This window comes from Henckelia pumila, chromosome 3 (genome assembly GCF_033568475.1).
Source record: "Henckelia pumila isolate YLH828 chromosome 3, ASM3356847v2, whole genome shotgun sequence".
NCBI classification, from domain to species: Eukaryota; Viridiplantae; Streptophyta; class Magnoliopsida; order Lamiales; family Gesneriaceae; genus Henckelia; species Henckelia pumila.
The window spans coordinates 60437910-60508500 of NC_133122.1; the positions used below are offsets into that span (position 1 = coordinate 60437910).

General features: G+C 35.1%; 9 protein-coding genes across 10 annotated transcripts; 7 read left to right on the plus strand and 2 right to left on the minus strand.

Moving 5' to 3' along the window:
• Window positions 1–4851: 4851 nt before the first annotated feature.
• LOC140888825 (pectinesterase-like) lies at window positions 4852–7609 on the plus strand. The gene is made up of 2 exons (XM_073296529.1): window positions 4852–5737; window positions 6912–7609. Exons 1-2 carry the CDS (start codon window positions 4930–4932, stop codon window positions 7607–7609), a joined length of 1506 nt encoding a protein of 501 aa, XP_073152630.1. The 5' UTR covers window positions 4852–4929.
• A 2195-nt stretch (window positions 7610–9804) lies between these two features.
• Window positions 9805–12483, plus strand: LOC140891004 (endoglucanase 17). The gene is made up of 8 exons (XM_073299210.1): window positions 9805–10083; window positions 10321–10527; window positions 10666–10866; window positions 10963–11055; window positions 11147–11308; window positions 11420–11531; window positions 11638–11801; window positions 11924–12483. The coding sequence occupies exons 1-8, from the start codon at window positions 9814–9816 to the stop codon at window positions 12254–12256; spliced, it is 1542 nt and encodes a 513-aa protein (XP_073155311.1). The 5' UTR covers window positions 9805–9813; the 3' UTR covers window positions 12257–12483.
• A 2076-nt stretch (window positions 12484–14559) lies between these two features.
• On the minus strand, window positions 14560–20006 carry LOC140891003 (sucrose synthase 2-like). The gene is made up of 15 exons (XM_073299209.1): window positions 19612–20006; window positions 19297–19429; window positions 18326–18477; window positions 18052–18244; window positions 17800–17918; window positions 17357–17573; window positions 17170–17265; window positions 16907–17080; window positions 16565–16681; window positions 16318–16484; window positions 15962–16186; window positions 15542–15863; window positions 15221–15465; window positions 14919–15057; window positions 14560–14808 (listed from the first exon to the last, which is right to left on the minus strand). The coding sequence occupies exons 1-15, from the start codon at window positions 19707–19709 to the stop codon at window positions 14767–14769; spliced, it is 2439 nt and encodes an 812-aa protein (XP_073155310.1). The 5' UTR covers window positions 19710–20006; the 3' UTR covers window positions 14560–14766.
• A 3402-nt stretch (window positions 20007–23408) lies between these two features.
• LOC140890401 (large ribosomal subunit protein eL19z-like) lies at window positions 23409–25810 on the plus strand. The gene is made up of 5 exons (XM_073298165.1): window positions 23409–23565; window positions 24184–24306; window positions 24784–25097; window positions 25422–25486; window positions 25583–25810. The coding sequence occupies exons 1-5, from the start codon at window positions 23454–23456 to the stop codon at window positions 25605–25607; spliced, it is 639 nt and encodes a 212-aa protein (XP_073154266.1). The 5' UTR covers window positions 23409–23453; the 3' UTR covers window positions 25608–25810.
• Window positions 25811–29391: 3581 nt separating this feature from the next.
• LOC140891330 (probable polygalacturonase) lies at window positions 29392–32696 on the plus strand. 2 transcript variants are annotated; one of them, XM_073299775.1, is made up of 6 exons: window positions 29392–29774; window positions 30509–30811; window positions 30956–31079; window positions 31163–31337; window positions 31446–31516; window positions 31759–32696. In XM_073299775.1, exons 1-6 carry the CDS (start codon window positions 29763–29765, stop codon window positions 32418–32420), a joined length of 1347 nt encoding a protein of 448 aa, XP_073155876.1. In that variant the 5' UTR covers window positions 29392–29762; the 3' UTR covers window positions 32421–32696. The 2 variants fall into 2 exon arrangements, with proteins under 2 accessions (XP_073155876.1, XP_073155878.1); XM_073299777.1 differs by having other exon boundaries at window positions 30959–31079.
• A 6769-nt stretch (window positions 32697–39465) lies between these two features.
• LOC140888826 (uncharacterized) lies at window positions 39466–40558 on the plus strand. Its single transcript, XM_073296530.1, has 4 exons — window positions 39466–39732; window positions 39932–40017; window positions 40124–40206; window positions 40305–40558. Exons 1-4 carry the CDS (start codon window positions 39466–39468, stop codon window positions 40556–40558), a joined length of 690 nt encoding a protein of 229 aa, XP_073152631.1.
• Window positions 40559–45006: 4448 nt separating this feature from the next.
• On the minus strand, window positions 45007–47565 carry LOC140891663 (protein DEHYDRATION-INDUCED 19 homolog 4-like). Its single transcript, XM_073300260.1, has 5 exons — window positions 47352–47565; window positions 47075–47253; window positions 46692–46769; window positions 46296–46555; window positions 45007–45394 (listed from the first exon to the last, which is right to left on the minus strand). The coding sequence occupies exons 1-5, from the start codon at window positions 47398–47400 to the stop codon at window positions 45298–45300; spliced, it is 663 nt and encodes a 220-aa protein (XP_073156361.1). The 5' UTR covers window positions 47401–47565; the 3' UTR covers window positions 45007–45297.
• Window positions 47566–60167: 12602 nt separating this feature from the next.
• LOC140888827 (uncharacterized) lies at window positions 60168–61979 on the plus strand. The gene is made up of 2 exons (XM_073296531.1): window positions 60168–60372; window positions 60484–61979. The coding sequence occupies exons 1-2, from the start codon at window positions 60168–60170 to the stop codon at window positions 61977–61979; spliced, it is 1701 nt and encodes a 566-aa protein (XP_073152632.1).
• Window positions 61980–62009: 30 nt separating this feature from the next.
• LOC140888828 (uncharacterized) lies at window positions 62010–62531 on the plus strand. Its single transcript, XM_073296532.1, has one exon. The coding sequence runs from the start codon at window positions 62010–62012 to the stop codon at window positions 62529–62531; it is 522 nt and encodes a 173-aa protein (XP_073152633.1).
• Window positions 62532–70591: the final 8060 nt, after the last annotated feature.

A 70591-nucleotide genomic window follows, 5' to 3' on the forward strand; every position in this document is an offset into this window, starting at 1 on the left:
ATTTATCGTAGAGATTAAACAGATTTGATCTGTCAATTCAGAAAGTGACTTTTCAGAAAAATCACAGAATGAATTTTCTCAAAAAAGGAGAGAGGATTTTCGAAAAAACCCTCCTTTTATTTTATGTGATTTTCGAAAATACCAAGTAGGAATTAATGTAGTGTTTTCGAAAACTTCACATGTATTTATATATAATTTCTAGACTGGATTAAGTTATATCTCTATTAGGACTCTAACTCCTTAGGGCCCATAATCCATAACCTAAGCCCAACAAGCCAAGCCTGTTATTATAGAAATTAATATAAAATTCATCATGACTCCGATTGATAAACCGATTTCACCAATGTGCACAGAAACCATTTCTGCATCTTTTAAAGTCAAGATAATTTTTCTAAATCCGAATTCAGTGATTTCCAAAAATGCTCATCCCTATGTCATTTTAGGAAATTTCATTCCCTTTAGTTAAGAAGTCCAACTTCTCTTTCATTAAATTTAAATCTTTAAATTTAACTATCTCAACGGGGTTTAGTAATCCATTACTTGTGTGACCCTCAATGGTTCAGGGATACAGCTAGCCGTGGGCTCACAACTCCTTGTGACTCGGAACAACGATTTTCGACTTACCCAACGAATCATGGTAAGAGCGTCTAGCAACATCGCCCCATGATTTCCTAGGTATCACTGATAGTGCCTGCAATAACCAGTAAGTTTTGGTTAGCGTACAGTACAGTCCCTTCATCCATATATCCCGGTCGAATCAACAACCATTGGTACATCGAGAGTCGTTCGAGATTCGATAACTATGCAACGCATCTTGAAGATCAAATAGTGACATGGCATGTGCTACTAGGAAACCAAGTAACCTAAATCATATCGAGTACTCTGGCCAGAGATTTGTCACACTAATATCCCCTCAGATCGCATAGGATATCCATACTCGCAAGCGTGTGGTGAATCCTTGACAACAAAGCATCGACTCCTATATGTGTCGTAACTGTACCCAATCCCGACACTTGATGACCCCTTAGAGTCGGTAAACGAGTCAAAGTACAGTACTAGCATATAGAGTCTCAATGATGTTTCAAGTAGTAAGGACTAATGGTGTACAACCAAAACCGCGGACTTATCCACTCAAATAATAATAACCACTTGGAAAGTCCGAATAGGGTAGTTCGATCATTCATCATATGATTATCCATTTGCATGCTTTGAACATCTCCATGTTCATTACCAATGAAACGTGGTACTTGACATTACAAATGCTAGTCTCAATCTCGAGCGATCCTTATCCTTATTAGCGGACGACTCAATTGACTAGGAACTGTTTAGAATATACAGTGACTATAAGATGTGTTTCATAATAGTGATCTCTCTTTATTCACTATCTCATCTTACTTACACTATAGTATATTCAAGGTCTTTATCAAAACAACAATAGTATATCACAATATAACAATATGAAGAAAGATAAAGAAAATGTCATTAATGAATGTAAATTATATTAAACAAAGATTGTTTATACATAGAGTCATAAAAGCACTTACCCACACGTTGGCTAACTGGGCACCCACTCTTTCATATCTCTCTTACTAAAGTTGTAAAAGAAGGCCTATGGATTAAAGGTTTTGTTTCTGAATTGGGTTTGGATCAAAAGACTGTTACAATCTTTTGTGATTCTCAAAGTGCGATACATATGTCCAAGAATTCAGTATTTCACGAGAGAACAAAACACATTGATGTTAGACTACATTTTGTGAGAGATATCATTGCTCAAGGAACTGTTAATATCCAGAAGATTGATACATTGGTCAATCCGGCAGATATGATGACAAAGGTAATACCAGTAAGCAAACTTAAAAGGAGCGCTTGGTGTGCTTCACATGATAGAGTAAGAATAATATATGTTTCACTGGGATATCTTTTATGAATTTGCTACAAACATCTAATTTCAGTCAAATGTGGAGATTTGTGGAGACTATGGCTGACTTTACAATTAGTTTCGTTGGATGGCTCAGATTTAATCTTAGCCTTAAAGCCTAATCCAATGGCTGAGATCTAATTGAGAGTTAGTTCATGATCTGTTAAGTTGGTTAGCAGCTGTTAGCAGCTTAATTGGGTATTTAAGCCTTGACAGATTTTGGAGAACACTTACACAGAGAGATTGAAAGGGAAGAGAGTATCGTATCCTCTGGAAAATTCGAGAGCATCTCTATTGGAATCAATCTTGAAGTTTCTTCTCTTAGCTTGGACGCCGAAGATCATTCGATTCCAGATTTCATTAGAGATGTGTTTTACATGTTCTGTTCTTGACAAGCTTGTTGTAGTTCTCGTGTGAGGGTTGTAACGATTCATACTCTTCGTTTATAGTGAATTCATATGGGATTTATCCCAGATCCTTGGATGTAGGATTGATATCAATTCGAACCAAGTAATTGTCTTGTTCTTGCATTTTGTTCTGCTCATATATTGTTTTCTGTTTACGATCTTTTGTTTTCTGGAATTTGAGAGTGATTTTTGTCTGGAAGTGTTAGTCTTGTGTTTAGAATCACAACAACTTTGGTACATTATTATTATATCAAAATCGAATATTAATCTTATATTTTTTATTTATTTGTACTTTTTTTTATTGCTTTGCACTTTTAGTCATTTTTATATCAAAGTATGTATTTTATTAGACATGTAGAGTTAAATTTTATATATATCATGTCGGTATAATATTAGTATCATGTAGAAGTATATTGAAACTAAAAATTCGCCAAAAAATCTAAGATATCCAATTAAAACTTAAACTTCATCACAAAAAACTAAAATATCATAACGAAAAACAGGATATAAGATAATATTTTTTTATTGGAATTAACATAGACTAGACAACCGAGCTAGGCCAATTCTTCTAGTGCTCGGCAAACGCAAGTAGTTAGGTTCATTAAGTATATCACATGTTAACGACATATAATTCGAGTTTGCCCAACTTAAAATTATAAAAACTAATATTTTTGGCCCGCAATTTTAAATTATACAAAAGAATACTTATTTTCTTGCCATATATTTTCGTGTATCGATCGACTTTGTTTAACGTGTACAAGGAAAGGAGTATATATTGTTATGGAGTTTAACTTATAGGTAACACAAGCACGAGAAATTCAATATTCCCGCCGTTTTATCCAATCAACTTGTTACATATAATTTTATTCATCACAGCTTGTTAACAGCATGCATGCATAAACACAATATAAATAAATTGGCGCACTTGACTTTCGAAAAGAATTTCATTAATTACTACAAACTTTTCGCACTTCGTTACTTACAATCACACTCAGAAAGAAACATGTTTATACTATAATACTTATTTATTTTACATCATATTATCTTTAATAAATAATATTATTCAAATTTTCATAAATTTAATCAATCAAATCAAACAAACTATTATTTATCAATCAAATCAAATACTATCACTTTTTATTTGTTTTTATGATCATATTAAAATATTATTTATCTCTACATTATTTTTTTACGATAAAATCTTGTAATATTATTATAATCGAGAAAGGTCATATCTTTAACTTCAAACATTACTTATAAATTAATTAACTTTAACATCATCTCCAACTCATAATACTATATTAATAGCTCTCCAATCGGGCACGCGCCACCAGGTTCATGAGTAAATAATTCGAATAATTAATAGAATTTTATAAATATACTCTAGTAGTCTAGTTAGTTTAATTGTTTTGTAAATAAAATTTTTGATTAGACGATTAGATTGGATCTTATTTATAAACAATATAATATATTATGGATCCCGTCGTTAAATTACTGCACCATATATATTTGTTTATATTCTGTGATAGTTTAAACTTTAACCCCTCGAGAAATCAATTTCGCAAATCTTAAACACCTTCAGCTGGTGCATTGTGATCTATATTTCATTTTTTTAAAATGTAAAATTGTATACATTGTCTTCCTTTACATTTAACGATTAATTTTACTTAGTACATAACCAAAGGATTTTAGTATTTAATTTAAAATAAAAAATGGGTTTAGTCAAGTAATGATATATACATATATAATTAGACTAATTATTTTCAAGCCAATGAGTAGCTTATTAATTAGTGACTTTGCTAATTATCTTTTGAAAATGATGATGAAAGCCCTCTGTAGACTACAAGTTTATAATGTTCAACTCTGACTAAATCCTAATTTCGATGTATATATAATATACTCCATTTATTACTCTTGCAAAGGTTGAAATTTTCTTATATTACTACATTATTAAAACCGAGTAGAGCTGACTATTAAATGCACATGGTTCTAACCTGAAAGAAATTGAATTTCTTATTCAATTTCAACGCTAGAAAATTTAATGTTTTTTTTTAATAATGAAACAAATTTATTTTCAGATCCGCAAATTTGTGGTCAAAATTATATATTATACGGGTTGAGACACGTTTAAATATAAAAAAAATAATCATATGATTTATGTTCTAAACTTAATATATCGCTATACGTGCTATAGATTATTCAGTAATATTATTTACCTGATAAAATATAGAGTTGACTATTTTGTAATATTTATAATAATAAATATTCATTTCACATTTTACAATGAAAAGATAAAAATATCATGTATCGACTTTGGTGAAACAAAAGTTATATATATTTTTTGAAAATAATAACTAATTGATAATATTTTTTTTCCACAATAAATCTATCTATCTAGTATTTAAAGGCCCAAATAATAATCTCACTCAAATGAAAGGACCCTTGAATTTCTAAGCAATGGACTCCAAACTCCTTCCTCTCTCGGCCCTTCTTCTTGTAACTCTATTCATACTCATTCCACGCCACACTGCTATTTCCCAAATCGCTGATTCCACATGCCAGAATGTAACGTACCCCGACCTCTGCTCCTACACCGTCGCGTCCATGCCGGAAAACCACCGGAAAACTCTCCCGGAAATAATTTCCGGCACCGTGAACGTCTCCATGGAGGAGATAAGAGAATCCACCTCCAACTGCTCCGCCCTCCGCCGCAAACTGGCGAAGAAGCTCGAGCCCATCGACCTACGAGCTCTCGACGATTGCCTCGAGCTCTTCTCCCTCACCATCTCCCAGCTGAGAAAGGTCCTCGCCGACTTATCCACCAGCAACTCCTCCGCCGCCACAACCTACTACGACGACTTGCTGACGCTTCTCAGCGGCGCCATGACGAATCAGGCCACCTGCCTCGACGGGTTCTCCCACAGCAAGAACGACACCCGCAAACTCATCGAAGGCAGGGTGAAAAGAATCTCGAAGCACTTCAGCAACTGCCTCGCCATGGTCAAGAAGCTGAAGAAGAAGAAGAAGAAGAAGAAACACCCCCGCTCCCTGTTACAGCAGGAGTTCCCCGAGTACGGCGGAATAAGCAGAGACGACGGGTTCCCGGCTTGGCTGAACCGGAAAGACCGGAGGCTGCTGCAGACGACGACGAACCAAACGAAGGTGGATCTGGTGGTGGCGAAAGACGGCAGCGGCAACTTCAGCACCGTGAATGCTGCATTAAGCGCGGCGCCGAACAACAGCAACACGAGGTTCGTGATATACGTAAAAACCGGAGCGTATTTCGAGTACGTGGACATGGGGAGTTCGAAGAAGATGATAATGTTGTTGGGAGATGGAATACAGAATACATGGATTAAGGGCAATCGGAGCGTTGGGGATGGATGGACTACCTTCCAATCTTCTACTTTCGGTCAGTTCTTTCGGTATCTACACGTACTAACTATATCATTTAATTTTTTATTAAGAAATATTTTGAATTAAAACAAATTACATTGAGATAATTAACTTTAGTATTAGAAAAAATGAATTCAAGTACTATTCACTAATTGTACGTAGTTTCATTATGGATGGATGCAATATTGAATTAAAGCCTCAAGTGCATGGAGTACTCATGAGTGCACGAGGAGTTGATGAATCTGATTTATTACACTACACCATGCACCGCTGGTCAGGTGGTTAATTGTTTGTTTTAATTATATGATAAAAAGGAAAACAAAAAACAAAAAACAAAAAGAAAAAGAAAAGGAAAATGCAAAATTGTCTTAGTTTTTCCCCTCAGCATTAATGAACCAACACACATATTTTTCTTTTCTCTACTTAAAAAAGTTTGCGTTTTGAACATACAAACGTTATGAACAGAAATTGATCAAATTATCATATGATTAATTAGTAAGTTTTTAATACTTGAATATATTAAGTGCTAAATCTATATATATATATATATATGTGTGTGTGTGTGTGTGATTCCACTATATATGGTCCATGGATCGGACGCTCATTTATTTTTATACATGCGTGCATTCGGTGATTTGGGCACAACTCACAATCATTTAATTATAACTTATAAGCCAGTTGCTAAGTTGCTGCGTCTTTGAAATATTCTTTTTATATCTTTAATTAAATTAGTGACACGAGTTAATGTATTATTAAATATCTCACATTAGTTAGATATAATTTTTCGCAATTTTATACTGCGGCTAGCACAATCCAATCCCTTTAAGCTAACGTTTAAGGTTGCGTTAGATTCAAATATACAATCTTAACATGTAGCTAGATTGATATTAATTGGGTCAACGTCAACTTATAATTAAGGAAGGGATTTATTACTATTGTTTTTATATTTTTTAAATCCTTCGATATATAACTTGAAGAAAGGTATAATTAGTACTTAATTTTAGTTAAGGAAGTTACGTCCTTTGTAGTATAGAATCTACTTTTGAATGTGAATTTTGTTCACTCTTAATTTCATTTGTTTAGTACCATGCATGCAAGAATTGATCATACAGCTTCATTGTGAATTTATCGATTGTGTTCCTGCAAATAATTAAATCTCACATCTTTTGATTCCCTTTGTTTCCATGCAGCTGTAGTCGGGAACGGATTCATAGCCAAAGGCATCAGCTTCGAAAACTACGCCGGCCCAAGCAAACAACAAGCCGTGGCCGTCCGCAGCGGCGCCGATTTCTCAGCCTTCTACCAGTGCCGCTTCATCGGGTACCAAGACACTCTCTACGTACACTCCCTCCGTCAATTCTACCGCGAGTGCGACGTCTACGGGACCGTCGACTTCATCTTCGGCAACGCCGCCGTGGTCTTGCAGAACTGCAGTCTTTACGCCCGGAAACCGAACCCGGGTCAGCAGAACGTTTTCACCGCTCAGGGAAGAGACGACCCGAACCAGAACACCGGGATTTCCATCCATTACGGCAAAGTCGCGGCTGGCTCCGATTTGCTCCCTGTTTTGTCACAGTTCAAATCTTACCTCGGCAGGCCCTGGAAATTATATTCCAGGACTGTATACATGCTTGCGAACATGGAAGGCCTTATCGATCCCGCGGGCTGGTTGCGATGGGATCAGAATTCCTCAGTGAGTTTGCTTTATTACGGAGAGTATCAGAATCGCGGGCCGGGGTCGAATACGAGCGCTAGAGTTACATGGCCTGGTTACCGGGTTATTACCAATGCGACGGAGGCGGCTCTTTTTGCTCCCGGAAATTTTATCCAGGCGAATCAATGGGTGCCGGCTACAGGGATTCCGTTCACCGCGAATCTGACCGTTTGAGTACTTAGTTTTATATATGGTTAGGTTGGCCGGAATTTTGGGTCGTTTTATATTGTGTTTTAGAATGCTTCATGCAAGACATATCACTTATCAAGAAGTATGTTACACGTACAGCTTCTTAATTTGTTTTACAATTTTATTTTTCCAACTTGATCATGCTAGAGATTTACTGATACCAAGTAGCTAGCTAGCTCCTTGAAATCTTTTTTTTTTCCCTCTAAATATATATTAGTCATCTTGAGAACGAATTAATTTAATTTCCATAAAATATCGCTTTGCATTAAGCATGCAATCGAATCAACTCGATTCAATTATTACAAATGCGAGGCCAATAATGTTCCCAATCTGATGTGCATGTAGTACTGCATAATATAGAAAAATGGCAGATTCAAGTTAATTAATCTAATAAAAAGCATATATATGTAGTGCATGTGGAAACATTGCTGGTCTAACACAAACAGATTCAAATAAATCCAAAATCTCTGAATTTTATGAGTTAAATTATGTGATTTTTTTTTTCTTTTCTTCCTTTGTATTTTGGATCAATTACTAAAAAAAGCTGCCGTTTAGATGAAAAATCCAACAGATGAATGTTGAACCAAGAAAGTTTATGTGCGAATAGAATGGTTTTGGCATGTGATCGATGAGACCTCAGAAGAGCACATGATGGTAGACCCAAAACATACTAATCATTCGAAAGCTCTCCACTGCCCAATCAAAGTCGGAATCTATCTAGAGAATTATTTTTGGCAGACTAGACCCCTTTACTCTTAGACCATACATCACGATATTAAATTAACTTCTTTTGGTCAAAAGAAAAATATTCTTGAATTATTAAGATTTTATCAACTCGATCGAAGGGGATGAAAAAATTGGATTGCATAGATATAACATGTTTAATCAAGTTCGGCTCGCACCCTAAAATGATTATATACACATGATTTATAGTCCCCTCATGGCCATACTTTTGTGCCTATAATTAGAGCTTCAACCGGCCCTCTCCGATCCGATCCCATCGGAAGTGAATTTCTTGATTGAAGTGCGACTACACACATGCATGGGCTACTTTTGACGCTTTTTGAACAATTCACATAACTCAAATGAGACTTCCCAGACCCTCCCATGCTCATTATCACACTCTTTAACCGACAACACGTTGTTTCTTACTTGTTCATTTTTAGTTCACGTTACATGAATATATATATATATATATATATATATATAATATTGAGTTTTGAAATCATGAACAGTTATATGAGCACAAACTAACGCGATATGTTGTACATCTAATAAATGAATGTCATGTTGTATATGGATTTATATGATCCCTTATAAATATAAGAATAAATTTAAACTTTAAAGATTATACTATATATATTATATGGAAAGATACAACCCCCTCTCTCTTTTTATTTTATTTTATTTAAAAATGAGATTGATTTCTGAGGACGTGCACGACTACTATTTTTATTTTTAAACGTTCATATGGTGTTGAGTTCCTGGAAAATGGGAATGGAGTCTAGAAAAACAAAAAAAAAAATAGAAAAGAGGAAGCTGTAGCCATCTGAAATAATTTGGACTGTGACTCTGCGAGTATGCATATACATGAATAGTTTTATAGCTCGTTAACGGGTAAAAGGAAAGAAGATTTATTACAACTGCTGCTGTCCAGTCCAAAGCAAACTAAGCCACTCACGTGATAGGTCATATTCATTCTTACCGTTGCTGCCTTATATATAGTAACCCCAAATCCATTAATAAATAATAAAATTAATACCCTCACATGCGACGAAGATCACATGTTAATCTACCATTTATTCTCTATTAATTTATGTTACATTTCACAAATATGCATGTATGGTATTATCATAATAATTTCGATTTTTTTGGCAAGTAATCACTCACATTAATACGTATACGTATTTTTAGAAAGTGAAAGAATGCAGTAATTTAATATTCGAGTCAAACATTAGAGAAATTCAATTATGAGTTATCATCGAATGTTTTACATAACAGCGAGGGTTCCGATAAAAGAAAATAGAAAGACAAAATTAATTAATTAGTTTAAATATATATTTCTTTTACCCAATAAACCAACAATTTTTTGCAAGCTAGTAAGAGCAATAGTCTTTTTTTTTTTTGGGTTTATAAATAATATATAGTGGCTGGTTCCTTCGTTAGAGTTGACGGTTGGTTTGCACAAAATGGCTTCTCGTTTTCCCTCTTTTTTCGTCACTTCGATTTTCGTCTGTGTTCTTGTTTGCTCGCTGCAATTTATCTGCGATGCTTATTACCCTACGGGGAACTATCCTTTCAGTGTCCATCGTCACCCTCGCTATGCTTCTCACAATTACAGAGATGCTCTCACGAAATCTATTTTGTTTTTTGAGGGCCAGAGGTCCGGGAGACTCCCCCCTAACCAAAGAATCACCTGGAGAAAAAGCTCTGGCCTTTCGGATGGTGCTGCAATGCATGTATGTTTTTTGCTTTTTCTTTCTTCTTATCTTTTTGTGCAGATTTTCTTGAATATTTCGTGTGGGAGGGGTGGTTTCTCTTGTAATGGCTGCAAGATTCGTTCTTTCAGAGTGTTCTGTGTGAAAGATGAAAAGTTTTAAGTGGGTTTGGTGTATTTTTTTTATTTTTTTTTTTTGATTATTTTGCGTTGAAATGAGAAGATTTGAGGTGGGTTTGGGTTTAAATGTGAAATGCAGGTTGATTTGGTGGGAGGGTACTATGATGCAGGGGACAATGTGAAGTTTGGTTTCCCAATGGCCTTCACCACCACTATGCTTTCATGGAGTGTGATCGAGTTCGGTGGGCTTATGAAAGGAGAGCTGCAGAATGCCAAAGCAGCCATCCGCTGGGCCACAGATTATCTCCTCAAAGCCACTGCTCATCCAGGCACCATTTATGTTCAGGTTTCCTTCTCAACATTCTGCATTTTTAGTTACAAAAATGGGGAAAAAGCATAGCGAAACCAAAAAGAAAATCATGTGGTGGGGTGAAATCATGAGATTCTCGACTGAAATCTGTACTTTGTAATGCCTTTTTTGCAGGTCGGAGATGCAGGGAAAGATCATGCTTGCTGGGAGAGGCCAGAGGATATGGACACTCCGAGAAGTGTTTTCAAGATAGACAAAAACACTCCAGGCACGGAGGTTGCCGCTGAAACAGCGGCAGCTCTTGCAGCTGCTTCCTTAGTTTTCAGAAAAAGTGACCCTAATTACTCCAGGATTCTTGCCAGAAGGGCAATGGGGGTATAAAATGCTAATAAATTGTGAATATGTTCTTTGCAGTTAAAGAGTACTGAATCTGTTCCCCGCTGCTCTTACATTTTAGTTAATTTGTACTAGGTGTTTGAGTTTGCTGATAAGTACAGAGGTGCCTACAGTAATGGCTTGAGACAATTTGTGTGTCCCTTCTACTGCGATTATTCTGGGTACCAGGTAAAAAAAAAAATCTTTAGTTTCTTGACAAAATGACCTTTTTCCCTCAAGCTTAAGTTCTTTAACTTTAATCTATTTTAATGGACTAAAGGATGAGCTACTATGGGGTGCTGCTTGGTTACATAAAGCTACCAGGAATCCAAATTATCTGAGCTACATTCAAGCCAATGGGCAGACCCTTGGAGCCGATGAATCTGATAGCACATTTGGGTGGGACAACAAGCATGTTGGAGCCAGAATTCTTCTTTCTAAGGTCTTTCTTGCACATTCACCTTTTTCTACCAATAATTTCTTTATATGCCAAACATCCTACATAATCATTCTATAATTCTTACGATATCTGTGTTGTTGCAATTTTCTTCAGGCGTTTCTAGTCCAAAACTTTCAGCCTCTCCATGATTACAAAGGCCATGCAGATAACTTCATTTGCTCCGTTTTTCCGGGGACCCCTTACTCCACTTCTCAGTACACCCCAGGTTCATTTTCTTAACAAAAAACCCAACCATTTTCTTGAAGAGTTTGCATGCTTTTTTTTGATTAAATCCGTGGTAATTGTTGAAATATATTTCATGTTTTGCTTAGGTGGTCTTCTGTTCAAGATGAGTGATGGTAACATGCAGTATGTAACATCCACATCTTTCCTACTTGTGACCTATGCTAAATACCTGACATCTGCTCAAAAAGTCGTCAACTGTGGTGGAACCATTATCTCACCAAATAAGCTCAGAGCTTTGGCCAAGAAACAGGTTGTGAAATTTGTCCTCACACTAATTATATATATATTACAACAATAATTTAAATTTAATGATTAAAGCCTCTGTTCAGTTACATGTTCTTCTTACATTCTTGACATGTGGAGTATGTGCAGGTGGACTACTTACTAGGAGACAACCCTTTGAAAATGTCCTACATGGTGGGCTATGGTCCAAGGTACCCTTTAAGGATTCACCACAGGGGATCCTCTCTCCCTTCCATCAGTGCACATCCAACAAAAATCCAATGCTCATCCGGGTTCAGTGTCATGAGTTCCCAATCCCCAAACCCAAACATCTTGGTCGGAGCAGTCGTTGGCGGGCCGGACCAAAACGATCGGTTCCCAGATCAACGGTCTGACTACGAGCAATCCGAACCGGCCACTTACATCAATGCACCCCTTGTTGGAGCCCTGACTTATCTTGCACACTCGTATGGCCAGATCTAAGGATTAAAAGCATCCAAATTCTGTGCAAGATTTTCATTTCACTAGTCTCACATTTATTAGGCATGTGGGGTCCATTTTTACTACTTTATTATAATTATCATGTTATGTTATATATCATCAGTGAGTACTAATTGTAATATTCTAGTGCTTGGTTGTTTCAGTCAAAAGTAGTTCGTTTATGTTAACAGTTTGCAGTGTAAAAACTGTGTGGAATGAATGCGACTTTCGTGCCCGAAACGGCGCATTGTCTGATGGGCACGAGAGTCAATATTATTATTATTATAATTTATATATATATACATCTTCTGTCTGCATTGGTTACTGAGCTGCTTTTGGGTATGTTGTGTTTTGCATTTTTCTTGCTTTGGAAATTGCTGTGTGAGCTTTCCACTGTTCTAACATAAATTGGGACATTTAATACTTGGTACTCTTGAGAAATGTAGTCAAATTTGGTCTTTAAAATGTGGTCTTTTATCAGTTTATGTTTATAAACAGACATGTAATTTGTGATGTCATGTTACTTATCTCTAACCTAGCAATACACAAAGTAATCATATGTAAATTCAGATTGAAAGAAAATGAATGTATTCAAGTCTTTTGAAAAGAGAATTTGAGATTGTTAAACAAAATTAACTAAAAAAATTTCAAGTTGGGTATTCTCGTTTTTTTTATATATATAAAACCAATTTTATGCGACAATTTCACTCATTTTTGGTATGTAATATAATATAATATAATATGATGATTTCCGTAAGTTTCGCCACACCAAATTAGTAAATATGTTTCCACTTTTATAAAAGCTACAAAGCATTAGACTTTTATATCTAATTCTCTTGTAATGGCAATAAAATTATCCAAGCCTGGCATAATTAATTATGGCGTATGTTTTGGACCATCATTACTTTTTCTCCAAACATAGTACGCCTTTGACTACAAAAAGTTTTTGAAACTCGAAAAAAACATTTGGATATATGAAAAAGAACCTAAAAATCTTGAAGTGAAAAATATGACATTTTCCTTCTTCGATCATTTATTTTTTAAAATGGTTTTCATTGTATTATCCAATGAAAAATCATTTGTTATTGGATCAATATTTTAGAAAAAATTTTAATGTACAACATATATCGTGTACAACGATATTTACGACAATAAAATCGTGAGATTTTTTTATTTTATCGCGAGATTTTATATTTAATGTATCGTAAGATTTTGGTAAATTAAATTCTTGTATGAAATTTTTTGTGTTGTAAAATTTGTTGTATAAATTACGTTGTACATGTAGCATCACTTAGTATTTTATGACTAATTCTAATTTTTAAAACATGCATTTGCATTAAAATAATCTTCTAACAAACAGTCGTTATTTTTAAAATCAAATTGACAAGATTTGTCGATTCAATTCTCTGATATTTATTTTTTTTAAAAAAAAAATAAAACTTATTCTACAACTTAATTTCATGGAGTTCATTTTTTTTAAAAAAAAAACAACCATTTTAAAAAATAAAACTTATTCTACAACTTAATTTCATGGAGTTCATTTTTTTTTTAAAAAAAACAACCATTTTAAAAAATAAAACTTATTCTACAACTTAATTTCATGGAGTTCATTTTTTTTTCCTAAAAAACAACCATTGATTTTTGTGTCCCATAAAGTAGTAAATAGTGTTCTCCAATTAAAATAAAACAGGGATGACCGTTGGCGGGGGGCCCAACATTTGACCGTTGATATAGAATTTGGCGGGTAATAATACGGATACCATACGGCACGTGACAGGAGTCACGTGGTCAAAAAGCAGGGCTTTGTCAGTGGCTTGATTTAAAACTAGGACTTGTGAGACGGGGTTTGGACATTTGGATTCCGGGCTTTCAGGCCCGATTTCACTATTTGTAAAAGAATAATTTTTTTTCCACATGAACTCAAAACTTGTATATAAAGCAATATAACTAGCTAGCCATATTCTATTTATTTGTTTGAACTATGTACTGAAAAAATAAAAACTTTAGATTAAAAAAAAAGAGATTGATACATATACTAAATAGAAATATTAGTTGAAGAAGCATGCTTGTACTAAAGGACCAAATCCCATTGCAGATTCGGATTTCTGAAGAATAAGCATGACAGTAAGCCAATGCTTTTGCTTTTTTATATTCCAACTTTCTGTCTATCATGTAACTGCTGTTTGCTGGAATCACTATTTCGACCCATGTTTCTTTATATTTCGGTTCGGTTTGTTCGGTTTTGATGAATAAATAGACCAGTAAAAGAAGAGAAAAGAAGGAAGAAGAGTACATGGTTCTTGTAAAACATACACATAAATATGTACATACATAATTTCTCATCAACCAAAGTTTTGCATACATGATATTTTCAATTTATTTGTCCAAATGGACATTCTAACACAATGCAGATAGCAAGTGATTTTATTTTGATTAATAACTAGAACAACTTAAGCATACAATCAGCCACGCAAAAGCAAAAGCTATGGATCAGTGGCAAGAATTGTTTCCATCTACTTCGATGATTCTTCGTCCGCCAAAGGAACAGATTTCACCTACGCAGGAGAGGCGATGATCAACGTCAACAAATATCTTTCATTCAAAAACAACATTCCATCTTTTTTTTCTTCTATTTATGAACGAATCATACTCGTTAGAGACTCACCAAGTCGCGAAACTTGAGAATGTAGAACATCTCAAGATAACGACGAATTTCACGCCTCTCAAGCTTAGACACATATCTCCAGAAACTGTATACTCCGGCCAATGTCAACAGCCTTTCTGAGTAAATCTTCCATGTGTACCTTCAACAAACAAAGGACCAAGAAAGGATAACATCGTGGCGCTTGAATTTCAAATGCATCCGGGTATCAAAAGAAAAACAAGAAGTAAGATAACAGTTGAATGAGTCACAGAGTTCGGGAGAGAGGGGCCACTCGATGGATTTCGAGGGCAAAACTTGCATACCTTTCTTTAACTCTTTGAAGGCCTGCATCAGATATATTGGCCCAATAGTTGGGATCTTCACTGCAATTTTTAAAGAACTCTGCCATGATGGCAGAAGCCTTTTCGGGATGATATGGGTCGATATGAAATCCAGATTTACCATGTTCAATAATTTCTAACGGCCCACCTTGGCTTGTTGCAAATGTTGGAAGACCGCAGGCCATTGCCTCAATAACCGTGAGCCCGAATGCTTCATATAATGCAGGCTATAAAAGAAAGGAAAATTTTAAGTACGACGGTGTATTATGGGATGAGATTACAGCAGATAGAGATGAATCTTGCCTGCACAAAAATCCCTTTCTTATCAGCTATATAACGGTAGAGTTCACCATTCCGTGCTTTATTTGTTTGCGAGGTTATCCATCGCATCTGACCCTCTAAATTGTACTGCTTCATAAGATTATGCATCTTCTCGATTTCTGATATTTCTTCTCTGTCACTCGACTGTTTCACATTGAGGTACCCCGCGATCACCACAAGATTAGCATACTCTCTTAGCTTGTCATTCTTAGCATACAGTTCTACCAACCCCGAGATGTTTTTAACCTTGTCGAGCCTCGCCATGGAGAAGATTATAGGCTTTGATTGATCTTTCAATGTGCCACTGTTTCCAGCATAATGGAATATAAATATTAACGCCACATTTCTCATTTCAAATTCGATGAATCTTTCGAGAAAAAAGAAGTTTAATAAATAGCTTACACATGTTCATCATTCTGCTGGGGATCATACAGCAACTTTTCAAGTGATTCATGAAAGCACGTAAGTCTTTCTTCCTTTTTGGAATATGGAAAGTAAATGGTATCATCCGCCGCTGGAGAAACTATGTTGAACTTGGGATCAAAAACATCAATACCATGAACCACACGGTATAGACCTGGCATGGTGAATGCTGTATGATGTTCATATTGACCAACGGTATCGTTCCTGCAAAACAAAAAACGAGAAGCACTAGTTGAGATAATATACTTCAAATTAAATGTTAAATAAAAAAAACTAAATGTCAAATTCACAAGGATTCATCAATCATGATCAATAAAAGTGAGTTATTCACATACGTTCCAGCGATTTCTTGGTATGTACTGGCGATTATGAAATCCGAATTATTCATGGCTATTATATCGGCAGTGAACTGAGACGAGAAATGGTACTTCTCCTCAAACTTTTGCCAATATATATCAGAATCTGGATATTTGGTTTTCTCCAGAGCATGGGCAATAGTGCACTGCAACGCGAAGAATAAACTTTTTTTACCATAAAGATCAACATCAAAGCAACTATTCAAGATAAAACATCAATCTTCACCTGCGTGATTCCCATCTTATAAGATAAAAGAGATGCCACCAGGTTTCCGTCACTATAGTTTCCGACAATTAGATTCGGTAAACCCTGCAACTCTGCCACGATTTCTTGTGCTGAATCCTGATCATTAAAAAGAGATTAAGTTGCTGAATTACGCCTTCACATTATCCATATAACAGAACACTCATTAGGGACACCAGAACTAAAAGATATCTATTTCACGAGAGAGACAATTATCTGATCCAAAATATTTTTCTGTAGTTCTTGATGGTTTATGGCAACAAAAGGAAATATTTTGATCATTAATGAAAATAAGTCTGGAAGAAAACTGGTTCATCCTCGTACCTCAGTAAACTTTTCGAGGTAGGGCCAGACATCGAACCTCGAGATCCATTGGCGAAGAATGCCATTCTTAGTTTTAAAAGGAACTCGGAGGATGTGTGAATACTCACATCCAGTAACCTTTTCTAGTCGTTGGTTGCACGTGGTACCTTTAGCATCCGGTATTAATCGAGTAACCTGGAAAATAAGAAAGAACATGATGAGCTAGATAAATCAAACCCAAACCATTAGCATAAAGGCAACCTGATCAAGTCAGATGAGCATACAATAAGAATTCTTGGAGTGATATCTAGCCCTTGCTGTCTTATTCTTTGGAGCATCTCACTCTCCAATGCACGTACTTGATCTAGTATATACACAATCTGCATAAATCACAGAATAAGAAAGAACGTAGGAACAACAAATTTCCATCATAGTCGTTGCATATTAATTAAAAAAAATAAAAATGATTACCTGACCACCCGTGTCAGGCAAGCCCAAAACATTCTCTTGGCCAAAATAACCATGTATTGACAATATGACTACATTAAACACTATGGGTATTCTACCAAGAAATTTTTCAACTGTAGATGGATCAGGAGCATTAATGACGTCGGAGAGGAGCCGCATCATCTCCAAGGTCCGTTCGGCAGTGTCGCCCCAACCTCTCTCAAAGCCCATTCCTTGCAAGCTGGATCATATATGTAACATTTATGAACAAATGTTGTATCCATGGGTGGATCCAGCAGGGGCAAGGGCTGTGGATACCACCCCCAAAACAAATTTTAAAATGTGATGTGCTTTAAAAATTCAAGTTTCACTCCCTACACTATATTCAGTTGGCCCTATGTACCAAATCCTGTGTTTGCTCCTATTAGTATGTATCTTATTGAAAGCATTTATGTACAGAAACTCACTCATATTCAAACTCAGAATAGGGTGCATCTGGAGATAGCTTAGAAACAAGATCCTCCGCCTTGGTCAATGCAGACTCGAGCTTGGATATGCCTTTTATCCGATCATTCAACATCATACCCTTCGTGCATTAAACATCAGATTTATAGCTAAGTCATACTCTCTCTTTCGAAGTAGGAACAAATTTATTTATAGAGTTCAATGAAATATATCATACAGCGAAGCCATGGGGTTTTTCTTATGTTTGAACTTACATGTCCTTTATGGTTGTGCACGCGAAGAAAATCTAGCAATGGTTCAAGTGATTCTTTGTTGCGAAACAAGAGTGAAGAGAGATGGCGATTGAGGAATTGGACCCCGTTTCCAATTGCTGATGATCGATTTGGGCGAGGAAATGTTGCATTGAATGGCTCAAAATCCAGTTCAAGAACATGTGGATCATCAGTTCTACACCCAGTTCGAAAACCACCATCTTATAAGATCAGAAAATTACTCATGAAGAAATAAAACACAACAGAAGCCACTTACTGCCCATCCACAAGTTGTTCTTTGAAGTGTAAATATTCGGACACGGTCAGCTGCTCGACACTGAGTTGATGCACATTAACTCGTATATATTCCCAAACACCAGGTCTTGGACGAATGGCCAGAGCAACAAAAGGTGGTATAACTATAGCTTCCTGCACTCAATTATATAGCATTAGCAAAAGCTTGAAGGAGATCCACAATATTTATCAGAATATCTTGCCACAGTATGTAACCCCAATGAATATAGAAGGATACTCAACGGGTGGACCACAAATCTAAATGTTGAAAAACATAATACAGCAACTATACTAACAAAGTTTTTTTAAGAAACAAAGCTTACTCCTGAAAAAGTAGAATATTGAGAAAGTTTAATCAATAAATTCATATCAACTATGGTCTGCCCTACACCAAGCCAAATACTCCCCCTGCAATGTATTGGATTTACCAAAATGCAAGACGACAAATATCCTTGATAAAGAATACTTATGAGCCATACTACATCCACCTGGTAGGAATGAAATACTCTGCTCTTCCTGCTACCCAAATATACATGGTGTGACAATTTCAATTACGTATAAGATTTATTACCAAATAACGAAAATTCGGAGCAAATTATGCCCATGTTTTATCTTCCTGCACAAATAGTAGCAAAGGATATTCTTTCCACCCGTTGTAGGTCACATCTTTCATACCTTTCACAACAAGCACTAAAAAGAAGTTATGAGCCATAGCCTAAAGCTGTGTTTACTCCGAGATATAACAAGATTATATATAAACACAGAAGAATTACTGTGAATATTGAAATATACAATTCCTCTCCAACACTTTCTACAAACCAAAACTTCAATGAATGCCCATCAGAAAACACAGTCATGTTTCAATGAACCACAGGTTCTTGAAACCAAACCCCCGACTTAGTTCTTGCTAGAATTCAGGGCCAAAGCAAGAATGAAAGTAAACTTGAAACCAACCTGAGCGGACTTCAAGACTTCACGGAAGGGGCCATCGTTGAGTTTCTGCATTGAAGCATCCTCACTGGCGATGCTTTCTAGCTCATCAATCAGGTGACGAGGCTGCAATATCGTTTTACCCTGCGCCACATATCTTCACGCGAACAGATACGAAATAAGTCCCAAGAAAAGGTCGACAGTAAAGTAATCAAAATTTCATTTCTTGATACTTACTCCAATCAATTTCAAGAAAATCTGGGACAATATTTCTCATAAAGAAAAGGGAACAATCATAAAAATGCATGCTAAATAAAAAATACTTAGTTTTATGTTTACCGTGAAAAAAGGGAAACGAGTTCGTTGCGGTGAGCGCCAAGAGTACCATCAACTGTCTCCTTCATGCTTGGTAACCTTTCCAGTTTCTTACTCGCCATTGCCACACAGACACTGCACTTCAAGATCCCTCAAAATTCCTGCAAATTTTCCAGTTTCTTCAGGTGAATGGAATCCAAAAGCGTGACAAAAAAAAGGAGACGCTTTTTCGAGTATTATATATAATTCATTCGACAATTTAAATTTGGGACAGATCAGAAAAGTCAAGATCGTGAAGATCAAAATAATAATGCTGAATTGGGTTCGTGTCCCTCTGAGATTGATTGTTCATGGGTCTTGCGGTTCCCAAGGTGCCAACTTCACACTGATTTGGCTTTTTCTATTCCAAGAAATTTCATTTTGCGCCATTTGGCATTACATCTACAACTTTCGATTCCTACCTCCATTCAGGTTTATTCCAAGATATTCCACGAAATAAAGTAATAATATTGATATCATATTATTACAACTAATAATATTAGCCATTTTTTTCTTTTAAAAAAATAATATTAGCCATTTTTTAGTTGATGACGAATAATGTATGATTGATGGATGATATATGGATAGCTAAATGCACATTAGCTGCTCTATTCATATTTTCGTACGCGAGACACCCTCTCGTGCTCTTCTAATATTTTGTTCATGATTTCAGACTGGAAGCATCCGGTTTCAGTGAGTATCATTTTTAAATAGTCATTGCTTCACTATAAAAGTTCCACTATTGACGGGAAAACTTTTAAAAAACATTTTTTTTATAATAAAACTAGTATTTCATCCGTACGATGTATGGTATGTTATTTTTATTAATTAATTATAAAAATTAGTAAGAATGAGTGTTTGAATAAATAATTAAAATACAAATAAATTAAGATTGAGTTTGGATAAAATGATTTGAAATCTTTAGATTTAATTTTATGTTCATTGTTTAGATAACTTGCACAAAAAAAAAATTCAAAGTCATTTATATTTATTTACACCAATGTTTTCATAACCAAACGTTGTTCAAACCGATCTTCTTTAAAAAAATGGTCCAACCGATCGCACGCTATAATTGAGTTAATCACAACGGATTTCAAATTCTTAAAATATTGGAATCATTTGAAATTCATTGTGGTTAAGGGTGTTTGAGAGATCTTATAAGCTCTTTAAATTTTTTTTGGTAATTTTTTTTTTAAAAAAAATAGTTTATAAGACGTCGAAATAAGTTGTTTGACATCTTATAGATGATTTTTTAAAAAAAAAATTGCTTCACTCCTACTTTTTAAGAAAGGTCTTATTTTAATATTTACTTCTCCATATTATCTTTGTATATTTTGTTAAATGTCCTCCACCCATTTTTCACATTAGCCTAAAAAATTAACAACCACCCATTTTTCGCATTAACCTAATGTAATAATAATAATTTTATTTTTAATATAGACATTTATGATAAAATTATAAAATTATTTTTGTGTATATGTAATTACTTACATTACCTTCATAGTATTATATTTTTTTGATAATTTTGACAATAAAAAGATCTCACAATATTAAACATATCAACAATTTTAAGTTGTTGAAAAGAAGTTCATCCAAACATCTTAAAAGTTTATTTTTTAAAAAATAATACCTAACTGTATAGACGCTCCTAGAATAGCATATAAGATGTTACAATAAGTTTGATACATGCAATACTTGTATTATATAAAACAATCAAAGAGAAATTTTTTTAAATATTAAAATGAATTTTTTTTAGTTTTTAAACTTTAAATACCAAGATAGAAAAATAAAATATAAAAAAAATGCTAATATAATGTATATCACGAAAAAATTTGATAAGATGATACAATAGTATAAAATGTTCTTATATTACTATAATAAAAAAAATTATATCAAAATAACCACCCTATTGAAAGTAAAAATTGAAATTTGTTTGATCATGAAAAAGATTATTTTAAATTTTGTTTAAACGCAATTATATTTTTTTCTGTAATTAGATTAAATAGTCTATCACTTGTAATATTGTCTTTTTTGAATCTCTGCTAGCAAAACAACGCACCTATTAAAAGTCACAAAAAAAATTATTTTTACTTTTTTTTAAATTCAATCATATTTTTATCTATATTTTAAAATATTTATATAAAATAATCTATCACTAATAATATCATTTATTTTTTAAAATATCTGCTACGTAGATCTATATATGCATCAAAACAACCACTTTATTGAAAGAAAAAATTAAATTTTTTTTATAAATAAAAATACTATTTTATATTTTGTTTAAATTTCATCATATTTATATATATATTTTAAATTTTTTAGATTAAATAGTCTATCACTAATAATATCACCTTATTTTTTTAAAAAAATAAGTATTATCATAATATGTAATTTTAAATTCAACCTTATCTTTATTTGTATTTTTAAATTAAATAATAATGTCTCTACTATCTTTAGAAAGAAATTTTGAGCAGACTTTAGTTTCTATTTTTAACAGATTTGTATGCTTTTGTATAGATAGATTATAAAAAATTTCATAAATTGTTTATCACACATAATATCATCTTTTTTTTTATATTTTTTGCGTATATATATATGGTCAAAACAACCACCCTATTAAAAATAAAAAATAAATTTTGTTTGATTACAAGAAATACTATTTAAAATTTTTTTTAAATACAATCGTATTTTTATATAAACTATTTAATTTAAAAATTTTACAATATCACTCATAATATCATCTTTATTTTTGAATATGTGTTGCTCATATGTATATCTACATATAAGCAAAACAACCATCATATTAAAAACAAAAATTAAATTTTGTTTGATCACGAAAAATATTTTTTTAAATTTTTTTAAAAGTTAATTGTATTTTTATCTATCATTTAAAAATTTTAAATTCAATAGTCTATGATTCATAATATCATTTTTTATATGTATATATGCTAAACAACCGTCTTATTAACCAAAAACTCAATTTTGATTGATTATGAAAATTACTATTTTAATTTTTGTTTAAATTCAACCGTATTTTAATCTATATTTTAAATAAAAAATTTAATTTTTTTCATTATGAAAAAATTATTTTAAATTTTGTTTAAATTTAATAGTAATGTTATCTGTATTTTAAAATCTTTAGATAAAAATGTCTGTCACTTGTAATATCATTTTTTTATTTCAATATTATATTTATCTATAATTTTAAATTTAATATTATCTTTATTTGTATTTATGCATTTAATATTTTTTGAATGAAATTTTATGCGGAAAAATTATACTTTTTTTAAGTATATTTTTCTGTTTATTTATATATATATATATATATATATATATATATATATATATATATTTATTTTCAATGTCAATACATGAAAAAATAAAAAATTTCTTTTAGCATTAAAAAGATAATAAGGAAACAATTGTATTGTTGAATTGACAAGATTATCTTAGAAACGTGTATAAGCCTTATTTTGACATATATCTTTTAATATTAAATCAATTATTTTTAATTTAAAAAAAATTATTACAGCTTGTATTTCCTTTTTTAACCAAACATTTTGGCGAAAACTTTCTAATTTTGGCAACAACTCTGCTTTTATATATATAATAATAATATAGATTTTGTAAGATTTTGTTAAAAAAAACTATAAAGTACTTCTCCAATAACAAAAGGTAGAAATGGAGCCCAATTTGAGAAGGCCCAAGTTTCACGCCATTGCCAATACAAAAGCCCAAACATAAACCCTAGTGCAAAATGGTGTGACCTATAAAAGCTTCAGATTTTACATCGCGCCACCGGTGAAAGTTCAATCGGGAGGAAAGAAATGGTGTCGCTGAAGCTACAGAAGCGGCTCGCCGCCAGCGTGCTGAAGTGCGGCAAGGGCAAAGTTTGGCTGGATCCCAATGAAGGCAGTGAAATCTCCATGGCTAATTCGCGTACGCTCTATTCTCTTTTGTAGGCTACTGGCTTGCGATTATTGCACAAGTTTTTCGTGGATTTTTTGTGATTAAAATGGGCGTTGTTTCGTTCGGTACTGTTTATCATGTAATTGGGATTCTAGTGTTTTGCCTGATATGATGAAGAAAAACGAGATTGAGTTTTGGTTGCTAATTGTTTCGTGTAGGTGTTTAGGATGAGCTCTATTGTTTGAATAGAACATGATTGTGTGACAGATTAAGATTTTAAGTTGACTGAAATCCTCAATTCAGTTTATCATATTCCATTTTTTTTATGAACTGTCCTTGAAGTGGGTTAGAAGTGAGAACGACTTTGACTTCTTGTGGAGGTGATACTTTTGATTGCTTAAATGGATTATACGTGTTGATGAACTGCATTTATATTCTTCTACCCAAATTGTAGTGTTTTGCAAACTTAAGATTCACCTGTGTTTACAATTGCAATTTAAGTGGGATCAATTATGCACTTAATCTTATTGTCACTGTTATACAAGCCTTTTTTTTATTTATGGATCTCTCTCTGCAATGAAGTTGTCTATTGTCGGCTGGTGGTTTTGTTACAAATATGTCATCTTTACTCTTTATTCCTTGTTGTAGGCCAAAATATCAGGAAGTTGGTCAAGGATGGTTTCATTATCAGGAAGCCAACCAAGATTCACTCGCGATCTCGGGCGCGCCGAATGAAAGAGGCCAAAAGAAAGGGACGTCATTCTGGATATGGTATTCTTTTCTGATTTTTGGAATTCTCTACTATGTGGGAATTCTTCTTTTAAATTGGCTTAGACTTTTCACTCCTTCGCTGATGGCCTCTGCTTGTCATTTGAATATATGCCATTTTGGGGGTTAATATATTTAAACTTATAACAATGTGGTGTGGTGGGTTATAATATTGTTATGCAGAATTCTCTACAACTCATTCTAAGTGAACTTTGGTCATATACTTTGTATGCTTATAACAATGTGGTGTGGTGGGTTATAGTGTTGTGCAAATTTCTCTACAAACTCATTCTAAGAGGACTGATTTGGCCACAGAAAAGTAGCTAAAGGGTTACCTATCTGTTGGAAAAAGTTTATGTATTGTTTAGGTTCAGATATTGCCATGATTGATGAAGTGCTTCTTTTTTGTTGCTTGGTTGCCATCTTAGCTGGAAGTAGACAACTCTGGACCTTTATGAATTTGGTTTTGAATAATTTCAGGTAAACGTAAGGGTACCAGGGAAGCTAGACTGCCCACTAAAGTTCTGTGGATGCGGAGAATGAGAGTGCTCAGACGCCTGCTTCGCAAGTATAGGGAGGCAAAGAAAATTGACAAGCACATGTACCATGACATGTACATGAAGGTTAAGGGTAATGTTTTCAAGAACAAAAGAGTGTTGATGGAGAGCATCCACAAGTCTAAGGCTGAGAAGGCTAGAGAGAAAACATTGTCTGACCAGTTTGAAGCTAAGAGAGCAAAGAATAAGGCTAGCAGGGAAAGAAAATTTGCCAGGAGAGAGGAAAGACTAGCCCAGGTATTACTTTGGATGATCTCCACAGAATTTTGTACTGTGCATGCCTGTGCATATCTCTCATGATATTTACAAAGACAATTGCTTTGCCATGAAAAATATTTAATGAGCTGTAAGAATTTAGGAAAGGGAGATAGTAAAGGTAGAGTTGCAAGCCTGCAACCCATTTCATGTGTTTCAAGTTGTTTCTTTGATGTGCTTAGTTTGTTTGTTTATCTTAGATTTAACCCAAGACGTTCTTATCCTTACTTCCATTTCCTTGTTTTTGTCACCCATCTACTTGACTTGTGATTTTTAAGACATTTGTTCTGTTTTTCACTATTATAGGGACCCGGAGAGAAGAAAGTAGCCCAATCTGCAACAGCTGCTTCTGCACCCTCTCAAACGACTCAGTAAGTAACTACTCGTGTTTTCTTCAAGTAATCGGCTATTTTTATAATTTTGAGTTGTGTGAGCTAATGAGTTTGTGAATGTATGCGATGATGTAGGGGAACTAAGAAGTCGAAAAAGTGAAAGAACTGTGCAGCTGATCACAGGGATTGGTGTCTATACGTGTTCCTAGTATTACTCTCCAGTTTTTGTAATTCTGCTCGTTTTTTGGTCGTTATCACTTTACTATTGTGTTGTTTCCTGAGAGGAACTCTGAAATACTCTCTTTTATTTAGCTGTACAATGTTTCCTCATAAAATGATTTTATTTGGTGACTTTGAAGTTTACACTTGCCTCTGTTGTTTATGGGTTATTCGTAAAGGCATTCGGTTTTTGTTCTGCTTTTTTTTTTTTAAAATCATGTTTTAAAATCTACGCTAATCTTGGGTTTCTTTCCCTTTTGGGCTTTGGCATACCTCTACCCCTTTCAAAACATTTTTCTATTTCATGCCCCGATTTTTGGTTCATATCTCGATTATGATTCATTTCTCCAATCAAAATAGATACCATATTTCACAATTTTGAGCCTAATTTTTTCGCATTTATTCCCCGTTCCATGAGTGTTAATAATTATTCCTAATTTTTAGTGTTTGCAACCTCTAAAAATAAATGATTTGCAACTTTTAAAAATAAGTGATCTTTTTTAACAAAATTGTTAAGGTAGTGTTTGCAATCTCTATTTATGAAGATAATCTTTATTATCACTTATTTTTAGAAGTTGCAAATACTACCTTAGAAGATTATATGTTTATTACAAGGGGTGCTTTTAAAATCGGTATAACAATATATATACCCAAAGATGGCAACAAGTCCTGTATATTATCACAATTCAAGTTTATATTATCACATAGAGTATCACAAAAATTCCTATCAAAACGTGCCACGTTGCATTTTTAATAAGATGGATCTGCGACTTGATCTGAATAATAAAAAATATTTCTTGTTAAATATATTATCATTACTATTCACGACAGATATAGCTTAAATCGAACACATCTAATGAATAGATGAAAAATGTGTAATTTTTTTTTTTTTTTTACGAAATAAATAATCTCTTTAACTTATAAATATAATTATTGTGTACGAAATACATGTGTGATATATGTGTGTATGTACGCATGTATGTATTTTGAAAAGATAGTTATTTGCACCAAATACCCTTGTGAAATATTGAAAATGCACACTTCTCTCCTGTAAAATTCTAATAGGCATCTTTAACCCTGACCTTTTATAAAATTAGTACACGCGCCCCTACATATGAGCGATTGTTGCGCACGTGCCCCTCATGCGACTGAGTCAATATTTTGATTTTTTTACACCAAATACCCATGTGAGATATTAAAATTACATATTTGACCCCTTGAGAGTATAATTTTAAAATTTATAACCCATAAGATCCAATTATAAAATATTTATCAAACATTTACATTTTATGAATTTTTTATTTTAAATTTTTTATTATTAATTAATTTGTTTCTAAAAAAATTATCATTACTATATCTTGATATCATTATTTTATTAAATCACTTCGTGTTTCTAGTTTTTCGATTAAACATGCATTTATAAACAAGGATTTAATACCTAAACGTACCAAAATATTGAACCAACATGATAAGTTCATGCATATTACTCTTTCAATTTAAGACTATATATTTTTGAACCAAAATCTAAATTTTTCGAGAGTATGTAATGCACAATTTGCAGTAAATAATAAAAAATAAAGTAGTTATATGATGATAAAATTTACTATTAGAATATATTTTTTGTATAATTAATACTAAGATAAAATAACTAATATTTTCATAGTTATTTAATTAAAATATTATTTTATTCAATTAAATATAGAATTAATAGTAAATTTTATAATTATATAATAATTTTAATTTTTTATTATTTATTGCAAATTGTGCAATGCATCTTTTTTAAAAAAATTATATTTTGGTTCAATACTATATAGTCCTAAATCGAAAAAGTAATATGCTTGAACTTATCATGATTTTAATTAGTTTAATATTTTGATACTTTTACGTATTTAAATCCTTGTTTATGAATGCATATTTAATGAAAAATTTGGAAGCACGAAATAAGTTTAATAAAATAATGATATCAAGATAAAGTAATAATATTTTTTTATAATCAAATTAATTAATAATAATAAATTAAAATTAAAATAAAAACAAAAATTTATAAAATATAAATGTTTGATAAATATTTTATAATTGGATCTTATGGATTGAAAAAATTTAAAAATTATACTCTCAAGGGGTCAAATATGCAATTTTAATATTTCACATGGGTATTTGGTGTAAAAAAAAATCAAAATGTTTGTCTAGTCGCATGAGGGGAGCGTGTGCAACAATCGCTCATATAAAAGGACACGCATGCTAATTTTATAAAAGGTCAGGGTTGAAGATGTCTATTAAAATTTCACATGGGAAAAATGTGCATTTTCAACATTTCACATGAGTATTTGATGCAAATAACTCTAAATATTTATATTAGTATATCATGTGAAATGACCGGTGTATCCAGATTCGAAAGGATGATGTAAATGGGCCCACAAAAGGACGAACAAAGAAGTGGGCCCATCACACGAGGCCCAAAACTGTCATGGGCCCCGTCCTTTGTCTGGTTATTGGCAAACTAAGTGATGCCAGCCCACTGTTTCGGAAACATCGTCATCAATATTAAGCAAATCTAAATCACATGCCATTACGTTTGGTACGATACGGCTTCGACCAATACCTTCTATGTGTACGGACTGTAAGAAACACAACCCATCCATGAAATGTAAGTTCATGAATTCTCCTATAAGGTCAGTCTTACAAATATTGATTTGCTTTTTCATTGCGTTATGTTGATTTAACTTCTTTTTTTTTTCTTCTTTTTTTCCCCCTTATTTTACTCATTTTTATTATTAGCGAATCCACTTAATTTCAAGTATACGAGCGACTTGAATAATTAGAAGACACATTTATGATGAAATACGATTAGTAGACTTCATTTGACGACTTTGATTCTGCTTGAATTAAATTCTCTTCAAACTATGGGTTATCCTCTCTCGATAAATAAATCACCAAATCTTTGAATATGTGTGCACCACAACAAATTAAAATCTCGAAATCAGTATAAATACATTGAATCTTTTCATTTTTTGCATCATATCTTTCAATATCTTCATTATATTTCAAAAAATCACAATAAATATTTAAACAAATATCTTCCCTAATTATCTTCAAAATCTCAAATCAATATTTTTCATTTTACTGACAAAACAAATAATAAAAAAAAAGTAAGTCAAACCAAAAAACATTATCGAACACAATCTAAACTAAATATTCTATCATAAACAACCATTTCACAAATTTTATGCAAACAAAAAGTAGATTTTGAATATAGCCCCATTAATATATCCAATCTCAAATTTTTTTTTTATGTCTCACGGTTTCATTTGGAATTATTAAATATGATCCATCGATTCTTTGTAATTTCCACTAGGCATTATTTGATCATATACTTCTAAATTTTTTTCAAGGCTTCGTCTTATTATTTCAAAAAGTGGTGAGATAAAGTTATTGTTTAAATAAATAATAATAATTAGAAGTAAAGAAAAATAAACGACAATAATTCCCCACAATTCCCATGCATAAAAACATATTCCGTTCGCCTGTCCTTCTCATAATTGCGTGTTTATTTTGTCCTAATCGTGCTTAATACGTACTAATTACATCACATCATAAACTTAATTTATTACACACACATAAACAAATAAATAATATATATAAGTTTATAGAGTAACGCATACGCAAATATATATTGGAGAGGGGGATAATGACATATGTTAGAAAACTGTTGGGGTTATGTTAATGTCGGCGAACATCCGTTGAACTGGAAAAATCACGGGAGTGATTAATGGCTCCTAATTGTGTCATTAAATTGATTAACTGTTATTCATACGCACTTTCCAAATATATTGTTCATATCAGTGGAGAAAAAAATCAATTTCTTCACTGAGAATACACAATAATTTTCTTTCAGTACTCTTGTGTGGGAGAAGAGACGTTTCTTGATTATTTTTGGGTCCAAGTTTTTAACTTTTCTTCTTAATTGCCACTCCTACTCATTTAATTACGCTCCCTTTTCATTATTGTTTTCTCCTCCTTTTTCTTTTCAAGTTGCTGTTAGTCAAAGATTTTTCTTCAAGGGCTGGATTTCAATCTGGGACTGAGGAATAGAGGCATGAAGAGGCTAGTAAGTACGTTATCATTTTTGTTTGATTTGTTCGATGTAATTTGCTTAGTGTTTCTTGATTTTTATTTTTTTATTTTCCCTTTCTGGGCATCTCTTTTTGCCACCAGAAAAGAAATGAGCTGGGTTGAATTTAGTTTGAATATTTAATAAAGTGTGAAATTTTACTTCTTTGTTTGGAAAAAAAAAAAAAAATCTTAGCATCGAACTGCAATCTCGGTTATCCTTTTTGGGCTTTTTTTTGATGAAATGTTCACTCGCTTGCTTATGCAAGTTAAGGTTGTATTGATCTTTTTCTCAGCTGAGTTGTGTATCATTTAACTTGGTGTTCGTATGTGTACATGACTTGAATTTTTTTTATTCTTGGTTTCTAGATCTATGGATTTTTAATTTTGAACAGGAAACTGAGCTTCATCAGTGAACTGATTAATTTGTCTTTGTTTACCTGTGGGAAAGTGATTTTTTTTTAATCTATTGGTAAATGAACTCTTGTTACTAGATTCTAGATTTTCTTGTTTGTTCTGAAATGGTTCTATAATCATAGACTGTGTTATGAAATCTTGTCTATGTACATTTGGGCCTTTTGAGCTCTAGTAGCAAAACTACAAATTTTTTTGTACATGGTACTCGTAACATTGGTTTTCTTGCATAAGTTGTGTGTTATTTTGTATCCAGAGTTTGAAGTGTGATACAAGGTCTGTTCTTGTAATGAATCATTTTGTTTTCTTCCTTCTCAGATAGTTTTACTTCTGCTACTGGCATCGAGTTTTGCTGCACAATACGATGGAGAATGTGAGTCAATTCGGCCTTTAAAACCCAGACCGCACAGTGTGTCTGTCTCTGAGTTCGGAGCTATTGGTGATGGGAAAACTTTAAATACAGTAGCATTTCAGAATGCTATATTCTATCTCAAGTCCTTTGCAGACAAAGGCGGTGCCCAACTTTATGTTCCAGCAGGAAAGTGGCTCATTGGATGCATCAATCTTACCAGCCATCTTACCCTTTTCCTTGAAAAAGGCGCAACTATTCTTGGCTCGCAGGTTATACTTACAGCATAAAAAAATTAAGCTTCTTTCTCAGAAGAATACAAGTAGACTCAGGCTGGAAAGACCATTGTTACCGTTGTATTTCACTTAATTCTACTGCAAAGTTACCGTAATTTGCATGTTTTACCATTATTTTAGCAGGATTACAGTAATTGGGCTTTAGTTGAGCCCTTACCTTCTTATGGTCAAGGCCTTGACGTTCCTGGTACAAGATACCGAAGCTTGATCACCGGATATAATTTAACTGATGTGGTTATAACAGGTAGCTCTATGTCCTATAGCACTTGTTTAGTTTTCACACAGTTTTAACATTCTCATGCAATATATGTTCTACTTATTGCTCAGGGAATAATGGAATCATAGACGGGCAAGGTTCGATTTGGTGGCAACTACTGAACACCCGGTCCTTGAATCACAGTCGACCACATCTAGTAGAGTTTATTGGCACAGACACTGTCGTTGTTTCAAACTTAACCTTCTTAAATGCCCCTGCTTGGAACATACACCCAGCTTATTGCAGGTTGATTGCTTAACTTCTCCAAAGTTTTTATTTCTTTTCTGTGCTAACACGAAAAAATTATTTGGCATAGATTTAACTCATTTTCTGGTTTTACATTTCATGATGCAGCAACTTTCTTGTTCAGAACATTACAGTGTATGCTCCTCCTGACTCTCCATATACTAGCGGAATAGTCCCAGGTCTGTCTGTTGATTCATATTCTTATTTGATTTTCACGTGTTAAAGTTCCTTGTTTTTACATGAATTTTATGGTTGAACACAAAAACCAAAGAGGGTAATTTTTATTTTATTTTTTCCAAATGGGATTGTAAAAGTTGTGAACTCATTACATTTTAACATCAAATATCAAGACTTTTTGACATTTCATTTTTCGTACTGTATTTTCTGTCACTATCTGAAGTCACATTTATGCAAATTTCAGATTCTTCCCAGTATATTTGCATCGAAAACAGCAACATCAGCATGGGATACGATGCTGTTTCCCTTAAAAGTGGTTGGGATGAATACGGTATATCATTTGGAAAACCAACGTCTAATGTACATATTCGAAGGGTTTTTTTGCAATCTTCTTCCGGCTCAGGTATCGCCTTTGGTAGCCAGATGTCTGGTGGGGTTTCCAATATCCTAGTGGAGCATCTTTCTGTGCAGGACTCTGTGATAGGGATCGAGCTAAAGACAGCAAGGGGGAGGGGTGGATATTTAAAAGACATTTTTGTATCTGATGTGTATTTTGAAAATGTGCAACAAGGAATCAGAGCAACAGGTCAAAGTGAGTTTCATCCAGATGACAAATTTGATCCTCATGCACTCCCAGTGGTCAGTGACATTACATTTGAAGACATAGTCGGTGTAAATATCACTATTTCTGGGATTTTCTCTGGGATTGATGAATCTCCTTTCACTTCGATGTGTCTGTCAAATGTTTCTTTCTCTGTTGGTTCTGACATAAAACAATCTTGGGTATGTTCCAACGTTGTGGGCTGGTCTCTCAATGTGTCTCCCGAACCATGTCCAGAACTCCAAAACTCGTCTACTGATTGTTTTGATTTTTCCCATCCAAAGAGCCAATATGCTGTCTTGTGATGCACCGTTCTTGAATCCCAGTTATTCATGTATTGATCGGTTCAGCTAAACTCGACAACAAAGCAAGTGCGATCTCAAGTCGCCTTCAGTTCCATTTATATTCTCGGTTTTCTCCGTTTGTGTGTGAGGAAAGTTTTGGTAGTGCAGAAAGAAAGAATCATGGTACTTGTTTCTTTTAGCATTGTTTGTCCATTTGGAATGACTAATGATTTTTTTTTTTTACAATGTACATTCTTGAACTGGAGATTGCTGTAAGATTGATTGACATAGGTTGTGATGAAAGGCTTCATGATTGATTGATTATATATTGTTTTCGTGTTTTATTTTTCAACCATATATTTTGGAGAGTAAATATTCGGTTAGTAAAGATAGAAGACAAGCTGCTAACAAATAAAGATGCCACTTTTAAATGCTTCCAAAATCTAATTATGGATTTGAGACGACTTCTGACTTTACCATATCATGCTGCTTAAAATTGCTTCCACGAATCTTCTTTTGATTTTATCTACTTTTTTTTTATAAACAGTTTTATCAATTTTATTGACATGTATCTGGTGAGAATATCAAACTTGAATTTGAATTTACTTTTGATATCATTTGGTTATTTTATGCAGAAAAACGTCATATCTATATTATCTAAGAGTAACACTCTTGAGACGGTTTCATCCGTGAGACGGGTAAATTTTATCCATATTTATAATAATAAGTAATATTTTTGACATAAATTGTAATACTTTTTAATGGATAACCCATATAGAAAATCCGTCTCATAAATATGACCCTTGAGACCGTCTCATAGAATTTTTTGCCATTAACTAATATCTATGCTATATTATAATAGATGATTGTCTTATATTAACCATTTTTTGTGTCAAATTACACAAAAAAATTTCCCCATTATACCTCTAAATTTAACATATATCTTCTTTAATTTATATCTCAAATGACTAATATATCTTCTTTTTTTTCTAACATCATTATCTTTTTTTTCAAATTTCATTATCCGTTTTTATTAAATTATCCAAATACATTTTTTACAAATTCTATTTACTTTTTAAAAGCTCACATGTTTTTTCTCTATTATAATTTTTTTTTACGTTTTTTTCTCAAATAATTGAATTATCGAACACGTGTCATGGTTGTTAGTACCTATTAAATTTGATTAGTGTATATTTAAGCGGCATACGCATCTCGTGGTTTTTTCACTTGATTTAAGAGTTTTCCATGCTAAAAATTTGTGTCATTATTTTTCGATATTTCTGTGATTTATTATCTCATAGTTATTCGATTGGTTTGCATGGTCTATTAATTGCACAAAAATCCGTGATATGATTTCTTGAGTTAGAGATTTGTTTACTTTTTCCTAACATTTGCCAAAATAATCAATTCCCCTTTAGAGCCTTATATTAATATCTTTACTTCTTTACTATTTTATTAAATATGCATAGCCAATTCTAACTGTTTTTGGTGTCATGATCTATTTTCTCCAATTTTTTTCTTTTGTACCCTACACTCTCTCTCCAACTCACTTATCCCACATTTTCTCTCAACTGCTCGCATCATTTATTCTTTTATCATATCTCTTTCTATGAATTAAAACTGAATTTCATTTATGACTAAATTTTTTTATATTTGAAAAAAAAACAAAAAAATAAAAACAAGCACTTTAAAATTAACAAATTATTCAATATACAATACATTATATTTGTATATTATTTCATACACGCAACGTGTGTGCTCCGTCGCTGGTTAATTATTAGTTTCTAATAGGGTTTTAAAAATGGACTAAAGAATTAAAAAAAATAAATAAAAATAAAATTGGGCTAAAGATGGGTTTGGAGTCTTTAGACCTTCTACATGATTAAATTTATTTCAGGCTTATTCATCATTGTATATATGTTTGGATTGATTACTGAATATTATTAATAAGCTAAAACATACTAGCATTCTAAATATGCAGATATTAAAAAAATTTAATAAAAATTTCTTAAGTAAATTTTAGATTACTTACTTTAATTCACTAAGACCTATTGATATTAATACAATAAAAACAAACAATGAAAATGTTGCCGTCAATTTATATTAAAAAATGAAAAAAAAAAAGAAAGTGTTTTGTTAAAAAAAACATTGGAACGCAAAAAATCAACTTATCTAAATAGACTTAATTAAAAGTAATTAAGAGAGAAAATGTTACTTTTTTAAAATAAAAAAATTATATAAAATTAAGGGAATCTTTTACATTAATAGAATGATGGTTATTCTAACTTGTCATAGTTTTAAATGAGAGATTATATGTTGTATCTGAAAAAGAACTTTCTAAATTTATTATCCTTAATTGATTTTGTGAAATAGCATAGAAAAATTATACGATTGAACGTTTAAAATTTTACCAAAAACTATAATTATGATAACATTGAGATTCAAATTAAATGTTTTAAATCTCATAACAGTTTAAGCATATTACGTTTTGATATACGATAATTGTATAACTTCAACAAAAATCTGCTTTTACATATTATTAAATGTGGCATCTTTAATTTGTTTTGGTTCAACTACAATAATTTTAATTTATTAAAGGTAAGAGTTCACCTAACATATTATTCGTGGGTTTTCACTTTTTAAAATCGAAATGAGCTTACACTTATAATTATCACTGGGGTATATTTCATATGAATCATATCACTGGGGTATATTTCTTATGCAATGCCTAAAACTTTATGAAAGAATGTAAGAGAATGTTTGACTAAAGCTTATTAAAAAAAACTTATAAGTTATAAGTTTTTAGAGCTTAAAAGCTGTTTTATGAGCTTATAAATTGATATGACTTATTTTAAAATAAGTTGTTAAATTGTTTGGGTAAACTTATTTTAAATAACTTAAAGATATTGATATGTTTGATATTATAATATCTTTTTATTTTCAAAATTACCAAAAATGGTATAATTCTATTAAAATAATGTTTCAAATTATACATATACGAAAATAGTTTTAGAATAAACCTATATTAAAAAAATAAATTTATTTTAATATTTTAATTTAGAAAATTTTATTTGATTTGGAAATTTTTTAAAATAATATTTAATATTTAATGGGTGGAGAACATGTTGGAGATTTATGAAAATATTCAAGGATACTTTAGAGAGATAAAATCTTAAAATAAGATCTTTTTCAAAAAAATAAGGTCAGCCTTACTTTTTAAAAAGCACCTTATAAGCTGTCAAACAGCTTATTTTGACAGTTTATAAATTGTTTGAAAATTTTTTTTACCAAACAAAATTTAAGAGTTTATAAGCTCCAAAAAAGCTTACTAGTTGTTTTTTAGAGCTTATAAGCTCAGCCAATATGTTGATATCTTTGAAAAATATTAGGCTAAGTTTGAGCAAATATCTAAAAATTTTTTTTAGTGCTTTAATTATATGAACTTAAAGTATATGTTTGGATAAGATTTTAGATTTTTTTTTAAAAAAAAATTGTTTTTCGGCTATAGTTTTCTGGAGATATGGTTTTTTTTCCTTAATTTTTTTTTTTTTTTTTTTATGTTTTTAGAATTGAAGAGTACAATGATGAAAATCAAAACATATTAGTTGTTAACTTTAAAAACTTTTTTATAAAATAGTTGTCCAAACACTCAAATACATATTTATTCTTCAATTTTTTTTAAAAACATTTTAAAAAAAATTTAAATGACATTTTTATATAAAAAAAAGATTTATAAGTGTTTGTCCAAACGAAGCTTAATTTAAATTGTTGCAAACAATTAGTCGAACAAAAAATAAGCTGTCAAAAACAGCTTATAAGTTGTTTTGGAGTTTGTAAGCTCTGAAACTTTGTTTGGTAAAAGATTTTCAAACAGCTTAGAAAATCTTATTTTAACATTTTATATCTCTAAAATATTCTTAAATATATATTTTTATAAATCTCCATCATATCCTCCATCCATTAAATATTAAATTTTATTTTAAAAAAAATTCCAAATCACATAATTTTTTTTAAATTAAAATATTTAAATTATTTTTATTTATTTTAATTTAGGTTTATTCTAAAACTATTTTCGTATATGTATAATTCGAAACATTATTTTCATAGAATTATACCCTTTTTGGTAATTTTAACAATAAAAATATCTTATAATACCAAACATATATATCAATATTTTTAAGTTATTTAAAATAAGTTTACCCAAACACTTTAACAACTTTTAAGTTTTAGGAGCTTATAAACTCTTTTTAATAAGTTTAGTCAAACACATACATGTATTAATTTAGTAATTTTTTTAGAATCATTCATTAATTGTTTTGGAGTAAGAACATATGGTCCACCAAATTGCCAACTCAAAAATGGTCACATAAAGCCATGAAATTATCAACCACCAAATAAATTCTTTAAAAAAAAAGAAAGAAAATCAACCATTATATTGAAATTATTTGAAAATAATAAATGCATAGCTTAGTATTTTCAAAAATTCACCTAATGCTTCCCATGGGTTGAGTTCAATTACCAAATGAATTCACTATCCAAAATCTAATGTACGGTAGCAAGTAAGATCTGAATTTTATTCTTGTAGAGTTGTAGTTAAATAAGAAATCGAGATATCATAGACAATGTTTTTTTATTGCAATAAAAGTTTTTTTTGATATAACCATTAAAGCGTTATATTTGATTTGTTGTATAATTTAAAAGGTTGTATTGTGTTATTACACCGGTTAATTTTAAGAAAAAGTGTCAAATGCTCAATAGTCAATCCTACAATGTTTTTTTAATTTAAAATTAAAATCTCAATGGTTCTCACCAACTTTGTATTTTTACCATTGTAAAAAAATCTCTTTCCACTACACATAATTATTTTGTTCAAAATTATACCGTTCAGACTCGAGAATCAATCTGTAAAATTTTGAAAGACCAAAATCTACCTATATATAATATTTAAATGATATATTTTTAATAAAAATTATATATATTAAAATTCAAGTTAAGTTTATCTTATAACAAAATTAAATTATTTTCCCCATATTTTTCATTAATTTAATAATTGCCCGCGTCTCATTTAATATAAATATTCTTATAAATTATATAGAAATGATGGAGATTGGAGACAGGTGTACTAATTACTTTTTATTTTAAATTGAATTTTGAATTACGATAATATGATTATATCTCATTTACAATTATAAAAATATTTAATGTCAAATCGACAGAATCATAAATCTAATTTCATTTATCCCCACTCTTATTTTTTTTCATACAAGTAATGTATATATGGTTGAAAAATATTATTTAGATAACATTTTTAATTGTTTAATTATAAAAGTTAATTAAAATTTCAAAACATCTTTGACTTATGATATTTATAATGTATAATACTATTACATATATAAGTTCTTATAATCCTAAAATATGCTTAAAAAGCTATTGATCATGTAAAAATAATGTCACTATCTATTTAGACGTAGTAAACCTGTTATATATGTACCAAACCAATATGTTATATGTCTATGTGTGTATGTATGCATATACATATACATAATACACATATATAAATCCAAAAGGCACCTACTCAACACACATTTAAGCCAAAGATCACACCACATTCTGGGGGGAAAAAAAAAAGGAAATAAAAAAGAAAAAAAAAAGAAAAGAAGAAAAAAAAAAACACACACACACACATAAAAGAAGGCATATATGAAATAGAGACAAAAGAGTGCCACTAAACAGATAGTTAAGCAAACATATTATAAATACCATCCTTCCAATATTATTTCATAATCATTTTCATTCAATCTTCATTTTCAATACTATCTCAAGTTCCTTCAAGACTTTCAACCCCAAATTCATTTTTTTTATATAAAACATTTCAATCTCTGAATCGAAAAATTGAAGTCATGTCAAGAAAGAACTCAACCTCGTCCTCGAGACAAGAAAACAACAAGTTTAACCTTGGTGATTCAACAAGTTTAGGAAAATCTACAAACTTAGACTGTTTGATGGAATCCATTTCTCCATGCATTCCATCACGAGATTCGTCAGAGGTATATATAAATAGATTTTATTCCGTGTCAAAAAGAGAGAGATATATATATTTTTTAATCAGATCTGTTTAAAAAATTTATATCTAGTGAAAATTTTATTGTTTTTAAAGTTGTTTTGATTGTTAATTCACTTGATGATTGAAACCATCAATCAATTCATGTTTGGAAGTATTTCATAAATTCGTTAAGAAAAACGGTTGGTTGGCGCGAATAAAAAATGATTAGTTGGCGCGAAGATTTTTATTTTATTTTATTAAAGTTCCGAGAAATGCTATTTTTATTTAAATTTTTTTTATTAATTGCATTTTGAGTCCCATATGTGCTTGCTGTGATTGCTCACCGCATCAAAACTCATTAAATTACGCATTTTTTTAAATGCAGATATTAATAAAAATATTATACATATTTTTAGACGTCATTTTTTCAAAAAAAATATTTTAACATAAAAAATACAGAATGAAATTTAATTTAAGGTATATTTACATAAAGTGAATAGAGTACAAAATTATTTAATAAACTTTAAAAACTTCATAAATAGAGGATCTGTATACAGTATATTAAGCATTATATGGGGGAAAAAAATAAAAGAAATAAAGGATGTGCAAGTTAAATAAAAGGTGTAATTTTAATAATGCTACCTTGAAATTATTCATAGAGGTAATTAATATCCAGAATTTGAATAAATATTTTTAATTACTTTTTGGATTTTTTTTAATTAAATTTTTTTATAGGACTTTTTAATGTATTTTTAAAAAAACCATGTATTTCCCAAATTCGCTCGAAAGCAGACTAATTTTATCGGCGACAAGTAATGTGCTGAAGATTATTTACTAATACGTCATTACTTAATTTAATTTGTAGTATTTGAAGAAAGTATTTTCAATTGATTTAGCAATTTGGGATTTCAAGTATTATGTAATTATTCTTTGGTCGTTAATAATGAAAGAGGCTAGCTAGCGTGCAAAAAACGTGCAAGTTTTTGAGATCACGGAGTTTATAATATTTCTTAATGACAGATAATGATTTCAAGAGGATCAGACACAGATTCCCATCCTTTCTTCTGCCTCGAAGATTTATGGGAATCGTTAAAAGAATGCAGCATGTATGGAGCTGCGGTACCACTGGATGTGAACGGAAAAGAGATTGTACAATACTATGTTCCGTACCTGTCGGGCATTCAATTGTACAAGGAAGCTGATTCTTGTGCGAGTTCTTCGTCCCCATCACCGTTTTTTCAGTACATGGAACACGAAAAACCATATAATCGCGAACCTCTGACAGACAAGGTAAGTGTATATATATATATATAAATTTTTAGTTGACCAACCAATGATGGTCAACTCGTCTCCGACCACTAAAAAGGTTTTAGTAGTCGGGGACGATATGCACACCACATGCACAGCATTAGCACAACGTGAATCAAAATACTGATCATGGTCTAAATATATATATATATATATATATATATATTCTTCAAATATGTAGATATTCGATCTTGCTGATAGATTTCCAGAGTTGAGCAGTTGCAGGAGCTGCGATCTTCTTGAAACAAGCTGGCTTTGCGTAGCTTGGTATGCTAGCCATGCCCTTTTTTTGGTTTTTAAAGAAAAGTTGAGATTTGAGAATATCATGAGTTAATTGATTAAAATATCATATGACACTTATATTTATATGCAGGTATCCAATTTGCAGGATCCCAGTTGGCCCATCAATTGATACATCTTTTCTATCATTCTATTCATTATCCACAAAATCAAGAGGTACGTACGTACATACTTTGTGCATATATATATATATATATATACTTTGTGGGTGCAAGCGGATATATATATATAATTAACCATTGATTTTTCTGCAGGTGCAGAGGATTTCCCACCACATTTTTTTGCAAGAGCAATTTATGACCAAAAAGATAAGAAATTTTCATTGCCGGTGTTCGGGCTTCTTTCGTATAAGCCAGGGGATTCATTCAGCTTGAATCCATATGGAGCTGGAGAGCAAGAGAAATATTGTCTTGTGCAAACTGTGGACGAATGGGCTACATATCTACAAGTTCCTTTGCCCGACTACCACTTTTTCCGACCTAGACAATACTCTTATAATCGGAGATGATGTATATATTAATTATTCAAATTTGGAATTCTTGGTTATAAATTCTTTATTTTAAATTACTTCGTATATTTTTTTTAATTTATGCTACCAATCCAAATAAGTAAATAGAGAGAAAATGATTGTCAATAAAATTAAATAATTTTTTACAAAAAAATATGAATTATAAATAAACTTAAAATCTAATTTTAAATAAATAATTAGCAAAATATTTATTTTAAAGGATAATCTATATCAGTAGTACTGACCTTGTGCATAATTTGTGCGTGTAATGTGCATGCTCCTATTTTTTCTTTTTAGAAATAAAATTATTTTAATAATTTTTTGAAGATAAATAAATTAATATATGATGAATTATATAAAATTGTAATTAAAAATCAGAATAGTTATGGTCTTATGGAGAATATATAAAAATATTTCAGCTTATTGAAATCTTGGTTTTAATTCTAAACTCTTTTATTTAAATTATGTTGTATCATTCATGCTAGCTATTGATCCAAATATGAATATGAAAATTGGGAGAAATTTTTCAATAAAATTTTAATATTTTAATAAATTTAAATGATAATTTGAGTAAAATAAAGTTAAAATTCCAACTATAAACAATTGGCAAAAATGTAATTTAGCACGACTTTTTCTTTTTCGAAAAACATTTTAATAATATTTTTTAAGTTAAATAAATTAATGTTTTATATTAAAATACTTGTGGGTGATTTTTATCTTCTCTCTAATTTTTATTTTAATGGCCGTCTAGCCTCTTCTTAACTCAGGAGATCATGCCTGTGGCTTTCACCAAGGTTTTAAAAAACACAAAGCATCTCGAAATGTAAAAGTTAAGTTTCAAATTTTTCAATTTTAAACGAGATTATTACGAGTTTAAACACAAAAAAAAATTTCAATTTTTATTATACTAATTCAAATAACAAAATACAATGTTAAAATTATCATAAATTTAAGATTAACGAATAAATTTCAAGTTCTAAACACTAAAAAAATTGAAATTATATTAATTAATATTTTCCTACAAATCTAAAAAATAATATAATATAAAGAAGTTCATTATCAATTAAGATATCATATTTATATTCATGAAATTTTTTATTTAAGCTTTATAAAAACGTATTCAATCAAAAAAAAAAAACAAATAAAATATTATGTTCTAAAAAACAGTTCTTTAATAGAATTTAAATGCATTAAAGTTTAAGCAAAATTAAACACCGTTTTAAATGAGTATTTTAGAAATTGTTTCCACAACGTTCCTGGTGCAATCAAATTGTTTCCTAAAAACAAAGGGATAAGGGTATGTGCATAGCATGTGCTTATTTACTTCCTAAAATTGTTTTGGTTCCTCTTGTTTGTGATATGCCAAAAAGTCGCACAATTTATTTTTATACACTTTTGGTACCCTAATGTTAATTCACTTTCAAAACTACAAGACAAAATTTTTCCCTAAAATGGGATGATTTGTGTCCCTAGTGTTTGGACCGGGCAAATTGCATTTTACCCCCCTATATTATCACTTAAGAACATATAACCCCTATGTAATATTTATTGTCTTATTAACCCTTGTGTTTTTAAATTAGGTGCATATTAGTCCCTATGGTGGTGCTTGTTTTCTCACGCGTAGGGATGGCAACGGGGCGGGGCGGGGACGGGTTTGCCATCCCCATCCCCGTCCCCGAATTAAAAACCCATCCCCGGTTCTACATATTCGGGGAATCCCCGTCCCCGAACCCGTGGGGACTAAACCCCCATCCCCGAACCTGAACCCAAACCCATTATAGAGATGAAAATGAGATTGTGATGGGGTGGATCCCCGAACCCGTGGGGAAACTCCCAAACCCGTCCCCGTAGACATCAAACTTAAAATATTCAATTTTCCAACAATTATTTTTTTACATTCCAAAAATCATTAATATTATATTTTTGTGTACTGCCTTAGAAAATGCTCAAACTCCAACTCTAAAATTTTGGCAAATATTCATAAATTCTAGATTTATATATAAAAAAAATTTGAGACATTCCAAGTCTCAAATATCAAATAATTCAACTTAGTGATTCAAATATCTTTAACATATATACGCTTAAAATTCTAAATAAATTCAAGAAAAATTTATTATATGATGATAAGTGTGTGTATTTATTATTATTATTATTATTATTATTATTTATTTATTTATTTATTTATTTTCGGGGATATCGGGGCGGGTTTGGGGGTGGGGATAGCATCCCCATACCCGCCCCACTCCAGTTCGGGGATTTTAAAATAATTCCCGAACCCGAACCCGAACCCGAACCCGAACCCGAAACTCTCCCCCGAACCCGCTCCCGTTTCGGTTTTTCTCCGCGGAGACCGGAACCCGCGGAAAAAATTGTCATCCCTACTCACGCGCATGAATTGCGTATATTCAAACATTTTTTTGCCCAAATTACCCTTACAACATATTTTTAACTTTAATATACCAAATTTTACATCTTGGATCTATGAACATGAAACCTTTCGTATGTTTATTTTTATGGAGTTCTTTAACATGGTCAATGACGCTGCCTTGGACGGTGCAGGAGATCACTCGTTACCTCGATTTTTATAAATTTTGTGTTTTTAGGCGTCATTGAAAAAATTGACCTCACCTAGACAGTAACAAATTCGATTTTTTTAAAAAAAATATCTTAATAAAAACTTTTTTTAAAAAATTTGAAGAAATGTATGCATATTTTTTTGAAATATATGCACATAAAAATTATGTTAATAAGCATTATTGAAAAAATATTAATAAAAATATAGAACAAATTTATGCATATGTTTACTAATGTTAGATATTATAAAATATTTCATATATATTTGTATAATTAATTAAAATATTTGCATAAAAACCCATCGTCCGCCTATTGTCTAACACTTTTAGAATCTTGAGCATGAGCAACATAAGTATGGAGTAAAAAATATATCAATTATCATATGACTTGTATAATAAGTGTTCTCAAAATGTATCAATAAATTAATTACAAGTATCAAAGAAAAGAAGTTTGTAACATTTTCCAAAACATCAAGAATTATCTAAAAAAAAAAACCAAGCATTAAAATTAATGTTAATATTTCATTAAAACAAACGACATGCATGTGTCCATAAAAATTCCAAAAACACCCAGCATCCTTCAAGATGTATCCCAAAATATAAAAATGACTTCAAATCAAATACCACAGCAAGCTACACCAAGCATCCTTCAAGTTGCAATCCAAAATACAAAATGACTTCAAGAATTCTTCAACATTCATATAATTTCCTTCCAGATCCATTACACTATCAAGCTTGGGCATTGTTTCCTCAATATATAGTGCAACTTTGAAATCATTAACATTCGAGAGACAACTTATCAAAAAACACCGATTTTCGCTTCTTTTGTGACTGTAATTGCTTGATTGTGGACTTTCAACGTCTTCATTTTTGCCCTAAGTTTCTTCGGTTATCCGATAGATTTGTTTTTGAAGTAATCAAATGAGGTTTTATGATATAGGATATGTGAGAAAAATAAATAAAAAATGATATATATCTTGGCCATTTTTGTAATTTGACAAAAAAATATTATTCAGATGCAAATGGGGCAAGTGTGCACCTAATTTAAGAACACAGGAACTAATAAGACAATAAATATTACATAGGGGTTATATGCTCTTAAGTGATAACACAAGGGGGTGAAATGCAATTCGCCCCCTTTAAAACTCAATAAACATTTTTGGCAAAGACAAGCAAGATGGAAGAAATTGATTTGACCCAAAGCAGTAGAAATTGACCCATATATAGCGTTTGACCCATAATACACACACCGAACTAGTTTTTTAAAACCAAAGTTGTAAATTAGATAATCTTTGCTCCTATTTTCTTTTTGCATTTTGTAAGCTATTTTTTAAATTTTTTTTAAAAAAGTCAGCCTAATCATTTAATGAAGTAGCTCAAATTCCGGAAATTTTTTTCCAAATATTTTATTTAATAATAGAAATAAAAAAAATTTAAAAAAATCCAATCCTATTCTAATTAATCAAACGAAAAAGTTAATATAATTTCAAATAGTTAACATGCTCTTGTTGGTGATGTACCAAACAAAAACTCTCCTTACTTAAACCTCAACATGCATACATTTTGCATTTCTTATTCTTTGGACAAACTTTCCGATTTTATTACCTTAGAATAACGAGTACGGTTAAAATTTATGATCTTTACTACTAATATTCCAACGTTATAAAAATTATATCTTCTTTTTTGAAAAAAAATAGTTAGTCACGGTTAATTTAATTTTCTTAAAAATCGCTAATTTGAAAAATTACCATATTACATACAGCATCTTTTTCGAATTACGAGACTGCAATGATTACATATTCTAAAAATATGAATGGACCTAAAAAACCTCATAAAATTGTAGTCACGAAAGAAAAAGAAAAAGAGAATTCAGAGTTCAGACAACCCCAAAATGGAAATAGCTTATAATAGCAAACCAAGTGAACACTGAACAGACTTGGCCTACAAAGACTTTTACTACACTACAGCACATAAGCCTTAAATACTATCACTATTATGATAACTGCAAACACAGCATAAGAGTCGAGAAACTCGAGTCTAATCCGATATATTCAGTTGGGACTTGGAAGTGCACGATATTTAGTCATGTTCACTGAGATTGAGATGTCAATGAACCAACGTTGCGTCGGCCGGCCAGTGAGCGCTACTTTCAGGCTCCCAATGACGTCATAAGTCATCAAAAATGGTGGATAACACTAATTCCTGTAAAAATTCACTCCTGGCCATCACATTTCTTCTCTCAGACGACGGAGCTGGTTGTATTCTGTAACCATGAGAAGTATTGGGAAAAAATGTCAGACAATATTAGATCAACAAATTAACATCTTTTCAGAAACAGAGCTGAGAGATGCGCATAGGCAGGCTTAACGAAATGAAATTCAGGATTACAACAAAGACACACATGTAGAGATTAACTCAAATGTACTCTTCTCATGGGAAAAACAAATAAGCATTTTCTTATGGCTCTTCTCCATTAATGGAAAGGAAAAGGACATAACTGAATGGAATGTTTCCTATTTCATCAAAGATTTCAAAATGGATAGTAGGAATGGAGTAAATTACAGTTTTTCACCTAAGCCACAATATGTTCTTAAACATCTCGAAGAGAGAAGTGAACCATAACCTGACATGCACCACATATACCATGAAGATCAAGTTTTACTGATGCAAATGCTTTCGTAACAAACTCAAAAACACATTGATGGCAGTGGCACACAATGAGCAATGCTACTGAACCATTTACTGGGAAAAAAAAAGCATAAATCGGAAACACGTCCATCGAGCAACATCAATCCATTCGCCATGAATGCCACCAAGGGAAATTGATACATATAAACACAGCAAGGTGCTATGACTAGCTGATAGTTAACATAACATTTGAAACTGTGACACATTTGCTCAATTACCAGCTCACACGTGACTGGTTATATTCGCAATAAGGACGGACACAAAAAGCATAAAGCATCTAGCCAGTTAATATTAGTTGGCTGGATGAAGGGGAATGATAGTTAACATAACATTTGAAACTGTGACACATTTTCTCAATTACCAGCTCACACGTGACTGGTTATATTCGCAATAAGGACGGACACCAAAAGCATAAAGCATCTAGCCAGTTAATATTAGTTGGCTGGATGAGGGGGAAAAAAGTAACATTTCCTTACCTCTCCAAAGAATCAACATTTGAACTTTGCCTTGATGAGCTAGCCTCAGTTGAGGGAGCAGTTTCAATGGTTCTAGGTTTGTAAGCAGGTTGTGGACTGTTCACAAATGACAAAAGCACTGAATCAGCTGCTGCCTCAGAAGAAGAATCAATCAAAGAGGACTCCTTAATGCTTCGCAAATGCCTCTCCTGAAGCTCTTTTCTGAATAAAAGAATTGTTGATCTGGAGCGAGAACTACCGTGCTTCTTATTGCAGAGGGCGTAAAATTCAAAGTTAAAGTTAACACCAGAAGACTACTTAATCAGTGTATCAATATAAACAACAGAATAATCAAGGAGATGAGAAATACTGCCACAACTTAATATCAAATTAGTGCACGTATTATTCAAAGGATATTTTTAAAATACTCTCGTGCTGCGTGATTACGTGCGAAGCCATGTTTATTCCCAACCTTGTAGCACAAAAAGGACAGATCTGCAAACAGAAATCTGGTCATAATGGAAAACGTGCATTCCAAAGAAACCTAAGCATAAAAGTAGCTAGCTGCAGAATTATAAATCCATTCCAATGACATTTCGAAAAAATCATGACATCGTTGGACTCAAAATTTCATCTGCTGTCCACCGAGCAACATATATATCAGAACCATTATCATCTATAAAACATTCTCCACATCCAACACTTTCAGGCTATTATCCTGTCTTTCTGCCCTACTAAATAGAACTGAAATAAAAATCAACAGAAATGCGACAAACAAAAAAATTAAATCTTTGAATTACCCCGGGTTTAACCTCCACACGATGGTCAGCATCGATGTGGCAGCACAATCCGAGGACATCAAAATCCTCGATACAAAAGGGGCAAGCCAATTCCTCCGATTTCTCCCCGTTTTCAGCGTCGTTGACTTCTTCGTCCTCGTACTCCCCCTCCGTCTCCTCTCCCTCCTCGTTGTAATCATCTATCAAATCCACAATCAATCAGAAACAACAACACTCATAGTAGCAAAATCAAGAAAGATTGAAAAACATGGACCATATCCGAATTTTATCCACTAACCCATGCAGCGATTGGAATAAGAGTAACCCCCGTAAAACCGATCGCCCATGGATCAATCTGATCCAATTATTCCGATCAAACCTCTCCCAGAAAAGAATAATAGACCCGATAAAGGATTAAAAAAAAATTAATTAGGGTTTCCAGAACAGTGTTTTGCCCCTTTCTCCGTTGAGATAAGCAGAGAAGAGGACGGCAGGAGGAGTAGGACACTGGAAATTTTAGATTATATATAAATAATAATGAATCGCAACATTGGATTGGGTCAATTATTCGGATCCTTCAAGACCCGAATCTTAACCCGAATTTCCGTTAAAAGCGTGGGAAATTACACATATCTCCCGCCTAAGTTGATCTCTCACAGATACATATCAGTCTGACCCGGCCGACTCTTTAATTAGAACCCAATGATAAATAAATTTTTTTATGAAATTAAAATAAGAAAGCTCGTGGTGGTTTTAGTGCTTCCTAAAATTCTTCTAAATACTACCATTTTCACGCATCGGTTCCACGCTTGTGCGACTGCACAATGATCTCTGATGATGTCGGAATTTTACCTCGGGTTCGATCTGGTAGAATGGATCCTCCAACTTCCTTATGAAACAGGTTGGGTCGGGCACCACTTAGATCTGCACAAGAAACATCTAGGTCAAGGGGCGCCGAAGGTGTTTTCGGCGTGACCCCTCCGATGCCTAAGTCAGTGGCTTGAAAGCAGAGATCATGATTAATGCGAAAACTGAGAGATATGAGTGAGTGAATGTGCGATGAATAGTGAATAATGAGTAATGAATAATGAATCATGAAACCATAACAGTACTTGTATTTATAGGGGAAAATAGAGTAAGTTACCTAATCGAACTATAACATGTCCTGAAGTAGGACTCTTCATTCATTGGTCCGTCCTTGAGTTTATCCCTATCTCATTCATATCTGTGCAATGACCAAGCTTATCTTCAATGTATTTGAGTCTTACTTGAACTAGAAAACATACCAAGCCCACTGGGCCCCAGCTCGGGTGAGTCGGCCCATTAACAGCTGTTCAGGTCTTGACATGCCCTAACAGGTAGAAAACTGTGTTGAACCTTATATCTAATAATAATCATATAATTGGGTCAACCCTCTTAAACCCATATTGAACGGGTTCGGGTTAAAATAATTTCCCGGGGTAACAATAGTACCTCCCTAACTGGTCTAAAAGAAGAATGAATTTAGACCAAGAAATGCAGTCCGAACCCCGTACTGGCCCAATTATAGGATTATTATTAGATATAAGGTCCAATCCAGTTTTCTACCTGTTAGGCCATGTCAAGACCTGAACAACTGTTAATGGGCCGACTCACCTGAGCTAGGGCCCAGTGGGCTTGGTATGTTTTCTAGTTCAAGTAAGACTCAAATACATTGAAGATAAGCTTGGTCATTGCACAGATATGAATGAGATAGGGATAAACTCAAGGACGGACCAATGAATGAAGAGTCATACTTCAGGACATGTTATAGTTCGACTAAGTAACTTACTCTATTTTTTCCTATAAATACAGGTACTGTTATTGTTTCATGATTCATTATTCATTACTCATTATTCACTATTCATCACACATTCACTCACTCATATCTCTCAGTTTTCGCATTAATCATACTTTCTGCCTTCAAGCCACTGACTTAGGCATCGTAGGGGTCACGCCGAAAACACCTTCGGCGCCCCTTGACCTAGCTATTGCTTGTGCAGATCTAAGTGATGCCCAACCCGACCTGTTTCATAAAGGAGTTGGAGGATCCATTCTACCAGACCGAACCCGAGGTAAAATTCCGACATCATCAATTGGCGCCGTCTGTGGAAATTTGAAGAAAAAGAGTTTCGATGGCTAATAAGAATGGAAATCACCCAAATTTAGAGGAGTTAGTAACTCAGGCTGTTCAGAGGTCTTTGGCAGAAAGGGGTGAGGTCAATCCCCCGCACCTCGATCATAATGCCCACCTCGAGGAAATCAAAAAGTTGAAGGAAGAGATGGAGCAGCTAAGGAAGAAGCAGGCCGGGTACCTAGCTACCACAACCAAAAACATTCCTTTTACTCAGGAGATATTGGACGCCGATCTCCCCAAACAATTCAAATTGCCTCACGTCGGGGAGTATGATGGTAAAGGAGATCCTGAAGACCATTTAGCATGCTTTGAGAATGCAGCTCTGTTGCATAAATATTCTGATCAGATCAAGTGCCGGTCTTTCCTTACTACTCTTATAGGACCATCCCAACAATGGTTCAATATGCTATGCCCGGGGGAGATCAAGGAGTTCAAGGATTTTAGCAAATCCTTTTTGCATCACTTTGCTAGCAGCAAAAAGCATCCCACCACTACTTTCAGCCTCTTTGCAATCAAGCAACGAGAACATGAAAATTTGAGAACATATATCCGCAGGTTTAGTGCCTTGGCTCTCGAGGTACCCATGTCTACCCCAGACCTGCTCATCAATGCTTTCATGCAAGGACTGGATACAAAGGATTTTCTCAAATCTCTAATAAAGAGGTCGTCGGAGACATACGAGGAATTACTCGCCCGAGTTGAGAAATATGTCAACATGGAAGAAATACAGGTCTCGCGAGCAGCTGTGAAGAGGGAACGGCCAAAAAGTCCAAAAAATAATAGGGTTCCGAGCAGTAATTCCGGGATAGGACAATCATTCCGACCCGCACTATTGGGAGAATTCACCTCTTTCACTCATTTGCGCATGAGCAAAGTCCGAGCTCTTCAAATTTGTGACGATCGGAAACTCACGCAAAGACCTCCATGGAATGAAAAGGGACCTCGAAATAGGGAATCAGATAAGTATTGTCACTTTCACAATGAATATGGGCATATTACGGAGAACTGTCGTCAATTAGATCAAGAGATTGAAAGGATAATACAGCAACACTCTGAATTAAAAAATATATTGACCCGTCAAGAGGGGTATCGCCTGAACAGTGGACAGGGAGGAAGGTTAAGACAAAGAGCCAGGACTGTTCCTCCTCATGAATATTTTAATCATCCAAATCAAGACCAGCCCAGGGATGACCGAGCTCATCAAAGACCGGCCCCACCTGCTCGAGGAATTATCAACATGATTTCTGGAGGCCCTACTGATGGAGATTCCAATCGAGCTAGAAAATGTAGCAGCCGAAAATTGATAAATATGGAAATTGAAAATCAGACTGTCAACATTGGCTCGACCCTCTCTTTTGGGCCGGAAGATTTAAAAGGGGTTTCTAGCAACCATAATGATGCACTGGTAATAAGGGCCATGGTCGCAAATTACGATGTGGCCCGGTTATTTGTGGATTCAGGCAGTTCTGTCAATGTTCTATTCCAAGAAGCTATCAATCAAATGGACCTGGGACAATACAAAATGGAGCCCGTCGTAACATCACTCTTTGGTTTCACGGGTCATGCAATCCGGCATGTTGGGTTAGTACATCTACCCCTAACTCTTGGAAAAGGCAACGGTCGCAAGACCAGGATTGTGAGCTTTATTATAGTAGATGCTCCGTCTGCCTATAATGCCATACTGGGTCGACCTGCCATGACCACTTTCATGGCTGTTGCGTCAGCTCTACATCAGAAAATAAAGTTCCCAGTTGGTAATAAGATCGGTGAAGTACAAGGTGATCAAGTTATTGCTCGCAAATGCTATGTGGAGGAGGTCAGAATAGAACAAAAGGTGGCCAGGATGGATAGAGTGGACAGACCTGGACTTTCTACCATGGAAAAAGTCAACCTAATAGAAGACACAGCTGTCACCGCTAAAGAGGAGGTTGAGGAAATCATGATCTCCCCTCCTTCGGGGACGGTAAAAATTGCTAGCACCCTTGAAACACCGTTAAAGCAAACCTTATTGGCATGCTTGGAAAAAAATAAAGATTTTTTTGCATGGTCAGTTTCAGACCTGGTAGGGGTCCATCGAGAAGTAGCAGATCACAAGCTCAATGTGGTAAAGGGTTGCCATCCTATTATTCAAAGGAAATGACACTTCGGCCTTGAGAAAGACGCAGTAATAATGTAGTAACCCAGATTCTATTTTAAGATAATAATATGTTAAACATGATTAAGGGTTAGTAATTAGCCAATTTCGAAGTGTAATTGGACTTCAGAAGAAAAATTGGGCTTTTGACTTTGGGCCGGATCGGAAGCTCCGAACCCAGATCGGAAGCTCCGATCCCAGCCACTTCGGAAGCCGATCGGAAGCACAGAGATCGGAAGCTCCGATCCAGGAACGGAAGTTCCAATCTCCAGCTGCCAGCAATGCTCGATGACTCAGCCGCGAGTTTTGACAAGTGTCGAACGGAGGGCAGATCGAAAGCTCCGATCGTCGGATCGAAAGTTCCGATCCTGGCATGTCAAGCATGCACGCAGTGAGCGGATCGGAAGCTCCGATCCTGAAATCGGAAGTTCCGATCCTGGCCGGGAATTTTGCCTATAAATAGGGTTTGTCTGATTTCATTTGAATTACGAATTCCCGATTTTCTTTCTTCAAGTTATATAGTGTGAGTTATACACTTGAGGGCCCTATCGGTTATAATAGAGGTTATGGAATAACCAAGGTGTGGTTATAGTCATCCGGAACTAGCGACTCCAAAGGGCTATCTACGAACGAAGGTATGATCCGGAAATCTATTTAAGTTTTGGGAGTACTTATTAGCTTAGTTAAGACTTATAGAACTTGTGTAGTGATACAGTGAACTTTTGAATATAGGCTTGGAACCTAGGATCTACTATACTTGAACTAGCCTAGAGGTACGTACACATAGACTGAGATTGCCAGCAAGTATACATGTTCATATGTTGCATTTATTTGACATTATTATATGGCATGAGATATGATTTATCGCTTTCATTATTCATATGTCATGTGCATATACAGGTTGAGCCTATACCTTGTTATATCAGACTATAGAGCCGCTCAGCTCTATACTCGATAGTCTGTCACTGAGAGTACTGCGACGGCGGGGGCATTTATGTCTGACTACTCTGGTGCACTAGACGAGTGTGGTTGCACCCAGAGGTTGATCCGTGCGGTGGCAGCACTCATGTGGTGCCGGTACTGAGCATGACTTTTCAGATGACCATTTACCAATCATCATGTTGCATGCACTAAATACATATGTTTACTCATTGTTTATGTACTGGGCATTAGCGCTCACTTATTAGTTGTTATCTTGGACACCCTATTCCACGGGGCAGGTCGCAGGATGGACGAAGCTGGTAGTTCAAGGCAGGACTAGGGAGCAGGAGCCTTGAGGAGTTTATTATACAACAGGATTCGATATAGCTGTATAATGTTTACTTTTAAGTTTTTCGATATGGTTGTATCACTACAGTATTAAGCCTGAATATATTTTACTAAGATGATATGTAATTTATGGATTATGTTTCCGCACGTTTTACTCTGTTAAATATTTTGCTATATTATGTTTAATGCATGCTATTAGTTGCCAGTTAGTAGGTGATTCCATGTAGGGTCACTACATTTTTGGTATCAGAGCATGCATAGATTTTGGGATTAGTACTTGGGATTTAGTCTAGTAATTCTTGCGCATTTGGGATTTTAATGTGCAATTTTTTTCAGGATATGGCTGACGAGAGTCACGGTAGTGTTGGCCAGGGAGGTGGTCATCATCATCGTCACCACTGCCATCATGATGATCAACATCGTTATCATGAGGATAAACGTCGCTACTCTATCAAAAAATCATGCAAGTAGGACCGAAACCTTTGGTGGGAGGCGAGAATCCTGAACAAGCTAGAAGCTGGATGTCTAAACTTGAGAGTACGTTTCGAGCTTTCGAGTGTACTGAGGAGCAGAAATTGGAAGTTCTAGAATTTGTTCTAGAGGATCGAGCACGTTTTTGGTGGGATGCCAAAGCTGCTCAGGCACGTACTGAGAGAGGACAGGTGACTTGGGAAGATTTCTGTTAGCAGTTTCAGAAACTGTATTTTCCTCCAGCTGTTCGTCAAGCACGATCGATGGAGTTGCTTACTTTGAGGCAAGGATCAATGACTATTGATCAATATCAGCAACGATTTCTTGATCTGCTACCTTTCAGTCCTCATATCAGTACCAGTGATGCATCAAAGTATGATATTTTTCTGCAAGGTTTGAATCAAGATATCTACTCACAAGTTATCGCCTGTGATGATCCGACATCTTATGAGACTTTGGTGAACCGTTGCCGTCTGGTGGAGACCAGCAACAGGAGGGCACAGTTGATGATGCCAGGACAGTCTAGTGGATTTGTTGAGCCTAGAGCTCAATATATTGTGCAATCTGGACCTATGTCTTCTTCTACTCCTACTACTTCGTCTGGTTCTCGCGGTTCACGAGGTATGTTCCGTTTTGGGAATAAGAAGAAGAAGGAGGAATTTTGTAGCCACTGTGGAGGGAAGCATCCTGCAGCTTCATGTCCGAGGGCTACTGGGCTTGTTATATTTGTGGTCAGCAGGGACATCTGCGGAGAGATTGTCCTCAGCGCATGGGTTTTGCTAGTGGATCGGGATCTCAGGCTTTTACTTTTCCACGTCAGCAGCCAGCACCACAGAGTTTTTCTGGTTATCGTCCACAGACTCAAGGGCAGGTGTTTGCTCTATCTCAGGAGCAGGCTACGGAGGGAAGCGATCGCATGTTGGCAGGTACCTTTTTGTTATGTGGCATTCCTGCACTTGTCTTAATTGATACTGGAGCGTCGCATTCCTTTATTTCTAGTCGTTTTGTTAAGATACATAGATTACCTTATGTATCATTAGATATGGATTTAGTTGTATCTACTCCGCTGGAGCAGGAGATAGTAACTAAGCGTCTAGTGATGGGTTGCCTTCTAGAGTTTGGGGTAATACGTTATTGGCTAATTTGATGATATTAACGATGACAGATTTTAACTGTATTTTGGGAATAGATATGCTGACTTTGTATCATGCTACTGTGGATTGTTATCAGCATCTGGTACAGTTTCATCCGCATGAGGGTGATAGCTGGTACTTATATGGTGAGGGTGCGCGACCTCCGATGCCACTTGTATCGGCTCTGAAGGCATGTCATGTCTTGGAGTCAGGTGGGGAGGGCTACCTCATCTATGCAGTTGATATGTCCATGAGTAGTACGGGTATTGATCAGTTATCTATAGACAGTGAGTTTCCTGATGTATTCCCTGATGAGATCCTGGTTTTCCTCCGGTTCAAGAGGTTGAATTTGGTATTGATCTAGTACCAGGAACTACGCCTATATCCCGAGCACCTTATCATCTAGCACCGTCAGAGATGAGGGAATTGAAACAGCAGTTGCAGGATCTGCTTGATAAGGGATATATTCATCCGAGTGTTTCTTCGTGGGGAGCACCTGTTTTATTTGTAAAGAAGAAGGATGGATCGATGCGATTATGTATTGATTGCAGGCAGTTGAATCGTGTCACCATCAAGAATAAGTATCCTTTGCCACGGATTGATGATCTGTTCGATCAATTACAGGGTACTTCTGTTTACTCGAAGATAGATCTGAGATCTGGATACCACCAGATGCGGGTACGAGACTCAGATATTTCTACGATTGCTTTCAGAACCAGATACGGACATTATGAATTTCTGGTAATGCCATTCGGTTTGACGAATGCACCGGCAGTCTTTATGAATCTGATGAATCAGGTATTTCGAGAATATCTGGATAGATTTGTCATCGTCTTCATTGATGATATTCTTTTCTATTCTCATGACAAGGATGAGCATGCACAACATATGAGGATTGTTTTACAGACATCACGAGATAAGCAGCTGTATGCGAAATTAAGTAAGTGTGAATTCTGGCTTGATCGGGTAGTGTTTCTCGGTCATGTAATTTCTAGTAAAGGGATATCTGTTGATCCAAGTAAGATAGAGGCAGTGTTGAACTGGTCTCGTCCGATGACGGTTGCTGAGATTCGTAGTTTCTTGGGTTTAGCTGGATATTACCGTCGGTTCATCGAGAATTTTTCACAGTTGGCCAGACCTTTGACTCAGCTTACTCGAAAAGATGTTTCCTTCATATGGTCCTCGGATTGTGAGGATTCATTTCACGAGCTGCGTAGACATCTTACTACTGCACCTGTGCTAGCTCTACCTTCTGGATCAGGAGGATATGTTGTTTTCACTGATGCCTCTAGTCAGGGGTTAGGATGTGTTCTGACACAGCATGGACATGTTATTGCCTATGCTTCTCGACAGTTGAAGACGCATGAGAATAATTATCCAGTACATGATCTCGAGTTAGCCGCCATTGTATTTGCACTCAAGATCTGGAGGCATTATCTTTATGGCGAGAAATTTGAGATATTCACGGATCACAAGAGTTTGAAGTATTTATTCACTCAGGCAGAGTTGAATATGCGACAGAGACGCTGGATGGATCTTTTGAAGGATTATGATTGTGAAATCAAATATCATCCAGGTTCTGCTAATCTTACTGTTGATGCCTTGAGTCGGCAGGTGAGACTTTCTGCACTTCAGACTAATGAAGTATCTCATATGATACAAGAGTGTTGTTCTTTGAGTTTTACGCTCAAGCACAGAAAAGGGAGGAATGGAATTCGATTGTATACTATTTTATCTGAGCCAGCATTGTATTCTCGGATCAGAGATGCTCAGATATCTGATGATAAGACTCAGCGTTTGGCACGTCTAGCCAATGGAGTTAATACATCTGGATTCCATTATCAGGCAGATGGTTTATTATGCTTATCGAATCGAGTGGTTGTACCTAATGTTGCGGATCTCAGGAATGATATTCTTTCTCAAGCTCACAGGAGTCGATTATTAGTTCATCCTGGAAGCATGAAAATGTATAAGGGCTTGCGAACTAGATTTTGGTGGAAGGGAATGAAGCGTAGTGTGTATCAATTTGTTTCTCGATGTTTAGTTTGTCAACAGGTCAAGGCTGAACACCGACGACCAGGTGGATTATTGCAGAATCTTGAGATTCCCGAATGAAAGTGGGAGCACGTGACTATGGATTTTGTCACCCATTTACCTATAACTTCACGTCAGTGTGATGCTATCTGGATCATTGTTGACCGTTTGACGAAATCAGCACACTTTATTCCTTACAACTGGGAGTATTCTTATGATCGCAGGGCACGCTTATATGTCGAAGAGATAGTGCGATTACATGGGATTCCAGTAAGCATAGTCAGTGATAGAGACCCGCGATTTACCTCATGTTTTTGGGGTAGTTTTCAGCAGGCGTTGGGTACCACTCTGAGTTTAAGCACTGCATATCATCCGGAGACTGATGGGCAGTCAGAGCGGACGATTCGTACTTTGGAGGATATGATACGTTCTTCTGTTATGGACTTTGGCGTATCTTGGCAGGATCAGTTACCTTTGATCGAATTTGCCTACAATAACAGTTATCATCGTAGTATTGATATGGCACCTTTCGAGGTATTGTACGGTCGACGATGTCGTACTCCGTTATTCTGGGATGAAGTCGGGGAACGACAAGTCGAGGGTCCTGAGTTGGTGCATCAGATTGTAGACAAGGTGGATTTGATCAAACGGAGGATCAAAATTGCTCAAGATCGACAAGCCAGTTATGCTAATATTCACCGCAGGCCACTTCAGTTTGAGCCTGGTGAATATGTATTCTTACGAGTACCACCTTTCAGGAAGGTGATGAGATTCGGTGTGAAAGACAAGTTGTCTCCTCGTTTCATTGGGCCTTTCCAGATACTGGAGAAAATCGGAGATATTGCTTATCGTTTGGCATTACCGCCAAATCTTTCCAGTATACACAATGTTTTTCATGTGTCGTTACTTCGACAGTATATAGCTGATGAATCTCATGTGATTCAGTCTACTGATATTCAGCTAGAGCCAGATCTGTCTTTTGTTGAACGACCCGTATCCTAGACAGGAAGGAAAAAGTTCTTCGGAACAAGACTATACCACTTGTGATAATACAGTGGCAGCGCCGAGGCGTTGAAGAAGCAACTTGGGAAACTGAGAGTCATATGCAAGCAGAATATCCTGAGTTGTTTGCTTTGTATTTTTGATTACCATGTAAAGATGTAATTACAGTTGTTGTAATAAAACATGGTTTGATGTTTCATATTGTTATCTTAATTTGTCTTTAGATTTTATTTCGCGGACGAAATATCTAAAGGTGGGGAGAATGTAGTAACCCAGATTCCATTTTAAGATAATAATATGTTAAACATGATTAAGGGTTAGTAATTAGCCAATTTCGGAGTGTAATTTGACTTCAGAAGAAAAATTGGGCTTTTGACTTTGGGCTGGATCGGAAGCTCCGATCCCAGCCACTTCGGAAGCCGATCGGAAGCACAGAGATCGGAAGCTCCGATCCAGGAACGGAAGTTCCGATCTCCAGCTGCCAGCAATGCTCGATGACTCAACCGCGAGTTTTGACAAGTGTCGAACGGAGGGCAGATCGGAAGCTCCGATCGTCGGATCGGAAGTTCCAATCCTGGCGTGTCAAGCATGCACACAGTGAGCGGATCGGAAGCTCCGATACTGGTCGGGAATTTTGCCTATAAATAGGGCTTGTCTGATTTCATTTGAATTACGAATTTCCGAGTTTCTTTCTTCAAGTTATATAGTGTGAGTTATACACTTGAGGGCCCTATCGGTTATAATAGAGGTTATGGAATAACCAAGGTGTGGTTATAGTCATCCGGGACTATCGACTCCAAATGGCTATCTACGGACGAAGGTATGGTCCGGGAATCTATTTAAGTTTTGGGAGTACTTATTAGCTTAGTTAAGACTTATAGAACTTGTGTAGTGATACGGTGAACTTTTGAATATAGGCTTGGAACCTAGGATCTACTATACTTGAACTAGCCTAGAGGTACGTACACATTGACTGAGATTGCCAGAGAGTATACATGTTCATATGTTGCATTTATTTGGCATTATTATATGGCATGAGATATGATTTATCGCTTTCATTATTCATATGTCATGTGCATATACACATTGAGCCTATACCTTGTTATACCTGACTATAGAGCCGCTCAGCTCTATACTCGATAGTCTGTCACTGAGAGTACCGCGACGGCGGGGGCATTTATGTCTGACTACTCTGGTGTACTAGACGAGTGTGGTTGCACCCAGAGGTTGATCCGTGCGGTGGCAGCACTCATGTGGCGCCGGTACTGAGCATGACTTTTCAGATGACCCTTTACCAGTCATCATGTTGCATGCACTATATACATATGTTTACTCATGTTTATGTACTGGGCATTAGCGCTCACGTCTTAGTTGTTATCTTGGACACCCTATTCCACGGGGCAGGTCGCAGGATGGATGGAGCTGGTAGTTCAAGGCAGGACTAGGGAGCAGGAGCCTTGAGGAGTTTATTATACAGCAGGATTCGATATAGCTGTATAATGTTTACTTTTAAGTTTTTCTATATGGTTGTATCACTACAATATTAAGCCTGGATATATTTTACTAAGCTGATATATAATTTATGGATTATGTTTCCGCACATTTTACTCTGTTAAGTATTTTGCTGCGTACACATTGACTGAGATTGCCAGCGAGTATACATGTTCATATGTTGCATTTATTTGGCATTATTATATGACATGAAATATTATTTATCGCTTTCATTATTCATATGTCATGTGCATATACACGTTGAGCCTATACCTTGTTATACTTGACTATAGAGCCGCTCAGCTCTATACTCGATAGTCTGTCACTGAGAGTACCGCGATGACGGGGGCATTTATGTCTGACTACTCTAGTGTACTAGACGAGTGTGGTTGCACCCATAGGTTGATCCGTGCGGTGGCAGCACTCATGTGACGTCGGTACTGAGCATGACTTTTCAGATGACCCTTTACCAGTCATCATGTTGCATGCACTATATACATATGTTTACTCATGTTTATGTACTGGGCATTAGCGCTCACGTCTTAGTTGTTATCTTGGACACCCTATTCCATGGGGCAGGTCGCAGGATGGATGGAGCTAGTAGTTCAAGGCAGGACTAGGGAGCAGGAGCCTTGAGGAGTTTATTATACAACAGGATTCGATATAGCTGTATAATGTTTACTTTTAAGTTTTTCGATATGGTTGTATCACTACAGTATTAAGCCTGGATATATTTTACTAAGCCGATATGTAATTTATGGATTATGTTTCCGCACATTTTACTCTGTTAAGTATTTTGCTGTATTAAGTTTAATGCATGCTATTAGTTGCCAGTTAATAGGTGATTCCATGTAGGGTCACTACAAATAAAGGAACAAGTGGACGAATTACTCAAAGCTGGACACATTGAAGAAATCTATTTCCCGACCTGGTTGTCCAATATAGTTCTGGTGCCAAAGTCCTCTGGTAAATGGCGCATGTGTGTGGATTTTTGGGATCTGAACAAGGCATGCCCAAAGGACTGTTATCCGTTACCCAGAATTGATCAACTTGTCGATTCCACAGTGGGGCACGAGCTGCTCAGCTTCTTGGATGCCTATCAAGGATATCATCAAATCCCACTAGCTAAATAGGACGAATAAAGTGAGTTTTGTGACGTCAACATGAACATATTGTTACAGGGTCATGCCATTTGGCCTAAAAAATGTTGGGGCTACATACCAAAGGTTGATGGATAAAATATTCGAGCAACAAATCGGCAAAAATATCGAGGTCTATGTAGATGATATCCTGGTCAAGACCCGAACTACGGACTAGTTCATTACCGACCTAACTCAAACTTTTCAAACTTTGAAGCACTATCAGCTTAAGCTAAACCCTAGCAAGTGTACTTTTGGAGTCTGAGCTGGAAAGTTTCTTGGTTATATGGTTACAAGAAGGGGAATTGAAGCAAATCCGAAAAAGTTCCAAGCTATTATTTCTATGAGCTCGCCCAGGAATATACAGGAGGTACAAAGGTTAACAGGAAGAATCACAGCATTAGCCCGATTTATAAGTAGGTCTGCAGATAAAAGTCTATACTTCTTTAAAGTATTAAAAAAGAACAAAACTTTCGAATGGAATGAGGAAAGTGAGAAAGCCTTCCAGGATTTGAAAGCCTATTTAAAACAATTGCCTGTGCTGAATAAGCCCACTCAAGGAGAATAACTGTTCTTATATTTGGCGGTCACACCTCGAGCAGCAAGTTCAGTCCTGGTTAGGAAAGAGGGAATAAATCATCAGCCTGTTTACTTTGTGAGTCATGCTTTGAAGGGACCCGAGCTCAATTACTTAACTCAAGAAAAGCTTGCCTTAGCTCTGGTCATCACCGCAAGAAAATTACGTCCTTACTTCCTGTCACATCCCATCACCATGCTCACCAATAGCGTTCTGGGAAAAATTGCAACTAATCCATACGCATCGGGGAGACTTATCAGGTGGATTACGGAGTTGAGTGAGTACGACATCAAATTTGATCCTCAGACAGCCATAAAAGCTCAAGCCCTAGCAGACTTCTTAGCAGAGATGGTTCAGTTAGAACAAGAGGAGCTCTGGAAGATCTTTGTAGACGGGTCATCATGTCAATCAGGGAGAGGAGCTGGAGTCGTGATTATCTCACCTTGGGGTGAAGAAACAAATATCTCAATTAGATTGGACTTCAAAGCTTCTAACAACGAAGCAGAATATGAGGCATTATTACTTGAAATTAAGGCAGCACGGAATCTGGGTATTTCTCGGGCTACTCTATATTCTGATTCCCAATTAGCTATTCAGCAGAGCAACGAAAAGTTTGAGATCAAAGATGATAAGATGAGGAAATATGCCAAGGCATTAGACAAAGCCAAGGAAGGATTCACCGAACTGAACTTAGAGCTCATCCCCCGAGCTGAGAACATCAAGGCCAACTATTTGGCTCGCTTAGCCAGTGCCTTGAATGACCGACCTGATCCCATTGTTGCAGGTCGGGCGCTCGTATCTCAGCTGGAAACTCTTGATGATATGCTAACTCAAATACCAACAGGGGATTGGAGATATGATCTACACAAATATCTAATCGCGAAAGAATTACCAATTGATAATAAAAAAGCTAAGGAGATAAAGCGAAGGGCACTTTGTTTCGTCATGATAGATCAAATTCTGTTCAAACGATCCTTCTCTCAACCTTTGTTGAAGTGTTTAGGTCCCGACGAAGCAAATTATGTATTACGGGAAATTCATGAAGGGTCTTGCGGAAGTCATCTAGGTAGTCTTGCCCTGGCTCGGAAAGCCCTTCTGGCTGGTTTCTTTTGGCCTACTATGCGGAAAGATTTTTCAGATCTGGTTCATGCGTGTTATAATTGCCAGAGACATGCTAACTTACAGTGGAGACCTGCAGAATACATGAGGGCAGTGGTGGCCTCCTGTCCTTTTGATCAGTGGGGAATGGACATTGTAGGACCATTCCCTGTTAGCACGGGGCAGAGAAAATTTTTGTTGGTCGCGATCGACTATTTTTCTAAATGGGTGGAGGCCAAGACCCTAGCTAAAATTACGGAAAATGAAGTGCTCAATTTTCTATGGAAAAATATAGTGTGCCGCTTCGGGATCCCTCGCAGGTTAGCATCAGACAATGGAAGACAGTTCTGTGGATTCAAAGTCCGAGCATGGTGTCAAGAAATGAAGATCGAACAGGTTTTCACCTCTGTAGCATACCCGTAAGGGAATGGACAGGTCAAAGTTACTAACAGAATGATAGTCCAGGCTCTTAAGACACGACTGGATGCAGCCAAGGGCAAGTGGGCGGACGAACTTCCTTCCGTATTGTGGTCTTATCGAACTACAACTCGATCCGGTACGGGTGAAACTCCTTTCAGTATGGTGTATGGGACTGAAGCTGTTCTCCCGGCAGAAATTGGACAGGAGAATGCTAGGATAATGGCATATGGGGCAAACAATCAGGAACTGCGAGCAATGGATTTAGACTTACTGGAAGAGCACAGGTCCCGAGCTGCAATTAGGCTCGCAGCCTATCGCAAGCGAATGACCCAGGCCTACAACAAAAGAGTATACCCCAAGGTTTTCCAGGAGGGAGACCTGGTTATGCGAAAGATACAACATCCAGGGGAAAGAGAAAAGCTAGAGGCCAAGTATAAAGACCCATTCAAAGTGATAGGAAAAGCTGGAATAACTGCATATTATTTGAAAGATGCCCAAGGAAAAAAGGGTAAAAGGCCATGGAATGCTCAGCACTTAAAAAAATACTATCCATAGTAGCTCAGCTCGGGTCTCGTCATACTGTCTTACTAAACTGGTTCTTAACCAGCCGTCTTTTTGCGTTACAGTCAGTCCTGTTTTGTTTCCATCAGGTCCAGTCCTGTGTTAGTGTCAATTTTGTTTTTTGAATGTTGCAAGAGTCAGTTCTGTTTTATGGAACACCCTGTGATTTTTGGTAACATCCTTTATTCAAAGTCCACCTCAGTGGCCCACATCAGTGGAACTCAAAGCCCAGGCAGGTCTGGCACTCAAGGACCACATTAGTGGAACTCAAAGCCCAGGCAGGTCTGGCACACAAAGTCCACCTCAGTGGCCCACATCAGTGGAACTCAAAGCCAGGCAGGTCTGGCACTCAAGGACCACATTAGTGGAACTCAAAGCCCAGGTAGATCTGGCACACAAAGTCCACCTCAGTGGCCCACATCAGTGGAACTCAAAGCCCAGGCAGGTCTGACACTCAAGGACCACATCAGTGGAACTCAAAGCCCAGGCAGGTCTGGCACACAAAGTCCACCTCAGTGGCCCACATCAGTGGAACTCAAAGCCCAGGCAGGTCTGGCACTCAAGGATCACATCAGTGGAACTCAAAGCCCAGGCAAGTCTGGCACACAAAGTCTACCTCAGTGGCCCACATCAGTGGAACTCAAAGCCTAGGAAGGTCTGGCACTCAAGGACCACATCAGTGGAACTCAAAGCCCAAACAGGTATGGCACACAAAGTCCACCTCAGTGGCCCACAATAGTGGAACTCCAAGCTCGGGCAGGTCTGGCTCGCAAAGTTTAAGCAGGTCTATCATATAAAATATAGTAAAAATTTGGACAGGACTGGTGTCAAAAAATCAACCCTTGGTACTTAAAAAATCCGAGTGGGGCTCTATTTCAAAGATTGGTATGGTTTAAACAGTTTAATAACTTGGGCCTTGATTTTTATTCGGCCAGTTCGGGTATGTGTAGGTCGGGCCCTTAATGATTTATACTTAATAAATTATAGCTTGACTAGAATTCGGTCAGTCCGGGTATGTGTAGGTCGGGCCCTTAATGATTTATACTTAATAAATTATAGCTTGACTAGAATTCGGCCAGTCCGGGTATGTGTAGGTCGAGCCCTTAAAAGATTTATGCTTGATAAATTTTCTGGCTTGACTTTCATTCACTTATAATAGCAAAATCATGTTAGAATATAAGAATCATTGAAGAAACCCGAGCTGGGCAAAAACATTCATGCACGGAAAATAGTAGTAGTGTATCAGCTCGACCTGGGCAACAACCAAAATCAATGACCGCGCAGGGTCTACCATTTAGATCATGTTTGTAAACACTATTTATACAAATAATCAAGGGGCGGGGGCATCCTGCGACTTTGAGCTCTGGTCGGGATCTTCTGGCTTCTCTTGCTCGGCCTCCTCCGAGTCTTCATCAGGCATGTCATCAAGAGCCTTGGTACAATCTAGGAAAAGGGCGGGGTGCTCGGCCTCTGAGTACCCATTAGCCCTGAACTGGGCTAAGCACCCCTTGAAACCCTCATCAAAGAAGGTATCCGCCTTCTCAGCTACGACGTTAGCAAAATCGGCGGAATTCAAGAACTCCCTTTTCCCGACCTCCTTTGCAGCCTCAAGCTCCTGGGTCAGGGCCCGTACTCGGTTCTCTAGTTCAATCTTATCCACTTCCAGCTCGGCAGTATTTTTATGAGCAGCCTCCAGAGCATCTCGCATGGACTCAATCTCCACCCTCATCTCGGTCACCTTTTCCTTTTGTTCAGCCTTCATTTCTCGGGTTTTTCGTGTGAGCTCAGAAATCCGAGCAACGAAGGCCTCTTGGTTTAGGTTGTGTTCCTCCCGGTCTTTAAAAGCCCGGCTGGTGATCTCCCCTCCCTAAGCTAGAGCCTGTGAAAATATAAGGGGTAAATACCAGCTCGGTAAGTGACAGCTCAATATACAAGGTAAGATTGAAAAATGCAACATACCTGCAGGGATGCCAAAGCAAAGTTCTGTTCAGCCTCCAAGTGTGGCACCGCTCGTAGGATTTTCAAGTCAGATCGGGAAATCAGGTTATGCATTATGCCCAGGCACCCTTGGGGGTCGGGCTGTGAGAAAAAATACATATCTGGCGTCTCGGATTGGAAGGCCATACCACGAGGAACGGCGTTCGATAGAGACTCAAACTCCTCTACCGGGCCTTTTCCATGAGCTCGGGGGGGGGGGGGGGGGGGGGGAAAGTTGATGGCTGGGGCGACAGCTCGGGAGGTACCAGAGGTCCTTGTTCTTTGGACTTAGAATATTTTTTCTTGGATTGCGCAGTGGTTTCGGGCTCGGGTTTCGAGCTAGCCTCCGCATCCTCGGGTTTCTTCCTCTTAAAATTCTTCAAAGCAGCTCTGAATTTTGCAGGCATAGCGGCAGATCTGATCCTTTCGTCTAAACAAATAACAAATACAGTAAATAAAAGGCACATGTTAAATCAATCTAAGATAAGGATAGCACGGGTACAGGGGTACTACCTACATCCCCTTGGATCTCTACTCCCTTCCCACTGAAGCCGTAATGGCAGAGCAGATCATCCCCGACCAGGTTCTCGATGTCAAAAACTTGAACAGACATTGTGTTGAGAAAGTTGGTAAAGTTATGGGATGGTAGAGCTGGGGGATCAGGAGTGATGAAATTCATAGCCCAGTTACTCCGGCACTCCCAGGGCTGGTTAGGTTTAACAAAGAAATACCTATTGGTCCAACCCTTGTGAGAGCTCAGTTTTCCCTCAAAAAGGGGTACTCGGGTCGCATGGAAATGTAAAAATGGCCCGGGACGGTTTTCTTAATTTGAAGGAATTGGATAAAATTTCCTATGTCTAAGGGAATTCTGAAAAACAGAATAGGACGGCTAGGGATAAGATCGAACTAAAGAAGTTCGGGGATAATTGACTCGGACAGACGCAAAAATATTGACAGAGTTGAGATACACAGTTCGGGATAGGAAATCTCAAGCCCATTTTTACTTGATCTAGACTGAAGCTTAAATAGTTAGGGGGTGGTTTGTGAGCTCGATCCTTTCGACCTGGGATTAGGAGGTCATAACCCTCAGGCATCCCCGATCTCTCCCTAATGAAGTGACCGAGGTCAGGACTTAGATGGGAGGCCAATACCTCAAACCATTGTTTACCCTGGGCAGTTAAGCGGGCTTCGTTCGATCTAAGTCTATGTAATCGCCTTAATTTTTCCTCTCGAGTCTCGGACAAGTCCAGATCTGAGCTGGAATTATCAGAGTTAGAGGGCTCAGGGTTGTTTTGGGGAGAGTCGGGTGCTTCCATAAAGGCTACTATTTCTCTAATAGAAGTTTCATCTGGGGAAGACATTAATTAACCTGGTGTAAGGGCGGTAGGACTTACAGGTAAAGGAGCAGTAGCTCGGGATTGACACAAACGAGACGGGAGCAGCAGTCAGGGTCGGGCGAGCTCTCAAAATTTTAACAGCGTAACAGTACAAGAGTGTGAGGTAAAAAATGAAATTTTTAGTGACCTATTTATAGAGGAGGTGAATTGATCTAGACCGTTGATTTTACCCTTGATCTACTACTCGGGACGGGACGAGTCAGGGTCTTCTAAGCTTCGGGAGGTGAAGCGTCAGAGGGTATCTTGGCCGTTCGTAAAAAGCACATCACGCGGATCCTGATCTGGACCGTTCAAAGAAACACATCCCTCGGATTCAATTTTGGACTGTCCAACTGAAGTATGGGTAGTACGGGGTTCGGACTGCATTTCTTGGTCTAAATTCATTCTTCTTTTAGACCAGTTAGGGAGGTACTATTGTTACCCCAGGAAATTATTTTAACCCGAACCAGTTCAATATGGGTTTAAGAGGGTTGGCCCAATTATAGGATTATTATTAGATATAAGGTCCAGCCCAGTTTTCTACCTGTTAGGGCATGTCAAGACCTGAACAGCTGTTAATGGGCCGACTCACCCGAGCTGGGGCCCAGTGGGCTTGGTATGTTTTCTAGTTCAAGTAAGACTCAAATACATTGAAGATAAGCTTGGTCATTGCACAGATATGAATGAGATAGAGATAAACTCAAGGACGGACTAATGAATGAAGAGTCCTACTTCAGGACATGTTATAGTTCGACTAGGTAACTTACTCTATTTTCCCCTATAAATACAGGTACTGTTATGGTTTCATGATTCATTATTCATTACTCATTATTCACTATTCATCACACATTCACTCACTCATATCTCTCAGTTTTCGCATTAATCATACTCTCTGCCTTCAAGCCACTGACTTAGGCATCGGAGGGGTCACGTCGAAAACACCTTCGGCACTCCTTGACCTAGCTGTTGCTTGTGCAGATTTAAGTGGTGCCCGACCCGACCTGTTTCATAAAGGAGTTGGAGGATCCATTCTACCAGACCGAACCCGAGCTAAAATTCCGACATCATAAATCTCTATAAAAACTATTTCGTATTCGTACTCGTTTTAACAAAAATGATTAATTCAAGTTGCTATAAAATTTCATTGTAGCTCATTATAAATTTACTTTAAATCTTTCATTTTTAGTCGGATAGGGGTATAACAACCAAAATCTAGTTTTTATATTTGTGATTATTTTGAATTAAATTGGGATAATTTTTTTGTCTTGACCAAGCAAAGAGGAGCGGCTCCTTCACCTAAAAATATTTATAATTTGAAACTCTTCCAAACGGGAAATTTTATAATAAAGATTTTTTATTTGAATCACCTGTGAAAAAGTACGTTTAATTCTTTATGAAAAAATAATTATCATTTTTTATTGTTCACAAAAAAATATTTGTAAAAACGTCTCAGAGATTTTTTTAAATTTTTCCTCCCGAATTAATTTAATTCACTTTTTGGATCCACAGCTAGTGAAATTTTGGGTCTAGAATTAGTTATTTATTACTAGTGGACATTTGGCACACACTTATCTTAATTTATGCATTAATCAGTTGAACATTTTTGTTAATTTTATTTTTCATAATTAATTATTAATTCAAAAAATACAACAGATACATATAGTCGTCATAACAATAACATCACTTGGTTGGACCATATTTTACGCGGTTGTGCTTCAAATTTTTTAAATGGTAACTCTCTGGACCGCTAGCCCCATGTAATAATGCCTTTAATAATGTTTTATTTATAATATTTATATTATATCGGATGAATTAAATTACACAATAAAATTTGGTTAAATAAATATAGAGAAGAATATATTATTAACTTGCATTACTTTAATTTTTGTGAAGTTGGTAAATTAAAATCATGAATGGATCGATAACACGATGGAAAAAAAAAGATCAAAAAAATTATATTTTTCTGTTAAATAAATGCCATAGGTACACCGTCACACGTTTATAACCACCAAATATATTTTCACCTTACAACCAACCGTTCAATTCAATTTATTGGTCTGCAATCTGCATGCATGCCAAATACGGCCAGAGCTCGCTCTTTATTAAATCAAGCGATAAATATTTTTTCTTCATTTTATTTGCAAATATTAAAAAAAAAAATTGAATGGATTAGCAAATATTAATATTAAACTAGTCAATATCGAACTCAAATAACAAGAAATAAATGATACATAAGTGATAAAGTGAAGGCTCAAGACACAAACGCGTTGAATACAATTTTGAAGAAATTAAATCCAAAATATTTATACATAATTAACATGATATAATTAGATTGATCAATTGGATCTTACTTACCCTATATGTACCAAATTTTTGAGGTTCCCGATTTCTCACTTTTAAATTATCGTTAATATTTTAAAAAAGAAATGATTATGAATTTTTTTTATAAACGAAGCTGTGTTGAATCATTTTTCCATTTCTTTCAAACACGTGAATGTAATATTTTGCAATGGTACAAGTTCATTATAAAAAATTACAGAGATTAAACTGGAAACAATTCGCAGGTTCTATCAAGATTACCCTCTGCGATGGACGCCGCCGTTCGGAGGCGCCAACCGCCCCTGCGCCGCCACGATGGACTTATAGATCTCCGCTATCATCCCATCGTCGTACTCCTTAATCGGCAACCTTCCGAACCCGTTCCCGATCACCCGCGTGGTGGCGATCCTCAGCATCATATCCACATAAGCGTCTCGCATACGGAGCAAAAATCTCTTGGGCGAGAACCGGAGTTTCAGCTCCACCGGCGGCGCCAGCTTGATCCTCCAGAATCGCCAGCAGCTGGTAGATCCATCGGCGGAACCGGAACCAAGCTTCAGAACTCGCATTCGCATCTTTCTTTTCCGCCGGGAATAGGAATTCAGCCGCATGTATCCCTTCCTCCGCCAATACCTTCTTCCGCCGCCGCCGTAGAGTAAATTTGTCGAGACCCTTTCCATCTCCATACTTTAGAGAGTGCAGCGAGCGATGTGATGTGGTGGCAAAAAGTTGATTAAGTTTTCAGTATATGTATACAGAAAACAGTTGGGAGTAGGGTGTTTAATGTTTCAATAATTTTCATGTTTGGAGAGGATAGGTAGGAGCTGGAAATTTTAGTTGAAGCAAGGATTACATATCCATTATTACTTACAGTACCAAATTTTCAAATAAATTAAATGCTTTTTGTACTCACAAAAAAACTAGAGAAAATAGCCTCGGGCCTCTTATCCCGTGTCATCGGTTCGATTATCTCTATCAACGTTTTTTTCGATTAGTTTGTTGCACAAAATTTTTCCGATGTTGTTTACCTGGCTAGCGGGGTTTGCAGGATATTGCGTTAGTTTGAAATTTACCAAGTTCGAAAGATAGGAATTGTAGGTCTCACATCATAAAAATAAATAAAATATAACTTTTGTCATAGAGAAAGAAATACTTCAGATATAAAATGCATGTAGATAATCTAAGTGCTATCTTTTCTAACAAAATGACGGAGTTTATTTGAAATTTGAATTGAGGCTTCGTGGATTTTTGTGGTTATTTAATGATTGCATTGAAGAATTTTAATTGTTTTCCTTTTTTATTGAAGATAAGAATTTAATTGTTTTCTGGTGATCTTTATTGCGTTGGATTATTTGGAATTGAAATTGATTTCATTTGCTCAGTATCCAATCCTGTCAGCACGTATACATTAACTCTTGTTGGTGCCCGACTCTACTGCCCCTCACCGAGGCATTAAAGCCAAATTTGTTCACATTATTTAGAATCGCCTATTGATAATTATGACATTTATTTATATTTAAATTAATATAAGACCATCTCACGTATCAATTTTTTATCTGAATATCTTATTTGATCTAATTTATATGAAAATTATTATTTTTTATTCTAAATATGAGTCAAATCGTTGAGACTGACATTAATCCGTGAGACTGCGGTCTGACTTGAGACCCGCTCATATTTATTACCTTCATCCTTAGTTATTTGTTACTCCTTAGAGAAGCATCGAATTTGAATGCTTATATCTATTGTTTTCACATGCTAATACATTTCTCTACCCAATCATTTTACTAAAAAAAATCTCATCGTTTTCGCTGATCTATTTATTTCACGTTCATTCTTTTTATTACAATAATTATTATGTTAGTTTATGTGTTATCTTAATTCTTTCTATGGATACATTAATTCGCATTTGCATATTTTAAGGTAAAAGTTTTGTGGGCGTGTACCACTTTAGGTCCTAATTAAGATTCTCCAGTCAATAATTGTATTTGGTGCTTAATTTTATGCAATTTAATGCAAATTCTATTCATATACTTCTTCAAATTGGGGTAAAAATTTAATATCCAAACTATTTTTCTATAAGTCGGCTACTAATACTTCTTTGGACCACTTTTAATTCACCTAGGGGTATTCAGAAATCCAAATAAATCAATCCAACTCAAGAAATCAAATAAAACCATATATATGATTTTTTATATAAATTAAAACCAAATAATCTAAATTGAATCGAATCAATACGATATTTTTCGGATCGACTTGTGTCGGGTTGGCGGATTGGGTTGAGTTTTTTGACACCCCTAGATTGAAGCAGATGATTTCATTCTATACTAAATTTCCCCAAATATTATTTACGGATATAATATCTTTAAATATCATTTTAAC

What these genes read in the sequence shown, in the direction of transcription:
- LOC140891004 (XM_073299210.1), top strand. Translation starts at nt 9,814, where the DNA reads ATGGCTTCTCGTTTTCCCTCTTTTTTCGTCACTTCGATTTTCGTCTGT. An exon ending in GCGATTATTCTGGGTACCAG is followed by an intron (nt 11,056 to 11,146) that starts GTAAAAAAAAAA and finishes AATGGACTAAAG; the next exon opens with GATGAGCTACTATGGGGTGC. An exon ending in GAGCTTTGGCCAAGAAACAG is followed by an intron (nt 11,802 to 11,923) that starts GTTGTGAAATTT and finishes GAGTATGTGCAG; the next exon opens with GTGGACTACTTACTAGGAGA.
- LOC140888826 (XM_073296530.1), top strand. Translation starts at nt 39,466, where the DNA reads ATGATTTCAAGAGGATCAGACACAGATTCCCATCCTTTCTTCTGCCTC. An exon ending in GCGAACCTCTGACAGACAAG is followed by an intron (nt 39,733 to 39,931) that starts GTAAGTGTATAT and finishes TCAAATATGTAG; the next exon opens with ATATTCGATCTTGCTGATAG. An exon ending in ATTATCCACAAAATCAAGAG is followed by an intron (nt 40,207 to 40,304) that starts GTACGTACGTAC and finishes ATTTTTCTGCAG; the next exon opens with GTGCAGAGGATTTCCCACCA.
- LOC140891663 (XM_073300260.1), bottom strand. Translation starts at nt 47,400, where the DNA reads ATGGGCGATCGGTTTTACGGGGGTTACTCTTATTCCAATCGCTGCATG. An exon ending in AGCACGAGAGTATTTTAAAA is followed by an intron (nt 46,556 to 46,691) that starts ATATCCTTTGAA and finishes TTTGAATTTTAC; the next exon opens with GCCCTCTGCAATAAGAAGCA. An exon ending in AATGTTGATTCTTTGGAGAG is followed by an intron (nt 45,395 to 46,295) that starts GTAAGGAAATGT and finishes TCATGGTTACAG; the next exon opens with AATACAACCAGCTCCGTCGT.
- LOC140888828 (XM_073296532.1), top strand. Translation starts at nt 62,010, where the DNA reads ATGATAGTCCAGGCTCTTAAGACACGACTGGATGCAGCCAAGGGCAAG.
- LOC140891003 (XM_073299209.1), bottom strand. Translation starts at nt 19,709, where the DNA reads ATGGCGAGTAAGAAACTGGAAAGGTTACCAAGCATGAAGGAGACAGTT. An exon ending in CTCGTTTCCCTTTTTTCACG is followed by an intron (nt 19,430 to 19,611) that starts GTAAACATAAAA and finishes GTTCGCGTGAAG; the next exon opens with ATATGTGGCGCAGGGTAAAA. An exon ending in CAGCAGAATGATGAACATGT is followed by an intron (nt 15,864 to 15,961) that starts GTAAGCTATTTA and finishes TGCTGGAAACAG; the next exon opens with TGGCACATTGAAAGATCAAT.
- LOC140888827 (XM_073296531.1), top strand. Translation starts at nt 60,168, where the DNA reads ATGGTTACAAGAAGGGGAATTGAAGCAAATCCGAAAAAGTTCCAAGCT. An exon ending in TTTCGAATGGAATGAGGAAA is followed by an intron (nt 60,373 to 60,483) that starts GTGAGAAAGCCT and finishes CACCTCGAGCAG; the next exon opens with CAAGTTCAGTCCTGGTTAGG.
- LOC140890401 (XM_073298165.1), top strand. Translation starts at nt 23,454, where the DNA reads ATGGTGTCGCTGAAGCTACAGAAGCGGCTCGCCGCCAGCGTGCTGAAG. An exon ending in GGGACGTCATTCTGGATATG is followed by an intron (nt 24,307 to 24,783) that starts GTATTCTTTTCT and finishes GAATAATTTCAG; the next exon opens with GTAAACGTAAGGGTACCAGG. An exon ending in GAGAGGAAAGACTAGCCCAG is followed by an intron (nt 25,098 to 25,421) that starts GTATTACTTTGG and finishes TCACTATTATAG; the next exon opens with GGACCCGGAGAGAAGAAAGT.
- LOC140888825 (XM_073296529.1), top strand. Translation starts at nt 4,930, where the DNA reads ATGCCGGAAAACCACCGGAAAACTCTCCCGGAAATAATTTCCGGCACC. An exon ending in CTTCCAATCTTCTACTTTCG is followed by an intron (nt 5,738 to 6,911) that starts GTCAGTTCTTTC and finishes GTTTCCATGCAG; the next exon opens with CTGTAGTCGGGAACGGATTC.
- LOC140891330 (XM_073299775.1), top strand. An exon ending in AACTGATGTGGTTATAACAG is followed by an intron (nt 31,080 to 31,162) that starts GTAGCTCTATGT and finishes CTTATTGCTCAG; the next exon opens with GGAATAATGGAATCATAGAC. An exon ending in ATACACCCAGCTTATTGCAG is followed by an intron (nt 31,338 to 31,445) that starts GTTGATTGCTTA and finishes TTCATGATGCAG; the next exon opens with CAACTTTCTTGTTCAGAACA.